At 42.4% G+C, this 72089-nt stretch overlaps 2 protein-coding genes and 1 long non-coding RNA gene across 3 annotated transcripts in view; 1 reads left to right on the top strand and 2 right to left on the bottom strand.

Annotated features, from left to right (window-relative positions):
* rnf207a (ring finger protein 207a) overlaps window positions 1–29528 on the top strand; it is a 53597-nt gene extending 24069 nt beyond the window's left edge. Inside the window, exons 7-18 of the mRNA XM_017687329.2 lie at window positions 890–1015; window positions 1212–1258; window positions 2720–2792; window positions 3822–3890; window positions 3977–4045; window positions 6665–6771; window positions 19252–19429; window positions 20085–20270; window positions 22619–22670; window positions 22756–22873; window positions 24360–24452; window positions 29017–29528. Of these exons, the coding sequence (XP_017542818.2) occupies window positions 890–1015; window positions 1212–1258; window positions 2720–2792; window positions 3822–3890; window positions 3977–4045; window positions 6665–6771; window positions 19252–19429; window positions 20085–20270; window positions 22619–22670; window positions 22756–22873; window positions 24360–24452; window positions 29017–29170 (1272 nt within the window). The 3' untranslated portion in view covers window positions 29171–29528. The remainder of the gene's footprint in view (window positions 1–889; window positions 1016–1211; window positions 1259–2719; window positions 2793–3821; window positions 3891–3976; window positions 4046–6664; window positions 6772–19251; window positions 19430–20084; window positions 20271–22618; window positions 22671–22755; window positions 22874–24359; window positions 24453–29016) is intronic.
* Window positions 29529–50332: 20804 nt separating this feature from the next.
* LOC119261935 lies at window positions 50333–51159 on the bottom strand. The gene is made up of 2 exons (XR_005129295.1): window positions 51014–51159; window positions 50333–50969 (listed from the first exon to the last, which is right to left on the bottom strand). It is a non-coding gene; the product is annotated as an uncharacterized LOC119261935 (long non-coding RNA).
* Window positions 51160–51591: 432 nt separating this feature from the next.
* Window positions 51592–70779, bottom strand: LOC108415741 (angiotensin II receptor-associated protein). Its single transcript, XM_037532073.1, has 5 exons — window positions 70336–70779; window positions 69836–69870; window positions 66851–66959; window positions 61019–61223; window positions 51592–52135 (listed from the first exon to the last, which is right to left on the bottom strand). The coding sequence occupies exons 1-5, from the start codon at window positions 70360–70362 to the stop codon at window positions 52014–52016; spliced, it is 498 nt and encodes a 165-aa protein (XP_037387970.1). The 5' UTR covers window positions 70363–70779; the 3' UTR covers window positions 51592–52013.
* Window positions 70780–72089: the final 1310 nt, after the last annotated feature.

Raw genomic sequence — 72089 nt, 5'->3', positions numbered from 1 at the left:
AGCGCAAAGCCAGAGCACCAATCAGGGCCCAGCGGTCACTTTGTTTAGAGCTGGTTTTGACCTGTTGGTCATACCGACCCAGTGCAGCACGCGGTTCAACGTCAGCGCAGCAGCGTAAAACTTTGGGAGAGTCTGTTCAACATAAATGATGAACTAACCTAACTTTGTGTAAATAGAGCTCAATATAGAAATATGTCCACATATGCAGTCGAGACTGACGCGGCTTTTTTCTGAATTTCTACAAACACCATTTCATTTTATAGTAAATGAGTTTGGGCTGGTTTATGTTTATGAACAGACGCCTACAGATCAACATAGTAAAGGAGCTCATCTGTGATCCTGAGTTTAAAGCCAGTTTTTATTCAACTTAAACTTGGAACTAAGTTGTAAATAAATCTGAAACTGAAACTTTGCTTGTGTGTAAAAAGTGATTTCAGAGCCACTCGGTTCTCCCTGATGGAAACTGTTTACCTTCAGTGTTTTGTGCTTCTGATCATTTTAATAGACGTCAGCGTCACTAATTAATGACCTTCTATTAAAAGACTGGTTTACCAAGAGAGACGCTGGAGGACTTTCACCTGAAATGAGTTCATGAAGCCAGTCTGGTTATAAAAATGATAACAGGACATCAGAGCCAGAATTACTCTTTTAGTACTTTTACTTTATACTTAAGTACATTTGAAGGGAAATACTTTAGTACTTTTACTCCAGTGGAGGTCTAAAGGGAGGAACTTCTACTTTTACTGGAGGAATATTTTACCTTGAGTATCTACTTTAACTCAGGTACAGGGTTTGTGTTCTTCGTCCACCTCTGAACAGCAGTGTGCTCTGAAGGCTGATCTCAAATGTACAGTGTGCTTTGCTGAATAATCTCCTGTGGTCCCCACAGGCAGTAAAGGAGCTCCAGACGTCTGCACGGGAGGCCATCCTCCTGCTCAAGGCCATGCTGGGAGAAGTGCGCGCTAATGTAGAGGAGGAGGAGAGCGCCATCTGCAACCTATTCAACAGCATGCAGGTGAGAGATTTAACCAGCAGAGGGCGCACACTGATCACGGATAAGGGATCAGCTTTTTTGTCAGATATGTTCTGACTTTCATGTACAGTGCTCTAATATATATATATTATTGTATATTATATTATATATATATATGTATATAAGGTAAAACATCAAATATCATAAAGGTTAATATTTATGTCTGTTTCACCTGAAGGAGAAGCTGGCAGACAGGAAGAGGATTCTGTTAAAAGCTGCTCAGAGGTAAACCTTCTTTCTCATAAACTTACATACAATACAAACTTTACTATACATCGTGAGTGACGGTGGGGCTGAACAATTCTGGGAAAATATATCATTTTCGGACTCCTATTTCATTAAAATTGCAATTATCCATAAGGTACACTCTTAAAAATGATGGTTCTTCAAGGGTTCTTTAGTAAAGAACATAGTTCTATATGGAAGTATGAACACTTTAAAAGCACTTTGCGTGATTAACCCTGTATGGCACAATGTTGCCTCAGGGCAACAAACTCACTTTACAACGATGTTTTCATATTTAACAGGGTTAACAGTAAAGGCAGAGTTTGAGTAAAAGGCATGCGCTCGGTCATATTATCTCTTATTGGGCACTTTTAAACCTCTTTTTTAACATTCAGTACGATTTCACTGGTAATGAGAATTTGCAGAAATAGGTTTGTTGCCTAGAAGCAACACTGTGTGACAGTGGAATGGATTTAGCCAATCACAAGGCAGATCTCACCGCCTCAGGGGACACGGCTCATTTCCTCCCTTTGTCTCACAGTGTTGCCTCAAGGCAACATACTCCAAAAAGACCCCTGCACACATTATTATTATCATTTACAAATGGTTTTCAATGTAATAATCAGGACCAATTATAAATGATCATAATCAATGATTTTATAATTATATAATTTAATAATCAAATAATTTTTAAATTACCCTCATAACGCGCAGTAGAGGGTTAAAGGGTTTTTCAGACTGATAGAGGATGTGCTGTTGAAACGTTTCTATAAAGCACCAAAAAGTTTGTACTATTGTTACGAGCCAAGGAACCTTTTTTGTTGCTGCGTCGTTTAAAGTGTACATTACTGCCAGTAAGCTGTGGTTTGGTAAGCTCTGATCTCCAGGCAGTTCACAAGCTCTGTGTTATTATGTTCTCTATCTCATTATGAGTGGATGCTGTAGATCAAGCCGGTTATGATTTTTAAATACGCGGTTCTTGCACCCCATAAACTGCAATTCCGCTATAAAGACGATTGATCGTTGAGCCCTGAGTGATGTTATGTGACGCTGCAGTGCGTTCCAGCTTTGGTCTCCTGTACTCGAGCTGTTTTGCTGCTGGCTCTTGTTGTAGTCAATCTACAACTATCTGCCCTCAGCAGAGCAGGAAGTTGAGGTACAGTGCGCCGCAGAGGCATGGAGGGCATTTCATTGACTTATTTAAATGAGATTTTTGAGCCTTTGTCTTTCTGTCCGACTCGCTCCACTGCCTGGAAGCTCCCTGTGGCTGTGTCTTCTAGGGATATGCTAAAGGCTATTTATGTCGCACTGCTATCTCTGACTCAGTGTTTGCGCATTTCATATATAGGATACACGAACAAAGACGATGTGGATGGATTTGCATGCATGCAAATCTCTTTTAATGAGAAAGTGAGTGTTTCATTAGATACTGACACTGTTTTATATCTTCATTATCTGTAGTCAGCACGAGGAGAAGGAGAAGGCACTGAAGGAGCAACTTTCTCACTTGGCTGCACTTCTACCCACACTTCAGGTAGTTTAGGGATCTGTCTCACAAGCACGAGGGATCTTGACTGGAACAAAACGCGGTCCATGGTCGACCTGCTCCTGTTTTTAACAAATGACTGCTAGATTTGAGTTATTCCACCCTCTGTGATGCACATCATCAGTAGATTCGGGGAATCTGGAAGAACCTGTGACTGAACTGTAAAACCGCAACTGAAAGTCCATCCGTCGTTCAGCTGCATTAGAAACCAAAGCTTTTGCGGTGGATGTCACTACAAAGGCTTGATAATACTTGACAAAGTGTTGTCCATAAACAGTTTGACATATAATGTCTGATGAGCCAGCCTTTCAGACTGTTTATGGAAATAACAGACATTGTGTTAACTGGGATAAAGAAGGGCCGTCCAGATAGTTACCAGCGTTCAAAAGCCAGGGTCCATCATTGTATACAGGTAGCTTGCACATCTGTGAAGGCACCGATATTGTTGAACAGTTTACAGGTCAGTCAGGTGTAACATTCTGACCACCTCCTCGTTTCTACATTCACTGTCCACTTTATGAGCTCCACTGACCGTATAGCTGCACTCTGTAGTTCTGACTTACTTGAGTTACAGACTGTAGTCCATCTGTTTCTGTGATACTCTGTTACCCTGGTCTTCAGTGGTCAGGACCCCCATGGACCCTCACAGAGCAGGTACTGTTTGGGTGGTGGGTCATTCTCAGCACTGCAGTAACACTGACGTGGTGGTGGTGTGTTAGTGTGTGTTGTGCTGGTACGAGTGGATCAGATACAGCAGCACTGCTGGAGTTTTTAACCACCTCAGTGTCACTGCTGGACTGAGAATAGTCCACCAACCGACTCTAACACACCACCACCACGTCAGTGTTACTGCAGTGCTGAGAATGACCCACCACCCAAATAGTACCTGCTCTGTGAGGGTCCAAGGGGACAGCCCCCTTTATAAGCAATGTTCCCATTTTTTTATCTGCTGCTAAGCCACAATGTCTATGCACTGTTACAGATTTAGAATACAAAAGTTTTTATCACCACTTTCAGGTTCACTTGGTCACGTGCTCAGCATTTCTCAGTTCAGCTAACAAGTACGAGTTCCTCGACATGGGCTATGTAAGTACTAACTGCTCTCTTGCAAACCCAGCAGCATCTTATCAGTCAAGTTTACATTCTGCTCACCTCATGTCTTTGCCTGCCAGCAACTGATGGAGAGACTGTGCAGGATTGTGAAGCTGCCTCATCGACTCCGGCCCACCCAGAGCAGCAAAGTAAGCCCTACTCACAGTGGCACATTGACAGTTAAAGGATCATAATGGCCTTGATACGTGTTTAAGTCTGTAAACAGTAGGTTCTTAGGCTGATGTCATTACAGCATGGCTGAGAAACTGCGGTTCTGGAAAATTCCTGCTCAAGCAAACCCAATTCAGCTTATCAGTTACCAGGCGGTGAAACACAACATACACTCTAGTGATCACACACTAGGCAACCCTATCCACTGCACTTGGGGAGCAGTTGGGGGTTAGGCGTCTTGCTCAAAGGCACTTCAGTCATGTCCTATCAGCTCAGGGGATCGCAAGCCTGGTTCCCTAACCTCCAGCCTATGTTTCATTTGCGTGAAGTGGGGTTTGAACCCTAAGATTAAGCGTCTCACACTCTACTGACTGAGCTGGCCAAGCGGTCCCTTTGCTAGAGCAGGTAAATCACCACACTGTGAAAGACTCAGATCCCCATCCCTGCAAAACAGTATAACATGACAGCAGGCAACATCATGTCAGTCCAATATTCTAACAACATAACCTCACCAAGCAGAATCAACATACAGGGCGATTCAAAAAGATTCATCTGATTTCAAAGCGGCAAGTTTTTACAGCCGTGAGGCGCCAAGGAAACAATCACAATCCAACTGTAAGAGGGGGTCATAGAGTTTCTGACCGGCTCCTTCAGTCTGAGAGGAGCTGAGACCCCTGAGCAGAACGTTCTGCGTTCTCCACGTCAATAAGAGTGAATCCGTCAGAACTGGGCAGCGGGATTTTCATCAGCAGTGAAGCTCCAGCAGCTCAGAGCGCTGGTGGAGGTGGGGTACTGGTAAGGGCTGGTATTATTAAAGATGAGCTGGTTGGACCTTTTCGGGTTGAAGATGGGCTCAAAATCAACTCCCAAGCCGACTGCCAGTTTTTAGAAGACACTTTCTTTAAGCAGTGGTCCAGGAAGAATCTGCATCTTTCAAAAAGACGATGATTTTTATGCAGGACGATGCTCCATCACATGCATCCAGGTACTCCTCTGCATGGCTCGCCAGTAAAGGCGTTAAAGATGAGAAACCTATGACGTGGCCTCCTTCCTCACCTGACCTGAACCCAGCTGAGAACCTGTGGGCAGTTCTTAAACAGGAGATTTACAGTGAAGGGAAACAGGACACCTCTCTGAACAGGGTCTGGGAGGCTGCGGCCGCTGCTGCACAAAAAGTTGATCGTCAACAGATCAAGAAACTGACCGACTCCACGAATGGACGGCTTATCACTGTTATTGAAGAGACGGGCGGCTGTACTGGTCACTGATTTTTTTTTTTTTATTCCTCAGAAATGTTTATTAGAAAGTTTTGAGTTGTTTGTTTATAATTCTCACTTGAACAGATGAAAATAAATAAAGTCAGATGGGAAAATGTTTTTCATTTAGCTGCGTAATAATTCTGCACCATTATAGTTTCCCAATAAATGTGCACATATAGAAATTCTCCTTAGAAAGCCAAAACTTCACTTTTACTTTCTTAAACATTCATGTTTGAGGTTTATTAACATTTTGGATTAACCGAGAGCGCTGTAGCTGGTCATTACTAAAAATAATCCTCAAAAATAAGACTTGCCTAATAATTGTGCACACAGTGTATTTCCAAAAAATCGTCTGCCTTCACACACATATGAACTTGAACAACATCCCATTCTTGATCCATAGGGTTTAGTATGATGTTGGCCCACCCTTTGCAGCTATAACAGCTTCATCTCTTCTGGGAAGACTTTCCACAAGGGTTAGGAGTGTTTATGGGAATTTCTGACCGTTCTTCCAGAAGCACATTTGTGAGGTCAGACACTGATGTTGGACGAGAAGGCCTGGCTCCCAGTCTCCGCTCTAATTCATCCCAAAGGTGTTCTATGGGGTTGAGGTCAGGACTCTGTGCAGGCCAGTCAAGTTCTTCCACACCAAACTGGCTCATCCACGTCTTTATGGACCTGCTTTGTGCACTGGTGTGCAGTCATGTTGGAGCAGGAAGGGGCCGTCCCCAAACTGTTCCCACAAAGTTGGGAGCGTGAAATTGTCCAAAATCTCTTGGTGCTGAAGCTTTAAGAGTTCCTTTCACTGGAACTAAGGGGCCGAGCCCAACTCCTGAAAAACACCCCCACACCATGATCCCCCCTCCACCAAACTTTACACTCGGCACAATGCAGTCAGACAAGTACCGTCTCCTGGCAACCGCCAAACCCAGACTCGTCCATCGGATTCCCAGATGGAGAAGCATGATTGGTCACTCCAGAGAACTCGTCTCCACTGCTCTAGAGTCCAGTGGCGGCGCTTTACATTTCTGTTGAAAACAGAAGCTGTTACCTACAATTTCAGAAGAACCGTTGGATGAGCAGGTGTCCACAAAAATTTTTAACATACGTTGTTAAACTATATACAGTATTCAATACAAAATCCTGGACTGGATTTGGATTTAAGGTCCCCAACTCACTTGTTTTTAGTTTTGCATGCATAATCTCTGGAGAACCTTTGTCATCTAGCATGAATACGTCCTACAACAATATGACCTCCACCGGTGTAACAAAACCAAGGCTTCTCTGACTGAAAGCTGCACTGAACTCTTTCTGACCCTGGCTGCCTCTCTGCCCCAGATTAACACAGATTTTTGTGCCGAGTTTGCCCGCTGCCTGGAGCCACTGCTGCTAAGGGGCCAACGCAGACCCGGTTCAGTCTCTGGAGGAGTCACTGTCAGCAACCTGTGAGTAACCGCTCCACTGCATCATTTAGATAGCAGGGCCAAGGAGACACACAGTCAGCGCCATAGTTAGTGGCACCCTTGTTAAAGATGGGTTGGAGAAGACGTCTGTGTGATTAATTATCTGAATTTCACACCGAAAATATCAATCTAACTTTTAATTGAAGTAAATTTAGTCCAAAAAACGTAAAACATAGCAAAAACATTTGTGTATAAAACAAAAGCATGTGTCACAGTTAGTGCCACCTCTGCTTTTAGTACTTCGTACAGCCTCCCTTTGCCAACAATGAGCCCACCATCCTTGATCTAAGACCATAAGACAATCTCCCCAGATCTCCTGAGGACTACGCCCTCTCTCTTGGACTCTCTTCAGCTTAAGTTTTGGGTGACACTTAGGTCAGGGGTCAGGAAAGGCCTTGTGAAAAGCTTGAATCTGCGGTCGCTGACCCATTTTTTTCACTACATGTTTAATCATGACCTCATTGTAGCTTTTTGTCTGGTGTTTCATGGAGACCATGACACCACAGGGTTCTCAAGGTTTGTGGAGGAAAACACCCCCCAAACATCACAGACCACCATAGCTAACAGTAGGGATGAAGTGCTTTTCTAAACCATCCTTTTTTCACCAAACTCTTCTTGACTATTTGTTGCCAAAAAGATCTGTTTTGTCTGTTCTGAATAGAAACTAGTTCCCGTTGAAGTTTCAGTAGCATCCAGCAAACTCCAGGTGCTTATGTTTGTGGCAAGAAGAAAGAAAAAGCTTCATCTAGCATGCCTTCCTAATAGTTTGCTAGTATGGGGGTTGCATCAAAGCCCAAAGCGCTACAATCTTCAACCGTGATCCCTTCAGAAAGTTTTGCCTCTACAGCCCTCACCGTACACGGGGTTAAAACAGCCTCGTCCTCTTTTAGACAGGTTCACTACAGCTCTGGTTGTTTTAATTATTACCCTGTTACAGTGAATATGAGTATCTATTTTTTAAAGCCACTGCCTCATTTATCAAGGCTTACATATCACATCATATAATTAGTGTATTCTTTAATCTTCCTCATGTTGTTGGAAGAGGGAAAAAACTTTTATAATAAACTTAAATTTAAATTATATCACCTCATATTTATACCCCAGTGAAACAGGAAGTCATGGATGACACCATAAAAGTTCCCAAAACATTGTGGTCAATGACTTTTTGTTGTTTTGTTAGATGTTGTTGTTGTTTTCTAAGACTAAATTAAAATGGTATTTACTTTAAGTTAAAGGTTTTTTCATATGGTGATCATTATTTGAATTTCACAGGAGACTGTCAGCATAAAATCCCAGTTTAGACCATTTAGAAAACTCAACTGGACACATTTCTTGACCCTGAAAGAAGGACATGTCTCAGAAAAGGAGGTCATAATTTTTTTGACCTATAGCTTTACCCAGCTTCACCAAGGGTACCAGTAATTATGGGAGCTGACTGTAAAGATAATTGACCCCAGTACTGAACCTCCTTAGAACAGCAGTCCAGACTGATATGGTGCAACAACTAGACTCTTTATTGCTTCTGTGTAACTGAGTTTGTGGTTGCAGCATCATGATGAATTCAAAATAAGCTGTTTTTGCAAATCAGGTGCATTCTGAAACTTTAAGATGTGCATCCATGTGATGTGTTTTACAGAAATTGTACATCTGTTTTTGTTTTTCATATGTTTTGCGATATATGATATGAGTAAGAATTGGTATATATGATATAAATTAATTTTCAAACAGGATAATCAGTTTTACTACCCAAAACATTCATAAGATAATTTTTTTTATAGTAGTTTTACTTTTTGGACACCTTGAACTCAACGTAATGTCTTAATTTTTTAAGGGAATTAATATCATTACAATAATAACTTATTTTTATGTTTATGCTGTTGTCACATCACCTGATTTATTAAGCTGAACCAGCCAAACCATGACTCAAAAATGACAATCCTCCAGTATTTATGTAGGGTAATTTGGTCTTTTGTTATGGTGAATTTACAGGAGAAGGAAAAACCTACTTTACTTTTAACGGAAGTCAATGGAACCAGAATTTTTTTCTTGTTGTTTTCAGCTGTTTCTTTTAGTCCATTCATCAGGAAATTTACACACAATAAAAAGATCAACAGGCATTTACAAATTATGTCGAAAACTGATAAATACGAGGTTTTCTTCTGACAGCAGTGACACTCAACATGATAGTAAACCCAGCAGAAAGTCTCTGAATGTACTGGGAGTTTTAGGTATATTTGTATATTGTCTGGCATTTTCAATGTCTAGTGCTTTTTTGCCCATCTATAAATGTCATAAAGCCCCGAAGGTCTCATCTCTAACCTTGTCGGCGACTTCAGAAAGCAATAGCTGAAACTGTGACATATCCTAAGCGGTCACCAAGCAGGTGCTGATTATAGCCAAGAGGAAGGGGCAATGGCGCTACCCCAGAATTCATTTGGTCAGTCATTAAGCTTTTATGTAACTCCTGTTCGTAATGTGCCAGGTGCTCGCTGTGTCTGAGGGCTGCCAGGGCGTGAGGTGATAACTCTGAGTCTGGGTTGAGTGGAGCCACAGCTTCCTGGAAAGCTCTGATGCTGGGAGTGCTACAGCTGTGCCTGGATCAATTCGAACGGCTGTCACAAAGCATTCCACAGCCAGAACACTGAGCCCAGATCAGCTCTGCTTTCTGGCTCCCGGTGACCAAAATCAGCACAAAGAGGGAGAATCTGATCCAAGATCAGTTTGTGCACAGTGAGGATGTGTGAAGAATGTCCAGTTCTCTCTTGTGAGACTGAAGCCAACGGTGACTAAATGCTTTGTAATGCTGAAGTTCCACTCACTGGCTTAATATACTGACCCCTAGTTTTTATAACCATTTTCTGAGAAACTCAAAGTTAAAAATGGCGTAGAGGCACTTTGAGGGCTGGCCTTGTGTGCTAATTAATAACTCTAGCCAACACCTGAATATTGTACTGTGTACGAGTCACAACTTTGAAAAAAAACAAACATTCAAAGTTCTGAAACTGTCTTGTGTATCACTCTTAAAGCTAAAGGTTCCTAAAGGGTTCTTGGCTTGGATGTATAGTTCTAGAAGGAAACTTGAATTGGTAAAGGCAGTTTACATTATGTGGGGGTTCTTAAAACTTCAAAGAGGTTCTTGACACTCATCTTATTTACAAAACAAGATTCCCTAAGTTTCTTTAGAGAATTTAAAGTGGCTCTTTTATGTCTTTGCTCCAAAGAATGCTTACAGCTGCCTTTTTTGATGCGGAGGGGGTCACCAGCCTGAGAAAGACTGTACAATCAAGTAGTGCACAGATTCAAGAAGAACGTTTCTCAACATTAAACAGCAAAGAGCTTCTGCTTTCCATCGTCTACGGTGCAGAATATCATTAAAGACTCAGAGAATCTGGAGAAATCTCTGTCTGTGAGGGACGAGGCTGAACACAGTATCTGCTGGCCGTGATCTTTGGGCCCTCATCACTGCATCCACAAACGCTGTTAAACTCTAAAACACAGAGAAGAACCCAAATATAAACAGGATCCAGAAACGCTGCCACCTTCTCTGGGCCTGAGCTCTTTAAAATGGACTGAGGGGAAGTGGAAAAGTGTCGACGAACCAACATTTGAAATTCTTTATGGAAATCATGGACACTGTGTCCTCCGGACTGAAGACCACTCAAGCTTGTTATCAGTGCTCAGTTCTAAAGCCAGTATTCATGATGGTTTAGGGGGGCATTAGTGCTCATGGCCTGGGTGACCTGCTCATCTGTGAAGGCTCCATTAAAGCTGAATGATATAAACATGTTTTAGCAACATCTGCTGCCGTCCAGACGACGTCTTTTTCAGGGAAGGCCTTGATTATTTCAGCAAGACGATGTCAAACCACATTCTGCATGTATTACAGCAGCACTGCTCCGTATTAAAAGAGTCCGGGCGCTAAACTGACCTGCCTGCAGTCCAGACCGGTCACCACTGAGAACATTTGGCTCATTATGAAATGACAGATAAGATAAATGAGCCCCTGAAACTGACAATCAGCTGAAATCCTGAATCAGACAAGAACAGAAAACATCTCACTGTCAGAGCTACAGCAGCGTCTCCTCAGTTCCCAAACACTGACAGAGCTTTTAAAGAGGAGGTGATGAAGCTCAGCGGTAAACAGACCCCATCCCGACTTTACTGGAACATGTTGCTGGTATTAAATTCAAAATGGGCAAAAAACTTAAAAAAAAAAAAAAAACAATCAAATTTCTCAGTTCAACATTTGAATTGTTGTCATTGTGGTATTTTCCTTTAAAAATATGGTTTACATGATTTACATCATTGCATCCTGTTTTTATTTACATTCTGCACAGCGTCCCAACATTTTTGGAAATGTGGCTGTACTTGGACACCTTGAACTCAACAGTATATGTTTTTTTCTAAGTGAACAAATATCAATATAATAATATATTTTTGTTTTTACTGTGGTCACACCACCTGACTCGTTAAACTGAACCAGCCTAATCGTGACTCGTGTATTTATGAAGGCTACTGAGTTTGGCTTTGCGCCGTGAAGCTCTGTTGGGGTCTTTATTAGAAAGCAGTACCCGGCCCACCCTTTCTTAAAAGCATGTCAGAATAAGTCTTTTGTTCTCGATTGTGCCACATGACATTTGAGAAAGTTCATCATTTATGGATTTTATTATTGCGGTGAGCATTGAATGCTTTTAAAGTTCACCTTTTTAGCAACATGTTGTGGTTTTAAATGTTTCAAAATAAATCAAGCCAAACTATTGTACTTTGAAATGTATATAACTTAATTACCCTTGTTAGTAATTTACTTATTCTGCATAAATCATCAGACGGTCACACCACATGACATTTTTTAGACGTTTAGAATTTTATTTTGATGCACTAAAACTTTGGAATAATGTGGAATAATGTGATATGTATAGAAAATATGGGAAGTTGAACACAAAAAAATGCACATTATTTCACTGACCCTGACGTATTTAATGTCACAATGACCTTGGGCCTATGTTAAAACACCACCGGCTCTTGCTCTTGGCAAGGTTGGCCTGTGAACCAAAAGAGGTGTTGCAGGGCTAAAGCATAGTACTGGTCTCACTAGTTGCAGACCGGCTCTATTTTAAAACCTTTAGTAGGCGCCACGACTGAGTCTGTCTGTCCTTCCACAGCAATAACATTAATGGTACCCTTGTGCTTCTCTTTCTCATTCCCGGAACTCTGTGCTGTTACTTCAGTTCCTACTGGCTTTAACTGCAATGTAATGTGCAGCAGTGAAAGGGTGGATGACCACAAAGAGCATCTAAATCATCTAAATGCTGATATTTTCTAATGAATAAAAACAATCTAGCAACGGAAACTAAATAAATTTTCATGAATTTAAAATCGTGGCTGGGGCAGTTTGTGAAATGCAGTTAAAACAAAAAGCAGTGATTTATAGATCCACTTTGACCTCTATTTAAACTAAAACAAAGACAATATGTTTTATATTTTCAACTTTCTTGGGGTTTTTTTCTGTAAATTTAGATTTCAAAATAGTTGGGACAGGATGTTTTCACGACCTGGAACATTATGAAATGTTCAAGAAACATCTTAAACAGGTGATGCAGCCATGCATGTGTAAAAGGAGAATCCAGGAAAGACAAGAAAACAAGAAAACACTGCTGAATGTCTGTGAACGCTGCGTAAGTGGGTTTTAAGAAGGACGTGAGGCCCAGTGTTTCTCAATAAGAGACTGCAAGAATCGAACCCTCTACACTGTCAGTAATGAAGGTTCTGTTCAGGAACGTTTCTCCTTCATCAAGGTACAAACAGTGTAAACATTCCCTCAGAGGTTCTACAGTGGTTCTAAGGTCTGATTGTGGAGCTTAAATCAGGTTCTCCAGGTGAAAAGTTGGTATTTGTTCCTTTTCATAACCGAATGTTTTAAAACAGAGCAGTAGAGTAAAAGCCTGGAGGCGAGGCGAGGCGGGGTGTGTGGAGTCAGTCCAGCTTAGAACAGATCATTTCAGTGGATTATGGTTCAGTTATGTTCCCTGACTGAAGGGACTGAGATGGAGCCTTGAGGGTTCCACCCCAGAGACAGGAGGGGAACTGACCCAGTGACAGTTTAGGGCCTTTATTTTGGGAAGTGCAGTGCATTATATCATCAAAAGATTCAGGTAATCCAGAGAAATCACTGTGCATTAAGGCCAAAAACCTCGACCGAATGCTCATGATCTGCCATCCCTCAAACAGCACTTTGGTAGAAACACGCTCAGCATAGCCAGATCTACTATATGGCTGACCTGGGTGACTGCCTGAGTGCCCCAAAGCCAAGGGGTGCTGTTACGAAGTCAGTGCAGTTTAAATGCTTGCAGATTAAAAAAGAAGGTTTAAGTTTGAGTAACTCGACTGCATGGGACAGTTACGAAGAGCGCAGCAAGAACAGGGCTGGGATCAGTTCCAGAGAGCAGGATAACCAGGACAAGCACTGGAATGAAAGTTCATTGGTAGATGGTGATGGTAGCTCCCCTTATGTGATCTCCCACTGACTCATGGGAGTTGGAGTCCTCTAGGCAGTCCTTGGACTAAAGTGACTCTGCAGGAGAAAGGGAGCAGACAGAGGAGGCGTCCTTGGCAGGAGGTGTGACAGACGCCGAAAGATTGTGCTAAAACAGTGCATTTTGAAATGGGTGTAATCTGTTAACACTTTCTGGACCTTTTCTTTTACACTGAATCTACTCACCCCAACAGTCAGCCTGATAATCCAACTGTAAATATCGTCAGTCAACTGGAAAGTTTGGTGGAGGAGGGATGATGATATGGGGCTGTTTTCAGGGGTAGGTCTAGAACCCTTAGTTCCAGTGAAGGGAATCTTAATGCTTCAGCAGAACAAGACATTTTGGACAGTTGTACTCTTCTAACTTTGTGGAACAGTTTAGAGAAGAACCTTTCCTGTTCCAGCATGACGGAGCCCCAGGGCACAAAGCAGCTCCATAAAGGCCTGACTGGGTGAGTTTGGTGTGGAAGAACTTGACTGACCCTCACAGAACCCTGACCTCAACCCCATCCAACACCTTTGGGATGATCTAGAACGGAGATTGTGAGCCAGACCCTCTCGTCCAACATCAGTGTCTGACCTCACAGATGCTCTTCAGGGTGAATGGGCAGAAATTCCCACAGACATTCTCCAAAATCTTAGAAAGCTTCCCAGATGAGTGGAAGCTGTTAGCACCGCAAAGGAGGACCAGCTCCATATTAATGCCCATGGATTTGGAATGTGGTGTTATAAAGTCTCTATAGGTGTAATGTGTAGGTGTCCCAATACTTTTGCCCAGATAGGGTATGTGCTACACATGTTTGTATATGTTGAAATGTATGTCCCATATTTGAAAATGGCCAGTTTTATTTTAGGTGGCATATTTGTCTCATATATGTCATGAAAACAGATCAGCCATGACATTAGCAGCACCTCCTTGTTTCTACACTCACTGTCCACTTTACCAGCCCCACTGACCACATAGTTCCATTCTGTTGTTCTACAGTTACAGACTGTAGTCCATCTGGTTCTCTGCATACTTTAGAACCCTTTAACTCTGTTCTTAAATGGTCAGGACACCTAGATGACGCAGGTCCCCTCTGCAACTTTCCACATCAATCACCCCTGCCGGTGTTTCCAACCACCCCTCCACCAAACAAACATCACCCACCCTCCCCCAAACTCGGCCATGGAAACAACAGGCTGCTCTCGAGCGGGTCGGCCTGCTCTCACTATTTTTATCAGAATTACACGGAACTCTTCGGGACTCGGCTCAGAGCACGGAGCCCACAAAAACAGAGAGGGCGGGACGTGGGGCGTCTTTGTTCTGTGCCGCTGAAGTCCCTGCCAGTGCCCATATCTTAAATTGCTACAGGTCAGGGGGCAGCCAGAGCTCTCTGATAGCACACAGCACAGGCGTAAGTGTGAGTGTCTAACAGTGTCTGAGACTCGGCGAACTCAGCATATGCCTGTTTACCAGGACCGAGAGATTAAAAGACCCTCTGCATTACGGTAATCCAGCTTCTGTTTCATTTGCAATGGTTTTAAAGTCATTTGGACATAAAAGTGACTCGATAGGTCAGGTGCGCTTTGAATGGAGAAGCTAGGAAGCTTCTGATAATGAGATTATTTCGAATATGATGATTTACACTGCCAGTCGAAAGTTTAAATCCATGTCATAATGATTATTAGTTTATTTGGAATAGCAGTTTCTACAATTCTAGATTTAATGTGTCGCTGCTCTCGGAAGAAAACTTTGTATCTTCATTTTTGTTGTTTTTTTATTTTTTTCTAATTTGAAAATACCTGTTGTTCTTTACATTGTGTGTAAATTTTATGAATGGACCCAAAGAAATGACCCAAAATGACTTGGAAAAAAATTCTGGTTCCATTGACTTCCATTAAAAGTAAAGTAGGTTTTTTCACTCTCCTGTAAAGTTACTATTTTGGAGGTACGAGGTTTTCTTCTGACAGCAGTGTTTTTAAAATGTTTTTATTTCCAGTATTCTTTATTCTTATTATTTTATTTGTATATGATTTTACTGCTATTTAGATAAAACCTCTGAAGTTGCACATGACTGACGTTGTTTTAGGATAATTTCATACACATTGAATGATTGGAATCACTTGCCATGTTTTTTTATGTTCAATATTAATGTATAGAGTGTGGATTTAAAACATGCTAAAATTTTGTGTTGAGTCATCCTGTAAAGCCTGAAATGATCATTTAAAAGCCGAGTTGAACTTCGTGGGAGTTTTTGGATGATGTCATGTCTTTATGTATTAACATCACTTACACAGACCCAAAAAGAAGGTCCGGCTTGATGCCTAGGTCTCAAAAGCCAAATCTGCGTTATATGAAGGTACAGAACATATGAAGGTATGATGATCATACTATATAATTCCGTTACATCCTCTGAGGACAAGTTCTGTTTAAATATTCTTTCACTGCACTCACAACTAGATTCATCTCCTTGGGAAAGGGCTCCGCAACACAAAATGTTTTTCCACATTTCCACCAGAGGGGGCTCCAAATCCCAAAAAGTATATTTAGATGTATTTTGTACAGTATTTCAAGAATTCTGTGAAGTTATAAAATAATAAGTAATGCACTGTAATTATCTATTCACATCATTTTCCTGTCCAGTTATCTGCCTACAGATTTTATTCTCCACTTTTAAAATCATGCTGAATTCTGGATATTAATTTTATCTTAACTTCCTGTTATACATCTTTCTCGGTTTATATTCACATTTTGATGACCGTTTCCTCTTACTAATTATTTGGAAACTGTGAAGTTGTACTGGACATATTAAAATCATTTTTACATTATTCTTCAACCAGATTAGTTTTATATTGTTAAAAACACTGAATGCATTTCCATGAGCTTAATAATCCAATAACTACAGGAAATCAAATTTTGTCAGTAATTGATCAACATGTTTACATACCATTGAGTAATCAGATAATTGGGAAACTCTGGGTCTCCATGAGTCAGACAGTAATCAGATTTCTGCTTTACAGTCGTACATAAAACTCAAACTTCATACTGTGGCTTTTTTAAACGTTGTGCTGCTTTACCTGAAAATATGAACAAACGTCATCTAGACGATGACGAATATTTAAATCTGTCATTTCGTGTTTGGGTTCAGCGCCAATCCAACAGTGTTTTGCTGCGTGTCATGACATCCACCGTCTGATCTCGCGCGGACTGAGTGAAACGAAAGAAATCAGAGTAAGAGCTCACAGCACTGAGAAATCTGATTACTGAGCTAAAACCCAGCATCTTTATCAGGTTTCTAGATCAGAGTGTGGTGTTTACATGACCATTTGAATAATCAGATAACTGCAGAAATCTGACAGTGATCGGACTATTGAGCGTATGTTAACGCACTCAGTGATGCTGAACGTTTTAATGGTGCTTTAAGACCTTCAGTCAGCAAACCGTCCTTCCTTTGTTGTCTTCTGGAAGATGCCATGACACAGTTTTGTGCTTGTATTATGGGCTTGGTGGATGGTCACTGATGAACAGATAAACGGAAATAAGTGCTTTTATTGTATTTTCCATTCTTGGCTGCTGCAGAAAATGCATGTCATGTTTACTGATGTAATAGCAAAAGTCCTGTGAATCAGACGTACGCAGGAGGTTCCTGCTCGGCTGTTTGGCCTCTCTCTCTGTAAACAGGGCCACAGCGTCTGTTCTCAGATCACTTAGCCCTGATTTATGGACTGATGCTCTGCACACAGACACGCTGCCTTTGAATCAGCAAGCATGAAATAAGGAGTTGGTCTGCGGAACAAACAGAACACGCCGCCGTGTGGAGGGAACCCTGGTATGAGAACATATGCATATTTTCTCCTTTGGGTTTATTTCAGTCAAGTCGTTTATTTCCACTGGAGCCCCACAGTGTGTCTGTCCTGTTGAATGACTTCTCAATCATAACTGATGACCGAACAGAAGAGGAGATATTACGATTTGAAGTCGTTGTTCTGCGTACTCCTCTGATGAAAGAAAAACATCATTTTCTTTCTTAAATCCTTTCTATCTTTTTCAAAATACACCGGTCAGGCAGAACATCATGGCCACCTCCTCGTTTCTACGCTCATTGTCCACTTCATCGGCTCCACTGACCGTATAGCTGCACTCTGTAGTTCTACAGTTACAGACTGTAGTCCATCTGTTTCTCTGATACTCTGTTACCCTGTTCTTCAGTGGTCAGGACCCCCATGGACCCTCACAGAGCAGGTACTGTTTGGGTGGTGGGTCATTCTCAGCACTGCAGTAACACTGACATGGTGGTGGTGTGTTACTGTGTGTTGTGCTGGTCTGAGTGGATCAGACACAGCAGTGCTGTGTGAAGCTAAAGTGACTGGGTTTTTCCTCAGAGCAGCTAAGCTAAGCAGCTAACATGTTTTCTGATCCCTGCTTTGGACCTGAAAACAAGATCATAAAAAGTAGTGAATAATATTAAATTATTAATATGTACACAAAGTTTAATTAACTTTCACTGTTAAAACTCTGAGTTATGCTCTTGAGTAGTGCAATCATCTAAGCGCTGGCTCCTCAAGAGGCCACGAGTTCAACTCCTGGGGATGCTACAGCGGTCTGTGGCCGGGAGTCCAAGAGAGCACAGTTGGCCTCGCTCTCTCTGAGTGGGTAGTGTGGCACCCTGTACAACACAATATCATAACGACCATAAACTGACACCAAATGCCTTGTTTTACGCTGGACATCACTTGCAGCAGCAGTTTCCCTCCTGCGCTGCATGCAAGTCGCCACAAATCTACGGCAGAAGAAGCTGATGAAGGCAGTGAATTCGTACTGAGGAGAACTGCCAGTGTTTAATGTCTTCTACGTTTGTCCAATGCTAGAGGGACCAAAATGAATGGGTTTATATGGAGCATTTGAGCAAAATCATTTTTATATCAGGATACATTTTAACACCACTGTTACATTTTGGAGCGCTTTTGAACTCCAGTTCTAGGAGGTTTTTTTGTTGTTGTCTTTTTTATTTACTTCAGCAAGAAGTAACAAAACAATGGCAAGGAGTGAATGAACAAAACATAAAAATATAAGCAGGTGGTACAATTATATAAAAACGTCTAGTGATTTGCAACCAGCGGTGGACAGTAACTGAGTAACTGAGTAACTGAGTAACTAAGCAACTGAGTAACTGAGTAACTGAGTAACTAAGTAACTGAGTAACTGAGTAACTGAGTAACTGAGTAACTAAGCAACTGAGTAACTGAGTAACTAAGCAACTAAGCAACTGAGTAACTGAGTAACTGAGTACCTGAGTATCTGAGTAAATGTAATTAGTTTCTGTACTTTAGTATTTTTGGTGTATCTGTACTGAAGTTTCTCCGTTCTGGGCGACTTTCTCCTTTCACTCCACTACATTTCAGAGTCTAATATCCGACTTTTTCCTCCTACATTTTGAGAAATCTGTCGTTCCTTTTGGTTTCTGTGTGTATAAAAACGTCACATGTCAAAACGAAAGAAGCGCAAAGCCAGAGCACCAATCAGGGCCCAGCGGTCACTTTGTTTAGAGCTGGTTTTGACCTGTTGTCCACAGTTTTGCAGCTTTTCTATTTGCAGAGTCAAGAATAGTATTAATGTACAGTTTAATCTCAAGTACAAAAGTAATGACTTAACATTTTTAAACTTACACTTGAGTGTGAAATTTTACAGTTGACTTGATAACAGCACAACTTGTACGCTTGTGATGTTGTGCGTGTGAACACTCAGCCAATGAGCTGCTCCGATTGCCAGCCAATCAGCACTCAGTAGCAATAATGCTAGCACTCTAAAACGAAAGTCCAGCCATGTGCAGCTGTGTGTTCACGCATTTGATAAATCTAGTGTGTATTGTTGGTTCTTACGCTCAGTTATAGAACATGTTCTACGTGTGCTTTGATAAGTGAAACCACTGGTCACTTCCTCTCCACAGGGTGCAGTCGTCTTGGTCCACGTTGTGCCGGTCCCCGTCTCTCAGTGACATGCCTCAGGTTCCCTCCCTAGGACGTAGACCCACTTCTCACCGCTACATCTGCACCAAGGTCCTGCTGGCTGAGGGCGGAGACACACCCTTCACCGAGCACTGCCGCAACTATGAGAACAGCTACCAGGTGAGGCAGAGAGCGGTCACAGTAAGACCAGACACAGATTTGCTGTCCAAACCCACAACCTCTAATGCTGGTATGTGGCAATGTACACTAATCAGGCATAATTGTTGGGGCAGTTGTGGGCTGGAGGTCAGGGAACTGGCCCTGTGACCAGAAGGTCGCCGGTTCAATCCCCAGAGCTGACAGCACATGACTGAGGTGTCCTTGGTCAAGACACCTAACCCCCAACTGCTCCCTGGGCACCGTGGATAGGGCTGCCCACCGCTCCGGGCAAGTGTGCTCACTGCCCCCTAGTGTGTGTGTGTGTGTGTGTGTGTGTGTGTGTGTGTGTGTGTGTGTGTGTGTGTGTGTGTGTGTGTGTGTGTGTGTGTGTGTGTGCTCACTAGTGTGTATGTAGTGTTTCACTGCACGGATGGGTTAAATGAGGAGGTGAAATTTCCCCACAAAATGGACAATGAGCATAGAAACAAGGAGGGGTTCAGAATGTTATGCCTGACCGGTGTAGAAATGAATCTTGACATAACTGTTAAAATGCTTGAAGAGACATAATGTCAGATGTGGATCTAAGGCTTAGTTTCGCCCTGTCTGATGGTTTTACTTTGTCTCAGAGACGTTGCTTTATTGCTGTGACAGTGTGTCTGTCGTGTTTCTGAGGCAGATGCTCCAGACTGAGATCCAGAAGCTGAAGGACCAGGTTCAGGAGATGCACAGAGACCTGACCAAGCACCACTCACTCATCAATACAGACACCATGGGGGAGATCCTGGAGAGATCTCTGCACATAGATCAGCAGATCACATCTCAGTACTCATCCGTGCAGACCCTCAGGGGCGTGTTTGAGGAGGTGGGCTGCAGATCTGAACAGTGAATATAACAGATCACAGTCTATGTGATCTTTCCTCTTATTAAATAGGTGTATTTACTTCAGCAGTCACAATCAAACAGTAGTTCTATATTTAATTTAATATCTTGGATTCTAGGATTATTAGGCTTTACTGCTACTGAGAGCTGATTGGTTAGTGTTACTGCTACTGAGAGCTGATTGGTTAGAGTTACTGCTACTGAGAGCTGATTGGTTAGTGTTACTGCTACTGAGAGCTGATTGGTTAGAGTTACTGCTACTGAGAGCTGATTGGTTAGTGTTACTGCTACTGAGAGCTGATTGGTTAGTGTTACTGCTACTGAGAGCTGATTGGTTAGCGTTACTGCTACTGAGAGCTGATTGGTTAGTGTTACTGCTACTGAGAGCTGATTGGTTAGTGTTACTGCTACTGAGAGCTGATTGGTTAGTGTTACTGCTACTGAGAGCTGATTGGTTATCATTACTGCTACTGAGAGCTGATTGGTTAGTGTTACTGCTACTGAGAGCTGATTGGTTAGTGTTACTGCTACTGAGAGCTGATTGGTTAGTGTTACTGCTACTGAGAGCTGATTGGTTAGTGTTACTGCTAATGAGAGCTGATTGGTTAGTGTTACTGCTACTGAGAGCTGATTGGTTATCATTACTGCTACTGAGAGCTGATTGGTTATCATTACTGCTACTGAGAGCTGATTGGTTAGTGTTACTGCTACTGAGAGCTGATTGGTTAGAGTTACTGCTACTGAGAGCTGATTGGTTAGTGTTACTGCTACTGAGAGCTGATTGGTTAGTGTTACTGCTACTGAGAGCTGATTGGTTAGTGTTACTGCTACTGAGAGCTGATTGGTTAGTGTTACTGCTACTGAGAGCTGATTGTTTAGTGTTACTGCTACTGAGAGCTGATTGGTTAGTGTTACTGCTAATGAGAGCTGATTGGTTAGTGTTACTGCTACTGAGAGCTGATTGGTTAGTGTTACTGCTAATGAGAGCTGATTGGTTAGAGTTACTGCTACTGAGAGCTGATTGGTTAGTGTTACTGCTACTGAGAGCTGATTGGTTATCATTACTGCTACTGAGAGCTGATTGGTTAGTGTTACTGCTACTGAGAGCTGATTGGTTATCATTACTGCTACTGAGAGCTGATTGGTTAGTGTTACTGCTACTGAGAGCTGATTGGTTATCATTACTGCTACTGAGAGCTGATTGGTTAGTGTTACTGCTACTGAGAGCTGATTGGTTATCATTACTGCTACTGAGAGCTGATTGGTTGGCGAGTGGAGCAGCTCATTGGCTGTTCGTGCTCACTGACGTCATGTGGCACCACCTTAAACTCCTATAACTCGAGTTTAAAAGCTCTTAAATAGAACAGCGGTGTTAAAGTGTTTTACGCTGTTTAGGAAATGAAGGAATTCTTTTACGCTAAAATGTTTCAGCGTTTATAAACTATGATTTTGCTCAAATGCTCCATATCAACCCATTCATTTTGGACTCACTCATGTGCGCCCCCTAATGTTTGAGAAACCTGGAAGACATCGCAGAGCAGGAATTCTGTCTCCAGGTTCTCTGATACCGTTTCACTGCCAAGCAAACATGATCTGCTGAATGGAGAGAACGTTTGGTCACCCATTGCTGTCACAAACATTTCATAAAATTTTTTACATTTTGTCGTGTAACGATGAACATATGATACCACAGCACTGTTTAATGCAAACCATTTGCTTTATAAGCACTTTTTGGTCACTAAATTACCAACACGAGTTTTATTCAGCACCAATCCAGCGGCGCCCTCTCCTCCCGCTGGGCTGAACCTCAAACGGCTCCCTGCTCCCTACATAGTGACTACATAGGAGTTTAAATACTGGATCCTGCAGCCCAACAGAGCGAAACACAGCTAAGAAGCAGTCGTTTGGGATTCAGACACGTCCACACTCCATAAACGATGCACTGTTTGACTGTAGAGGCCAGAACTTCTAAACTTTCATAGCTAGAACACTGTTTAGGGAGTACAGAGCCGTTTGGGACTCGGCCTGGGTTTGATGAGACTTCTGACTGAAATACAGACGTTTGAAGTGTGTAAAACATTGAAGTGACATTTTTAGACTTTTACACTGCAGTTTTACAGTAAATCACACTGTCAGTGCTTTTCAAGCCTGTGATATTAATGATGGAGCTGTTTCGCCTGTCAACTCGCCGACCAGCCTGGTTCTAGATAAGAACACAAATCTCCAGCCCCTCAGTTTAAACAGAAAACGGGTTCTTACTTCATCATGCTTGAAGGTCCATGCGAGCAGCGTGAGTCAAAGCTTCACCTCAGTTTGCATGTTATTTTGCAGATATGGGAGGAAACCTTTCAAAGAGTCGCAAATGAGCAGGAGATCTATGAAGGTAAGGGCGCCTACCTTATTCAGGTACAGCAGTCTGTATTAACCTCAGTGTTTATTCTGATGTTGTGTCTGTTTTCTCATCCCAGCGCAGCTTCACGATCTTCTTCAGCTGAAGCAGGAAAACTCCTACCTGACGACCATTGCACGGCAGATCGGACCGTATATCTTGTCCATAGCAAAAGTGAAGGAACGTCTGGAGCCCAGGTAGAATCAGACATCATGATGCATGTTCCTTCTCTACACTCTTTCAAACTATGGTTCTTCAAGGCTTCTTTCTAAGTAGAACTTCCTCTACTAAAGAACCCCTGAAGAACCATCTTTAATAAGAGTGGACCTTGACATATTAATGAGTGAAATGTGGTATCAGGGAGGGTCTCTGAGCTAGCTAAGCAGTTTTACTCAGTGATAGGTGGGGGACATCAAAGAAAATATTACTGATTGATGCAAGAGCTGTCAAATGAGTTATCAGCTCCACTTACCGTATAGCTGCATTCTGTAGTTCTACAGTTACAGACTGTAGTCCATCTGTTTCTCTGATACTCTGTTACCCTGTTCTTCAGTGGTCAGGACCCCCATGGACCCTCACAGAGCAGGTACTGTTTGGGTGGTGGGTCATTCTCAGCACTGCAGTAACACTGACGTGGTGGTGGTGTGTTAGTGTGTGTTGTGCTGGTGCGAGTGGATCAGACACAGCAGTGCTGCTGGGGTTTTTAAACACCTCAGTGTCGCTGCTGGACTGAGAATAGTCCACCAACCAAAAATATCCAGCCAACAGCGTCCTGTGGGCAGCGTCCTGTGGGCGGCATCTTGTGGGCAGCGTCCTGTGGGCAGCGTCCTGTGGGCAGCGTCCTGTGGGCGGTGTCCTGTGGGCAGCGTCCTGTGGGCGGCGTCCTGTGACCACTGATGAAGGTCTAGAGGATGACCAACACAAACTGTGCAGCAGCAGATGAGCTGTCGTCTCTGAATTTACACCTACAAGGTGGACTGATGAGGTAGGAGTGTCTAATAGAGTGGACAGTGAGTGGACACAGTGTTTAAAAACTCCAGCAGCACTGCTGTGTCTGATCCGCTCAGACCAGCGCAACACACACTAATACACCACCACCACGTCAGTGTTACTGCAGTGCTGAGAATGACCCACCACCCAAATAGTACCTGCTCTGTGAGGGTCCATGGGGGTCCTGACCACTGAAGAACAGGGTAACAGAGTATCAGAGAAACAGATGGACTACAGTCTGTAACTGTAGAACTACAGAGTGCAGCTATACGGTCAGTGGAGCTGATGAAGTGGACAGTGAGCGTAGAAACGAGGAGGCGGTCAGAACGTTACGGCTGACCAGTGTACACAGTCAATGGTATTAACTCATCTGCTATTGTAGCCTCTCATTCATACAGCTTGTGGATTTTTAAACAGGGTGTGAGCAGCTGAGCTTTGGTCTGCTCTCTTACTCATGATTCCAGTGGTCAAACTACAAAAAGGAGTTAATGGCATTTGAAAAACAGTAGCATTAATAATTATTGATCACATTACTGCATTGCTATCATGATAACTTTACCCCAGCTCAGTTACTCTCGCTGTTCCCTGCCTGCTAGTGCACGCTGACGTGATCAAAATCAGAAGGCAGGTAAAAGTCATGGTTATGAAAGTCTTTTATCCTGAATACGCTGTGATGTTTTGGCATAATTTTAGGTTCCAGGAACCAAAAGAACTTGAGGACGATCGCACAGAGACCATGCTGAAGATCTATGAGGACAGTACAATGACCAGTGAGTCACAGCACAGGTATTTTAACCTTTTTTTTTTTTTTTATTCTGTTGTTTAATCCCGTTTGATAATTTAGATCACTTTAAATTGTAAATTTAGATGTTAATAACATTGCCTACATTTCAGTTTCATAGTAGTTACCAAATCACTGGGTAACTTGGTAACACTTTCTATGAATGTCACATTTTTACACACATTCATGACATGTTATAATGCATTCATAGGGAACTATATATATGCTTATAAATATTTATAAAATGAACTACACTGAATTGCACTTTATAGCTATGTTTTTTTACATCATGAATTGCAAACATAGTACATTATGAGTAGTGTTAATAACATGTTATACTTGATAGTCGAGCGCTGTCATTGTAATTTGTTCCTTCACTGGTTCTAATGGTAAGCGCTAGAACCCTTAACTCTAACACTACACTACACTACAGTACAGTAATGCTGATCTCTGCTGGCGTTCTATTGGATATGCAGTTTTAAGTCAGTGCCAGACTAAAGGTGGTGCACATCACCAGTGGTGCACATTAACAGTGGAGTACATTAACGGTGGTGAACATTAACGGTGGTGAACACTAACAGTGGTGTACATTAAAAGTGGTGTACATTAACAGTGGTGCACATTTATAGTAGTGAACGTTAACAGTGGTGAACATTAACAGTGGTGAACATTAATGGTGGTGCACATTTATAGTAGTGAATGTTAACAGTGGTGAACATTAACAGTGGTGAACGTTAACAGTGGTGCACATTAACGGTGGTGCACATTGACAGTGGTGAACATTGACAGTGGTGAACATTGACAGTGGTGCACATTAACAGTGGTGCACATTAACAGTGGTGTACGTTAACAGTGGTGAACATTAACAGTGGTGAACACTAACAGTGGTGAACATTGACAGTAGTGCACATTAACAGTGGTGTACGTTAACAGTGGTGAACATTAACAGTGGTGAACATTAACAGTTGTGAACATTGACAGTGGTGCACATTAACAGTGGTGAACATTAATAGTGGTGAACATTAACAGTGGTGAACATTAACAGTGGTGAACATTAACGGTGGTGAACATTAACGGTGGTGCACATTAACAGTGGTGAACATTAATAGTGGTGAACATTAACGGTGGTGAACATTAACAGTGGTGAACACTAACAGTGGTGAACATTGACAGTAGTGCACATTAACAGTGGTGTACGTTAACAGTGGTGAACATTAACAGTGGTGAACATTAACGGTGGTGAACACTAACAGTCGTGTACATTAACAGTGGTGAACATTAACAGTGGTGCACATTAACAGTGGTTCACATTAACAGTGGTGTACATTAATGGTGGTGAACATTGACAGTGGTGAACATTGACAGTGGTGAACACTGACAGTGGTGAACATTGACAGTGGTGCACATTAACAGTTGTGAACATTGACAGTGGTGCACATTAACAGTGGTGAACATTAATAGTGGTGAACATTAACAGCGGTGAACATTAACAGTGGTGAACATTAACGGTGTTGAACATTAACGGTGGTGAACATTAATAGTGGTGAACATTAATAGTGGTGAACATTAACAGTGGTGAACATTAACAGTGGTGAACATTAATAGTGGTGAACATTAACAGTGGTGAACATTAACAGTGGTGCACATTAACAGTGGTGAACATTGACAGTGGTGAACATTGACTTTCCCACATTGGGTGAAACTCTGATGTTGCTCTAGTTTAAACTCTGACATTTGAAGCCTGTAATGAGCTTTATTGTGTTTTAGTGTTTCAGTAAATCCTTCAGTAAATTCTTCAACTTGAAGCCTCAGTCTGAACCCTGGAGGAGGCTTTAGTCCAGCACGCTCCACTTTACTCAGAGTGGACTAATACAGCTTATGAGCTCATATCAAGCAAATTGGGAATCATAGATGCAACCACTCTGGACCTTCTACACAGGCTTGGACTGCTAAGATGGCTACATCCAGCGGCCTGTGAAGCAGCGGAGCCTCATACCAGCAGCGTCCGCCGGCGGCGGAGGCGGTGTGATAGAAAGCGGAAGTGCGGATGCCGTGCTGGGCTAACAGTTAAGCTAAAGGCTGACCCGGGCAGAACGCCGCTTCCCTCTATCCAGCTTGCGAATGTGCAGTCCTTAGAGAACAAATTTGACTATCTGAGGCTGGATTTAACAACAAAACGGGAGGGGAGAGACTGCTGTGCCATAATCTTTATTATGAAACATCCGTTTTGGATGACGCCGTTAGCATGGAGGGGCTAACAGTATTCCAGTCGGACAGAAGCAGTGCTCTTACTAGTAAATCCTGGGATGGCGGCGTTTTGCATATTCACCAAAAACAACTGGTGTAACAACGCAGTGAAAATCTCAAGTCACTGCTCTTCTGATGTGGAGCTACTGACTGTAAAATGTAGGCCTGTTTATATGCCTAGGGAATTTAATGTCATCATCATTATAGCGGTGTACATCCCCCCCAGTGCAAACACCAGAGAAGCCCTGAATGTTCTGTACCGTTCCATCAGTGAACTGCAGTCCAAATATCAGAGGGAGCTTTCATTGTGTCGGGGACGTTAATCAGGCCAATCAGTACTTCCCCACTTCCATCAGTATGTGAACTTCCCAACCAGAGGAAAGAACATGCTAGATCGGGCATACAGCAACATCAAAAAGGCATTCAAGGCAGCACCCCGCCCCCACCTTGGCTCCTCACGGGTGGATGAGTACACGGAGTCTGTGTCTGCATACATCCAGAAGTGCATGGAGGACCTGAGTGTGATTAAAAACTCAGCAGCGCATGCACTTCCTGAGACGGATGAAAAGAGCACACCTCCCCCCTCCTTCTCACCACCTTCTACAGAGGCACTGTGGAGATCATACCGACCAGCTGCATCTCTGTCTGGGCAGGAGCCCCAGTGCCTCTGACTGGACGTCGCTGCAGAGGCTGTTTAGGACGGCAGAGAAAATTATTGGGACTTCACTTCCTCCAATTCAGGACATTGCAAAAAGTCACTGTCTGACCAGAGCTCAGAACATAAACAGAGACCCCTCCCACCCCCACCATGGACTGTTCTCGCTGCTGGCCTCTGGAAAGAGGTTCCGAAGCCTTCAAAGCAGAACAGCCAGGTTCAAAAACAGCTTCTTCCCACAGGCCATAAGACGGCTGAACTCTAAATAACATGCTGCTCCAAATCTTTCTTTTTTTTGATTACCTTATACAAGGTACCTTCAGTGCAATATTGTGACGGGGAGCGATGTAGCGGACGCACGTGCGGAGGGAAGCGACTTTTAATGAGGGCAAATCCAGAATCAGGGTCATAACGGTCCAGGGTCAAAGAGCCAATACGTAGAGATCGTGGGTCAGGCATGACAATAAAAAACAGAGCCTCTAACAATCAAACACTACAAACAACACAGAGATTCAAACGAAGACCAATACAGCAAACAGGGCAAGGACAAAGACCAGCAAACACAACGTGCAAACACAGGGCTTAAATACAACAGGGATAACGAGGGACAGGTGGAAAACAGGTGGAGACAATCAGGGGAGGAGTTACAAAACAAGGGGCTGGACTAAACCAAAACAAAAACGCACATGGGCAAAACCAAAACATGAACACATGGACTGGGAGGGGCCAATCGTGACAAATATACTCATGTACATATACTTATTTAAAAAATATTTATCTGTCAACATACATGTGTTTACATATGTACTACAGTTTGCAATACATTGTACTTTGCACTACAATGTATTACTTGTATTACTGATCTACTCAGTGCCAAGGCAATGAAATTTCACTCTAATGCGCTCTGTACGGCGTTCATTTGAATGACAATAAAGTTTGTCTAAGTTTTAACGTGTTATGAACATTACTTGCATTATGTTAACAATTCATAAAGCATCATAAGCATGGCTATAACATGTAATGCATTTTTATAAATATTTATAACCCAGTTTATGATGCCTTATGAATGCATTATAACATGTTATGAATGCTTACAAACGTGACATTCATAGAACGTGTTACCGGTAACTCTTTATACATATTGCATGTACATGAACAGCAAAAAAAAAAATAATAATTTTAAAATGTTTAATACATTCATTAATAAGTAACAAACAAATAATGTGATGTACTGAAAAGTCACTCAGAGAGGTTTAGTGTATACATGGAAAAGACCCCTTTATAACATTCAATTGCAAATATTAATAACATGCAAATGAATCACATTTCACCTTTCTATACGTTATTAAGATTAAGATTCCCTTATTAGTCCCACTACGGGGAAATTTCACCTCTGCATTTAACCCATCCGTGCAGTGAACCACCACATACACACTAGTGAACACACACACACACACACACTAGGGGGCAGTGAGCACACCTGCCTGGAGCGGAGGGCATCCCAATCCGCAGTGCCTGACATGTATGTTACTCATTAGTGATTGTATTTAATGAATGTTTCAGTATGATTATGTAACTGTAGTGAAGTGCTACTGCACCATTCATGAATAAGCCAGAACTGCTTCACATACAAAAAACTGTTAATGTCCCCTGCATTTTCTTGCCAGTGATGACGACATCATCTACAGCTGGGATTCCAACAGAAATAAGAGAGCTCTGATCTTCCAGCCCAGTGAGATCCCACCAAAGAACACAGACCACCGCTGGCAGAACAAGAGGAATATCTCAGAAGCATCCTGCCGCAAAGAACTGCCCCTGTAACCCACAGCGAGGTGAAGGAACTTCCTCATAACGCTGATATCCAGCGATATGAAACACCTCAGCAGACAAATGGACGGCAGTAATATGAAGGGGATTGTGGCTCCTACTTCACTGAGTTGGGAGAACAAATGGACGTTATGCTACATTTATGAGGTCGTGTGGAGAGGAGGAAATGAAGGACAGTGCAGTGGAAACTGGAGATGACTGATGTGTAGTGAATGTACTGAAATTCTAATTTTGTAGCTGAAATAGTTCAACCGTGGTTTGAATAATGTGTCGTATTGAATGTATTGAAAAAGATTTTCTGGTTTGTGAACTAAATATAAAAAAGAAAAATAAAGGAAACAGAAATGAAGGACAATTTTTAATCATACGTAGATACGAGCAGAGATTTATGAAGACAAAAACTCCTGAAAAACACTCCCACACCATGATCCCCCCTCCACCAAACTTTACACTTGGCACAATGCAGTCAGACAAGCACCGTCTCCTGGCTCTGGATTCCCAGATGGAGAAGCGTGATTGGTCACTCCAGAGAACACGTCTCCACTGCTCTAGAGTGGTCCTACTGTGGTATTAATGGAAATCAATGGAACCAGACTTTTTTCCAAGCCATTTTGGGCCATTTCTTTTAGTCCATGCATCATGAAATTCACACACAAATGTGTGTGTGTGTGTGTGTGTGTGTTTTGAATATTTGTCTTTTGTATTTATTTGATTCATATGATTATATATACAAATAATATTATTTATCAATACTATATAATAATATTAAGTTAAATGTATATATATATATATATATATATATATATATATATATATATAAACTAGAATTTTAGCACCAACATGATGATAACTCTGACTTTCTGAATGTAATGGGAGTAATCTTAATGAGTGTAATCTTGTAATAGTAAACTCTCTACTTCTTACTCAAAATGGCTAAATTAATACAATAGAATAATTTTAAGTCATATTTTGTAATTTGATACCATACGGTAACAGCATGTGATCATAGGACTGCCAACCGCAATTTGCAGCGCATTTAGCAGAAGTAAACCAATGCGCTCTGTGATAGAGCACAGTCACAACCATCATCCAAAGCATTGTGGCGCTATATGCAGTTTTCTTGGCCTCATCATGTCATATGTAAGAAAAAGCGGCATAGACTGCAACAGCAAAGGATGAGCAGATAAAGAAATATTTATTACACAGAGAGGCTTCAGTTTTACACACGAAAAAGGAATAAATCAGAAGAATCAGAAGAAGTTTTCTATGGACTAAATGGACTAAAGTCAGGCAGAAAATGAAAGTATTTGTTGTCGCATGGCAACACTGCAGTAGTGCTTTGTGGCTCCACCTTGAGGACAGCAGTTTTACAAGACCTAACCTCCGCTGCATGTTAAGCAGTCCAGACAACATCAAACGAACCTGTGATCTCTTACATTGAGCTTTAAATAGGGTCGGATTCCCAGCAAGAGAGCAGAATCTTATAAATAACACCCTCCTCGCTTCATTAGGTACAGCATGCTAGTCACCGCAGGGTAACACAGGAAACAAATGAGCTGCCAATGTTTTTAGTGAACACATTAAGGCTCAGTCCATCGCTGATCAGGCCATAAATCATCTGTAACTAGACGCATGACATGCAATAGTGTCAGAACTTTTCCCCCACCTCTAGGGGGCAGCGGTGTACTCTGCTTTGTCTTCTGAGCACAAATGTCAAGTCAAGTCAAGAGGCTTTTATTTTCAGCCCATCTCTGTACGAGTCCACAGTGGAGTGAAATTCCGTTCCTCCAGGATCATCACGGAGCAACAAGGAACACAGTATAAAGTGTGAACGTGCAGACAGAGTGCACAAACAAGAAATTAAACTAGACACAATAAACAGGATCAATTAAACAGACATTAGACACAGTAAACAGACAGGACAGTAAACAGACTGGACAGTAAACAGACTGGACAGTAAACAGACATTAGACACAGTAAACAGACCGGACAGTAAACAGACAGGACAGGAAACAGACTGGACAGTAAACAGACAGGACAGTAAACAGACAGGACAGTAAACAGACAGGACAGTAAACAGACATTAGACACAGTAAACAGACGGGACAGTAAACAGACAGGACAGGAAACAGACGGGACAGTAAACAGACAGGACAGTAAACAGACTGGACAGTAAACAGACTGGACAGTAAACAGACATTAGACACAGTAAACAGACGGGACAGTAAACAGACAGGACAGGAAACAGACTGGACAGTAAACAGACAGGACAGTAAACAGACATTAGACACAGTAAACAGACCGGACAGTAAACAGACAGGACAGGAAACAGACTGGACAGGAAACAGACATTAGACACAGTAAACAGACAGGACAGGAAACAGACAGGACAGGAAACAGACCGGACAGTGCAGCACCGACACAGCACTCATTCTGGACATGAGGTCGTGGAATAAGGAGCAGAGATATGAACCTGCTGTGATCTGTGAGTCACGCAGTCAGACGACAGACAGAAACACAGTGAAAACACAGAGTAGCAGCGATGATCCAGGTAGTGCAGGTAGAGCATCAAAAGAGCTGTGTGTGTGTATATGTGTGTGTGTGTGTGTGTGTGTGTGTGTGTGTGTGTGTGTGTGTGGAGTGTGTGTGAGGGGGGGGTGGGGTTAGCTCAGTCCTTGTGAGTTTAAGAACCTGTCTGGCAGTGGTGGCACAGATGCTCCGGTACCTTCTGCCAGATGGCAGCAGTGAGTAAAGTCCGTGTGAGGGATGGATGGGGTCGTCCACAGTGCTGGTGGCTTTCCAGATACAGCGTGTGGTGTAGATGTCCATGATGGAGGGGAGAGAGACCCCGATGATCTTCTCAGCTGTCCTCACTATACGCTGTAGGGTCTTGTGGTCTGAGGCGGTGTAATTCCCAAACCAAGCGATGATGCAGCTGCTCAGGATGCTCTCCACTGTTCCCCTGTAGAACATGGTGAGGATAGGAGGGGGAGATGAGCCTTCTTCAGTCTCCGCAGGAAGAGGTGCGGCTGGGCTCTCTTGCTGGTCATCTCTTCTTTTTCCCTTTTTTCTCTCTCTCACACTCCAAAAGTGTTCAGACACACCATCTAATAAGTGACTTTAAGGTTCACCCATTACTCAAACAGGCAGATTATACACTGGTCAGGCATAACATTCTGACCACATAACAAAAATCTCTTATTTTTAAATAAAAGTCACGCCGATGACGTCACTCGACCTCTGACCTGTTTTCTGAGGATCTATGAAGAAAAGCTCATGGTGAGTCCACTGTGTCTCTCAGTTCTCAGAGATCTTCTCATTCAGCTCATGATCTCATATGAAGCTTCTAGCTGACGTCACTGGTGTGACCGACTTTATTCTGAGGTCATTGCGGAAAAATAGAAACACAAATGGATTAAATTCCATATTTTAGTGGACGTTCCCTGATGGACAGCGTGTGGTTTGATGTTCTGTAAAATGCACTGATCATTAAAAACATTGATCATTTCTGTCCTCCATAGGAGTCTCTGGTGTTACTGACCATCTCTGGTGTTCCTCATAATAAAGGAAACACCAGAGACGGTCAGTAACACCAGAGACTCCTATAGAGGACAGAAATGTGGATGTTTTTGTAGAATGACACTTATAATCTTAAATCCTTAAATGGCCTGGACCCACCAGCAGGCCCAAGGTTTCATTACACACTTATATAACCCAAGAATAGCTCAACCAATTTTATAATAATGAATAATAATCCTCAGTATGTAATAAGCCTGGATTGTAAGAGGAAAAAAGCACAAAACTGAGGTGCTGCATAACTCAAAGCTCCTTCTTTATCATCTTTTGCTACTCATAATGGTGAAAAATTCCAATAATGCAGGTCATCCTTGGTTTTTAGTAGAGACAATTGGCAAGGCCTCCTGTAATTTCTGAGTAACCTTGCAAAATGAATGGAGGCTCGTGTTGCCACACCGCTGTATAAACAAGCCAACACTGTGTGTGTGCTCCAGGTTTATGCCATGCTGTGGGGACCTTTGTTCTTTGTGGGGACCACAAGCTGGTCTCTGAAACATAAACCATTAAATTTTAATTTAATTTAATTACGAGATGTTTGAAAGTTGGGGTAAGGTTAGGATTAGGTGAGTAGTAGTTAGGATTAAGGTTTGGTCAAGTCTTCTGGGAATGAATGGAAGTCTATGTAATGTCCCCGCAATTCACAGAAACAAACAGCTTTGTGTGTGTGACAATGCTGTTCAGTCACATGGGTGCTGAAGAAGCACTGGGGTCATCTCTACTGTCAGGCGTGGGTTCTTCTATTCATAGCAGTCGGGGGGGGGGTAGTCTCATTAAAAATACATTTGGTGACCGAAAGTAGGCTGGGAAGGGGGGCGGGGTGGTTGAGCTACACTTCGGGCCTCCCTGTCTTTATGGTCATTCATCATCCACCTCAGCCTTGTAGGTCCACTGGGCCCTAACACACTGTTCACTTATTTCAGATAAACCTATGGATGTGTGAAAGATTAGCTTTACCTGGACAAGTACAACCCCAATTCAAAAAAGTTGGGATGCTGTGTAAAATGTAAATAAATGTAAATAGAAACAAAATGCAATGATTAGCAAATCTCATATAGACCCGTATTTTATTCACAGTAGAACACACAACACGTGTCAGATGTTGAAAGTGAGACATTTTCCCATTTCCTGAAAAACATTAACTCGTTTAGAGCTTGACGGCAGCAGCGCATCTCAGAAAAGTTGGAACAGGAGCAGCAAAAGGCTGGAAAAGTAAGTGGTACTAATAAAAACAGCTGGAGGAGCAAATTTGGAACTAACTCACAGGACTGAGTATAAAAGAGCATTTTAGAGAGGCGGAGACTCTCAGAGACTCCCAGCAGCAAAGATGGGCAGAGGATCACCAACCTGAGAAAAACTGCGTCTAAAAATTGTGGAACAATTTTAGAAAAATGTTCAACATAAAAGTGTGCAGACTTTGGAAATCCCACCATCTACAGTACATAACATCATCAGAAGATTCAGAGAATCTGGAGAAATCCCTGTACGCAGTGGACCAGGCCAACGGTCAGTACTGGACACTCGTGATCTTCAGGCTCTCAGGCGGCGCTGCATTAAAAACAGGCCTGATTCTGAACTGCAATCACTGCATGAGCTCGAAACACTTCCAGAAATCAGTGTCTGTGAACACAGTTCACTCTACAATTTCTTCCGTATTAGAGCTGCCCCAGTCAACTGTAAGTGTATTTATTGTAAGGTGGAAACATGAAATACAGAAAAAGTACAGAGAAACTGTACTTAAGTAAAACTTTGACAAAATCTTGCTCAATTAGAAGTGAAAGAATGAAGTCAAACGAACACTTGAACGAAAAGTCAGAAAGTATCTACATTAATAGTAAAAAGTAAAAATAAAATAATTATGATGGAATTGGTTGAATTTGGTAACTGTTCATGAGGAGCTTTATGAATTTCCATTACTAAGCAGCTGCATGTAGGCCTAAGGTCACCATAACCAATACATAGGGTGACCTCAAGGGTTATAAAGCTCCCCAGCATTGGAGGAATTGTGTCTTCTGGAGTGATTGAGCACCATCCAGTGCCCTTGCACTGATTTGGAGTGGCGGTTGTGATCTAGAACTACTCATCTCAACACCATTACCTGACCTCACTGCTGCTTTCAGTGCTTAAAGCAGTGAAATCCTTACAGTAATTCTCCAACATCTAGAATAGAGTGTGTTACTGCAGCCAAACAGGATCAATTTGCCCATTAAAACCTTTATTTCGGGAGAAACGCTGGATGAGCAGGTGTCTACAAACCTTTGGACACATGGTGTATAAGTCATGTTGGGTTAAATGATTACATGACCCTTATTAGTCCCACAACTGGGAAATTTTTCACCTCCACATTTAACCCATCCATGCAGTGAAACACCACATACACACTAGTGAGCACACACACACTAGGGGGCAGTGAGCACACTTGCCCGGAGCGGTGGGCAGCCCTATCCACAGCGCCCAGGAAGCAGTTGGGGGTTAGGTGTCTTGCTCAAGGACACCTCAGTCATGTGCTGTCGGCTCTGGGGATCGAACCGGCGACCTTCCTGTCACGAGACCGGCTCCCTGACCTCCAGATGACTGCCCCTAATTGCAGGTATTAGCAGATATCAAAAGGTGCAGACAGACTTTGATAGTTGTCAAAGCAAAACAAACTCAGACAGATGAGATGCTAAACACCATGAATGCACTGCTTCACAAGAAACGATCACAGGATTGAATCAGCACCTCTGTGACCAGGTTTCAACAAAAACTCAATTCTTTCAGCTTCACAAAGCTCTGATTTCAGGCACAGCTGAAACGAAAAACTGCTAGTGTCCAAGGCCAGAACACAAAGATGGATAATTGTGGAGAGCACAACACCTGGACCTTCTCAGCAACGGGAAACATTCAAATATCCTGAAAAATGAATAATAATCTTTTCCTACATTCCGACGTTTCCGTTGCCCACTGTCAAACATGCACTATGCTAAATGGTAAGGGCAGCCACCTCACATGAGTCGTTAGGTCATTTGCATTTTAATTATACAGTTTTAATGAGGCAAAGCTAGTTTACATTTCGGGGGGCACTCTGAAGTAATTTTAGTTTGAAAACTGCATTCAGTGCAAAGAACATGCAAAATGCATGTTTGATTACAAATAACTGTAGAGGAAATGGTGAAAGACATTTTTGCAGGCGTCTTTAAGTCGTTCTCACAGTAGCTTTTAACAAACTGGAAGTGCCTTAGTTGAACTACACCAGCGGTCTTTAATTAAAGTTCAATAAGGTCCGGTAAGAGAAAATTTCCTCAAGCGAAGGTCCAGAACTTCATACTGTCTGACCTGCATCGTGACTCTGTGCCATACACTGTTTACTGAAGTAGCCAAGTAGGAATATCAGCATCTTATACAGTCGAACTGAACATCAGATCAAATAAAGTCCAGTTCGGTCAGATTTCAACAACATTTACTGAACATCAGATCAAATAAAGTCCAGTTCGGTCAGATTTCACCAACATTTACTGAACATCAGATCAAATAAAGTCCAGTTTGGTCAGATTTCAACAACATTTACTGAACATCAGATCAAATAAAGTCCAGTTCGGTCAGATTTCACCAACATTTACTGAACATCAGATCAAATAAAGTCCAGTTCGGTCAGATTTCAACAACATTTACTGAACATCAGATCAAATAAAGTCCAGTTCGGTCAGATTTCACCAACATTTACTGAACATCAGATCAAATAAAGTCCAGTTCGGTCAGATTTCAACAACATTTACTGAACATCAGATCAAATAAAGTCCAGTTCGGTCAGATTTCAACAACATTTACTGAACATCAGATCAAATAAAGTCCAGTTCGGTCAGATTTCACCAACATTTACTGAACATCAGATCAAATAAAGTCCAGTTCGGTCAGATTTCACCAACATTTACTGAACATCAGATCAAATAAAGTCCAGTTCGGTCAGATTTCACCAACATTTACTGAACATCAGATCAAATAAAGTCCAGTTCGGTCAGATTTCACCAACATTTACTGAACATCAGATCAAATAAAGTCCAGTTCGGTCAGATTTCACCAACATTTACTGAACATCAGATCAAATAAAGTCCAGTTCGGTCAGATTTCACCAACATTTACTGAACATCAGATCAAATAAAGTCCAGTTCGGTCAGATTTCACCAACATTTACTGAACATCAGATCAAATAATGTCCAGTTCGGTCAGATTTCACCAACATTTACTGAACATCAGATCAAATAAAGTCCAGTTCGGTCAGATTTCAACAACATGTACTGAACATCAGATCAAATAAAGTCCAGTTCGGTCAGATTTCACCAACATATACTGAACATCAGATCCAATAAAGTCCAGTTCGGTCAGATTTCACCAACATTTACTGAACATCAGACCAAATAAAGTCCAGTTCGGTCAGATTTCACCAACATTTACTGAACATCAGATCAAATAAAGTCCAGTTCGGTCAGATTTCAACAACATTTACTGAACATCAGATCAAATAATGTCCAGTTCGGTCAGATTTCAACAACATTTACTGAACATCAGATCAAATAAAGTCCAGTTCGGTCAGATTTCAACAACATTTACTGAACATCAGACCAAATAAAGTCCAGTTCGGTCAGATTTCAACAACATTTACTGAACATCAGATCAAATAATGTCCAGTTCGGTCAGATTTCAACAACATTTACTGAACATCAGATCAAATAAAGTCCAGTTCGGTCAGATTTCACCAACATTTACTGAACATCAGACCAAATAAAGTCCAGTTCGGTCAGATTTCACCAACATTTACTGAACATCAGATCAAATAAAGTCCAGTTCGGTCAGATTTCACCAACATTTACTGAACATCAGATCAAATAAAGTCCAGTTCGGTCAGATTTCACCAACATTTACTGAACATCAGATCAAATAAAGTCCAGTTCGGTCAGATTTCACCAACATTTACTGAACATCAGATCAAATAAAGTCCAGTTCGGTCAGATTTCACCAACATTTACTGAACATCAGATCAAATAAAGTCCAGTTCGGTCAGATTTCACCAACATTTACTGAACATCAGACCAAATAAAGTCCAGTTCGGTCAGATTTCACCAACATTTACTGAACATCAGATCCAATAAAGTCCAGTTCGGTCAGATTTCACCAACATTTACTGAACATCAGACCAAATAAAGTCCAGTTCGGTCAGATTTCACCAACATTTACTGAACATCAGACCAAATAAAGTCCAGTTCGGTCAGATTTCACCAACATTTACTGAACATCAGATCAAATAAAGTCCAGTTCGGTCAGATTTCAACAACATGTACTGAACATCAGATCAAATAATGTCCAGTTCGGTCAGATTTCACCAACATTTACTGAACATCAGACCAAATAAAGTCCAGTTCGGTCAGATTTCAACAACATTTACTGAACATCAGATCAAATAATGTCCAGTTCGGTCAGATTTCACCAACATTTACTGAACATCAGATCAAATAAAGTCCAGTTCGGTCAGATTTCAACAACATTTACTGAACATCAGATCAAATAAAGTCCAGTTCGGTCAGATTTCAACAACATTTACTGAACATCAGACCAAATAAAGTCCAGTTCGGTCAGATTTCACCAACATTTACTGAACATCAGACCAAATAAAGTCCAGTTCGGTCAGATTTCACCAACATTTACTGAACATCAGATCAAATAAAGTCCAGTTCGGTCAGATTTCACCAACATTTACTGAACATCAGATCAAATAAAGTCCAGTTCGGTCAGATTTCACCAACATTTACTGAACATCAGACCAAATAAAGTCCAGTTCGGTCAGATTTCACCAACATTTACTGAACATCAGATCAAATAAAGTCCAGTTCGGTCAGATTTCACCAACATTTACTGAACATCAGATCAAATAAAGTCCAGTTCGGTCAGATTTCAACAACATTTACTGAACATCAGATCAAATAAATGTCCAGTTCGGTCAGATTTCAACAACATTTACTGAACATCAGATCAAATAAAGTCCAGTTCGGTCAGATTTCAACAACATTTACTGAACATCAGACCAAATAAAGTCCAGTTCGGTCAGATTTCACCAACATTTACTGAACATCAGATCAAATAAAGTCCAGTTCGGTCAGATTTCAACAACATTTACTGAACATCAGATCAAATAAAGTCCAGTTCGGTCAGATTTCACCAACATTTACTGAACATCAGATCAAATAAAGTCCAGTTCGGTCAGATTTCACCAACATTTACTGAACATCAGATCCAAATAAAGTCCAGTTCGGTCAGATTTCACCAACATTTACTGAACATCAGATCAAATAAAGTCCAGTTCGGTCAGATTTCAACAACATTTACTGAACATCAGATCAAATAAAGTCCAGTTCGGTCAGATTTCACCAACATTTACTGAACATCAGATCCAATAAAGTCCAGTTCGGTCAGATTTCACCAACATTTACTGAACATCAGACCAAATAAAGTCCAGTTCGGTCAGATTTCACCAACATTTACTGAACATCAGATCAAATAAAGTCCAGTTCGGTCAGATTTCAACAACATGTACTGAACATCAGATCAAATAATGTCCAGTTCGGTCAGATTTCACCAACATTTACTGAACATCAGACCAAATAAAGTCCAGTTCGGTCAGATTTCAACAACATTTACTGAACATCAGATCAAATAATGTCCAGTTCGGTCAGATTTCACCAACATTTACTGAACATCAGATCAAATAAAGTCCAGTTCGGTCAGATTTCACCAACATTTACTGAACATCAGATCAAATAAAGTCCAGTTCGGTCAGATTTCAACAACATTTACTGAACATCAGATCAAATAAAGTCCAGTTCGGTCAGATTTCACCAACATTTACTGAACATCAGACCAAATAAAGTCCAGTTCGGTCAGATTTCACCAACATTTACTGAACATCAGATCAAATAAAGTCCAGTTCGGTCAGATTTCACCAACATTTACTGAACATCAGACCAAATAAAGTCCAGTTCGGTCAGATTTCACCAACATTTACTGAACATCAGATCAAATAAAGTCCAGTTCGGTCAGATTTCACCAACATTTACTGAACATCAGATCAAATAAAGTCCAGTTCGGTCAGATTTCAACAACATTTACTGAACATCAGATCAAATAATGTCCAGTTCGGTCAGATTTCAACAACATTTACTGAACATCAGATCAAATAAAGTCCAGTTCGGTCAGATTTCAACAACATTTACTGAACATCAGATCAAATAAAGTCCAGTTCGGTCAGATTTCACCAACATTTACTGAACATCAGATCAAATAAAGTCCAGTTCGGTCAGATTTCAACAACATTTACTGAACATCAGATCAAATAAAGTCCAGTTCGGTCAGATTTCACCAACATTTACTGAACATCAGATCAAATAAAGTCCAGTTCGGTCAGATTTCACCAACATTTACTGAACATCAGATCAAATAAAGTCCAGTTCGGTCAGATTTCACCAACATTTACTGAACATCAGATCAAATAAAGTCCAGTTCGGTCAGATTTCACCAACATTTACTGAACATCAGATCAAATAAAGTCCAGTTCGGTCAGATTTCACCAACATTTACTGAACATCAGACCAAATAAAGTCCAGTTCGGTCAGATTTCACCAACATTTACTGAACATCAGACCAAATAAAGTCCAGTTCGGTCAGATTTCACCAACATTTACTGAACATCAGATCAAATAAAGTCCAGTTCGGTCAGATTTCAACAACATGTACTGAACATCAGATCAAATAATGTCCAGTTCGGTCAGATTTCACCAACATTTACTGAACATCAGACCAAATAAAGTCCAGTTCGGTCAGATTTCACCAACATTTACTGAACATCAGATCAAATAAAGTCCAGTTCGGTCAGATTTCAACAACATTTACTGAACATCAGATCAAATAATGTCCAGTTCGGTCAGATTTCACCAACATTTACTGAACATCAGATCAAATAAAGTCCAGTTCGGTCAGATTTCAACAACATTTACTGAACATCAGATCAAATAAAGTCCAGTTCGGTCAGATTTCAACAACATTTACTGAACATCAGACCAAATAAAGTCCAGTTCGGTCAGATTTCACCAACATTTACTGAACATCAGATCAAATAAAGTCCAGTTCGGTCAGATTTCACCAACATTTACTGAACATCAGATCAAATAAAGTCCAGTTCGGTCAGATTTCACCAACATTTACTGAACATCAGATCAAATAAAGTCCAGTTCGGTCAGATTTCACCAACATTTACTGAACATCAGATCAAATAAAGTCCAGTTCGGTCAGATTTCACCAACATTTACTGAACATCAGATCAAATAAAGTCCAGTTCGGTCAGATTTCACCAACATTTACTGAACATCAGATCAAATAAAGTCCAGTTCGGTCAGATTTCACCAACATTTACTGAACATCAGATCAAATAAAGTCCAGTTCGGTCAGATTTCAACAACATTTACTGAACATCAGATCAAATAAAGTCCAGTTCGGTCAGATTTCACCAACATTTACTGAACATCAGATCAAATAAAGTCCAGTTCGGTCAGATTTCAACAACATTTACTGAACATCAGATCAAATAAAGTCCAGTTCGGTCAGATTTCAACAACATTTACTGAACATCAGATCAAATAAAGTCCAGTTCGGTCAGATTTCACCAACATTTACTGAACATCAGATCAAATAAAGTCCAGTTCGGTCAGATTTCACCAACATTTACTGAACATCAGATCAAATAAAGTCCAGTTCGGTCAGATTTCACCAACATTTACTGAACATCAGATCAAATAAAGTCCAGTTCGGTCAGATTTCACCAACATTTACTGAACATCAGATCAAATAAAGTCCAGTTCGGTCAGATTTCACCAACATTTACTGAACATCAGATCAAATAAAGTCCAGTTCGGTCAGATTTCACCAACATTTACTGAACATCAGATCAAATAAAGTCCAGTTCGGTCAGATTTCACCAACATTTACTGAACATCAGATCAAATAAAGTCCAGTTCGGTCAGATTTCACCAACATTTACTGAACATCAGATCAAATAAAGTCCAGTTCGGTCAGATTTCAACAACATGTACTGAACATCAGATCAAATAAAGTCCAGTTCGGTCAGATTTCACCAACATTTACTGAACATCAGACCAAATAAAGTCCAGTTCGGTCAGATTTCACCAACATTTACTGAACATCAGATCAAATAAAGTCCAGTTCGGTCAGATTTCAACAACATGTACTGAACATCAGATCAAATAATGTCCAGTTCGGTCAGATTTCACCAACATTTACTGAACATCAGACCAAATAAAGTCCAGTTCGGTCAGATTTCACCAACATTTACTGAACATCAGATCAAATAAAGTCCAGTTCGGTCAGATTTCACCAACATTTACTGAACATCAGATCAAATAATGTCCAGTTCGGTCAGATTTCACCAACATTTACTGAACATCAGATCAAATAAAGTCCAGTTTGGTCAGATTTCAACAACATTTACTGAACATCAGATCAAATAAAGTCCAGTTCGGTCAGATTTCAACAACATTTACTGAACATCAGACCAAATAAAGTCCAGTTCGGTCAGATTTCACCAACATTTACTGAACATCAGATCAAATAAAGTCCAGTTCGGTCAGATTTCACCAACATTTACTGAACATCAGATCAAATAAAGTCCAGTTCGGTCAGATTTCACCAACATTTACTGAACATCAGATCAAATAAAGTCCAGTTCGGTCAGATTTCACCAACATTTACTGAACATCAGACCAAATAAAGTCCAGTTCGGTCAGATTTCACCAACATTTACTGAACATCAGACCAAATAAAGTCCAGTTCGGTCAGATTTCACCAACATTTACTGAACATCAGATCAAATAAAGTCCAGTTCGGTCAGATTTCAACAACATGTACTGAACATCAGATCAAATAATGTCCAGTTCAGTCAGATTTCACCAACATTTACTGAACATCAGACCAAATAAAGTCCAGTTCGGTCAGATTTCACCAACATTTACTGAACATCAGATCAAATAAAGTCCAGTTCGGTCAGATTTCAACAACATTTACTGAACATCAGATCAAATAATGTCCAGTTCGGTCAGATTTCACCAACATTTACTGAACATCAGATCAAATAAAGTCCAGTTCGGTCAGATTTCAACAACATTTACTGAACATCAGATCAAATAAAGTCCAGTTCGGTCAGATTTCAACAACATTTACTGAACATCAGACCAAATAAAGTCCAGTTCGGTCAGATTTCACCAACATTTACTGAACATCAGATCAAATAAAGTCCAGTTCGGTCAGATTTCACCAACATTTACTGAACATCAGATCAAATAAAGTCCAGTTCGGTCAGATTTCACCAACATTTACTGAACATCAGATCAAATAAAGTCCAGTTCGGTCAGATTTCACCAACATTTACTGAACATCAGATCAAATAAAGTCCAGTTCGGTCAGATTTCACCAACATTTACTGAACATCAGATCAAATAAAGTCCAGTTCAGTCAGATTTCACCAACATTTACTGAACATCAGATCAAATAAAGTCCAGTTCGGTCAGATTTCAACAACATGTACTGAACATCAGATCAAATAAAGTCCAGTTCGGTCTGATTTCAACAACATTTACTGAACATCAGATCAAATAAAGTCCAGTTCGGTCAGATTTCACCAACATTTACTGAACATCAGACCAAATAAAGTCCAGTTCGGTCAGATTTCACCAACATTTACTGAACATCAGATCCAATAAAGTCCAGTTCGGTCAGATTTCACCAACATTTACTGAACATCAGACCAAATAAAGTCCAGTTCGGTCAGATTTCACCAACATTTACTGAACATCAGATCAAATAAAGTCCAGTTCGGTCTGATTTCAACAACATTTACTGAACATCAGATCAAATAAAGTCCAGTTCGGTCAGATTTCACCAACATTTACTGAACATCAGACCAAATAAAGTCCAGTTCGGTCAGATTTCACCAACATTTACTGAACATCAGATCAAATAAAGTCCAGTTCGGTCAGATTTCACCAACATTTACTGAACATCAGATCAAATAAAGTCCAGTTCGGTCAGATTTCACCAACATTTACTGAACATCAGATCAAATAAAGTCCAGTTCGGTCAGATTTCAACAACATTTACTGAACATCAGATCAAATAAAGTCCAGTTCGGTCAGATTTCACCAACATTTACTGAACATCAGATCAAATAAAGTCCAGTTCGGTCAGATTTCAACAACATGTACTGAACATCAGATCAAATAAAGTCCAGTTCGGTCTGATTTCAACAACATTTACTGAACATCAGATCAAATAAAGTCCAGTTCGGTCAGATTTCACCAACATTTACTGAACATCAGACCAAATAAAGTCCAGTTCGGTCAGATTTCACCAACATTTACTGAACATCAGATCCAATAAAGTCCAGTTCGGTCAGATTTCACCAACATTTACTGAACATCAGACCAAATAAAGTCCAGTTCGGTCAGATTTCACCAACATTTACTGAACATCAGATCAAATAAAGTCCAGTTCGGTCTGATTTCAACAACATTTACTGAACATCAGATCAAATAAAGTCCAGTTCGGTCAGATTTCACCAACATTTACTGAACATCAGACCAAATAAAGTCCAGTTCGGTCAGATTTCACCAACATTTACTGAACATCAGATCAAATAAAGTCCAGTTCGGTCAGATTTCACCAACATTTACTGAACATCAGATCAAATAAAGTCCAGTTCGGTCAGATTTCACCAACATTTACTGAACATCAGATCAAATAAAGAGAGAGAGAGAGAACAGAGAGCGAGAGAGACAGAGAGAGAGAGGAAGAGAGGGAGAGAGAGAACAGAGAGAGAGACAGAGAGAGAGAGAGAGAGATTTCATATTTGCTCATTACTAAAGGGTTCTTTAACAAAATCAAAACAAAAACATAACAAAAAGGGTTCTTTGATGTCATAGAACCACTTTTGGTTCCCCAAAGAACCTTTCCGTGGTTAAAGAGCTATTAGTTGAGGTGGGCAAGTCTGAGGAACCTTCTTAAAGTTTGAAGAATCCCTATAATATGCAAAGGTTCTGTACTGACTACTTTCTGCACTTTCTATTCTGAGTTTTTTCCGTACCAACCCAAGAACCATTTAGCCACCGCGTCTTTACGAACTGCCACTCACGCAACGTCACAGGACAGCTGAACGCGCTCGGAGGAAAACGCCAACTGCCAGGTCTGTTAATACAGCTAACAGACACCTGCGCTGACCATCCTACCCACCATCCTACCCGCCCAGAGAGAGTGAGGCCAATTGTGTTCTCTCTGACTCCCAGCTACGGAATGGCTGTAGCATCATCAGGGAACTCCTATTCTCCTGACGACACGGCCAACGCTTAGACGGTTGCGCCACTCGGGAGCCTGATTGGCTGGAGTTTTGACAGGTATGTAGGTAGGTAGGTCTGTGGGTCAGTGGGTCGGTCGGGGCTTCTGTTCGCACTTTCCTCAGAGCGTGTTCAGCTGTCCATTGCCTGGGCAGCTGTTCGAGAAGATGCAGCAGGCTGGCTTCACGGGTCTCAGAGGAGACCTCCTAGCGTTGGTGGTGTCGTGTGATTGGAGGAGTCCTGATTGGCACGTGGAACTGGAGATGACTAAATTGGGGAGAAAACTGGGTAAAAAAAATAAAATAAGTACATAAGAAAAACGAGTCCACTCTTTTAGCCCTTCTTTTGCACACCAAACGACTGGGGTGGGTGGGGGCCTCCAAGCAGGATGTCGCTTACAGCCCCTAAATGTTAAGCAGCCGCCTTGTCAAGGGCCCTCCTCGCATGTGTGCACTTTACAACTATAAACCAATTTTGTATTAAAAATAAGTTAAAATCAACAGAAATGAAACGCGATGAGTGTCGACGCCTGGGTTTTGTTTCATTTGTGACTCCGACAAAAAATGTAGCGCATAAAATATAAGCAGCAATAATTAGGATTCAGCCTTGGCTCAAGTAGAAAATCAAGCGCTAATGAGGAAAAAGGGGACACTGTATAAATCAGCCCTGTTGGAATAAAGGGAAAAATAATAACGGTGGAAACGCAGAGGCACAAACTTGCTAATCACCCATCTAACCGTCGTCTTCCTCTGCTCCTCATTTAGACGGCATAATCGGCCCCGTGTCTGTCATCACTGTAGGTGATCAGCGCCTAAATGGTATCCAAATGAAAAATGTAGCATAAATACAAATTGGCATAGCAGTGGGCAAATTGCTGTCTGCTTAGCATGCTGCACGGTTCCTATGGAAACCATTAACGTCCCTAATGACAGATGATGACACAAACAGGCAGATCTACGTCTGGAATAGAGCATGGACACAAAACCGAGCCTCGCTGCTACTGCGGTGACATAAATAAGCAAGAAAAGAGTATCAGTTGGTCTGTCGGGCCTAAAAACATCAGACTCGACTCGGACCACAAGCTCTTACTACACCTTCCTCAGGACATGATGGCCTGGTGCTAACAGATAAAAAAAGCCTCATAATTTCAGTTTTTTTTCAGGTATTTTTAGGTGAAAAGGGTGCATTTAGAGAGGAAATTAACATGTAATTCCACTGTTTTCCACTAACCCTATTTCCACATAATGAAATATTTCCCATGTGAACAAAGTCAGAGTGGTTTGCTGTGAAATGATCCACTGCAGAGAAACAAACAGAGCCATAACTGTTCACAGAAAACGATTACAGAAAATGGTCTGGAATACTCTGCCGGATGCCCAACACATTTATGACGGGTTTCAGAGACGATTTTGGCCCAAAGTGTTTTTTGAAAATAGTCTCCAAAGAAAACGATTTACTATTATTTTCTATTATCAACATTACAGAAAGTCACTGCTCGTTTTAGACAGCAGTCACTTGCATTACAGACATTGTGGTGCTGGTTCCGATGTTCATATTCCTCAGATACAACAGCTGCTTACAAAAGTGCTGTTACTGCTATATGAACGATTTTAAAGTGTTTATGACTCTAATAACCATAAACAAACTAATTTTGGTAATACTTTATTTGGATGCTCAGTCTGTCATTAACTAACATTCAGCTAAATCTTGAAGTTGAGTGTGAAATGCTCTATTAAATCTGTCCTTGAACCCTAAACCTAACCCTAACCTTAACCTCAATGCAAAACCTACACCTAGACCAAAACCTACACCTAGACCTAACCCTAACCTTAACCTCAAGGCAAAACCTACACCTAGACCAAAACCTACACCAGGACCTAACCTTAACCTCAAGGCAAAACCTACACCTAGACCAAAACCTACACCTAGACCTAACCCTAACCTTAACCTCAAGGCAAAACCTACACCTAGACCAAAACCTACACCTAAACCTAACCCTAACCTTAACCTCAAGGCAAAACCTAAACCTAGACCAAAACCTACACCAGGACCTAACCTTAACTTCAAGGCAAAACCTACACCTAGAACAAAACCTACACCTAGACCTAACCCTAACCTTAACCTCAAGGCAAAACCTAAACCTAGACCAAAACCTACACCAGGACCTAACCTTAACCTCAAGGCAAAACCTACACCTAGACCAAAACCTACACCTAGACCTAACCCTAACCTTAACCTCAAGGCAAAACCTACACCTAGACCAAAACCTACACCTAGACCTAAACCTTCATCTACACCTAAACCTACCCTTAACCCTAACCTTAATGTTATTGATAATCAAGCATCCCCAGCTAGTTTGGTGATAAAGTATCTGTAGATCCTCTACAGCGGCGCGTCTGAGGCCAATCACCCAGCTCATTGCTGCTCTACGGGTCTTCCTCTAACGCGGTACTAATTCAGTAATAAAGAGGTTCTATAAGGTTCTATAAGGCCGACGTCCCATCAGCTGCTTGTTCCAATATTAGCTCCTGCACACCGGCTAGAGTCGCTTACCAAAAACATTCTGCTACGATCCGAGAAATCGAGCCGAATCTGACAGAGAACGTGAGCCAACAAGGCAACAAAGGTCTGTTTTGATTTCAGGTTGACTTTAATTTGTGACTGAGGAACCGACTCTTTCCGAAACGGCGAGACAGGAAGAGAGAAACACACTGAGGAAGGGCGTTTCCACATGACGGAGTCTTTCACCACAAACAACCCACACAGCCCTCAGGCTGAAGCACCGTGGCGTATAAAGCAGGACGAGACTGAAGCACTGAGATCTAACACCTCCCACTTGGTCCAGCAGATACACTAGCAAGGTCTAAAGGAGCAGGAGGTGCTGAGCCTGCCTGAGATCTTACAGTATCTTTTAGGAGATAATAATAGATTTAATTATAGAAATAAAAACTCTTTCATTTTACCTTTATTAGTAACTGTGTAATACACTGCTCAAAAAAATAAAGGGAACACTTATACAACACAATATAACTCTAAGACAATCAAACTTCTGTGAAATCAAACTGTCCACTTAGGAGCAACACTGACTGACAATCAATTTCACAACTGTTGTGCAAATGGAATAAACAACAGGTGGAAATTATTGGCGATTAGCAAGACACACTCAATAAAGGAGTGGTTCTGCAGGTGGGACCACAGACCACTTCTCAGTACCTTTCTGCTTTCTGGCTGATGTTTTGGTCACTTTTGAATGTTGGTGGTCTTTCACACTCGTGGTAGCAGGAGACGGACTCTACAACCCACACAAGTGGCTCAGGTAGTGCAGCTCATCCAGGACGGCACATCAATGTGAGCTGTGGCAAGAAGGTTTGCTGTGTCTGTCAGCGTAGTGTCCAGAGGCTGGAGGCGCTACCAGGAGACAGGCCAGTACACCAGGAGACGTGGAGGAGGCCGTAGGAGGGCAACAACCCAGCAGCAGGACCGCTACCTCCGCCTTAGTGCAAGGAGGAACAGGAGGAGCTGCCAGAGCCCTGCAGAATGACCTCCAGCAGGCCACAAATGTGCATGTGTCTGCACAAACGGTTAGAAACCGACTCCATGAGGATGGTATGAGGGCCTGACGTCCACAGATGGGGGTTGTGCTCACAGCCCAACACCGTGCAGGACGCTTGGCATTTGCCAGAGAACACCAGGATTGGCAAATTCTCCACTGGCGCCCTGTGATCTTCACAGATGAAAGCAGGTTCACACTGAGCACATGTGACAGACGTGACAGACTCTGGAGACGCCGTGGAGAGTGATCTGCTGCCTGCAACATCCTTCAGCATGACCGGTTTGGCAGTGGTCAGTAATGGTGTGGGGTGGCATTTCTTTGGGAGGAGATCCCTCAGGAGACCATCCGCCACCTCATCAGGAGCTGCCCAGGCGTTGTAGGGAGGTCATACAGGCACGTGGAGGCCACACACAACACTGAGCCTCATTTTGACTTGTTTTAAGGACATCACATCAAAGTTGGATCAGCCTGTCGTGTGTTTTTCCACTTTAATTTTGTGTGTGACTCCAAATCCAGGCCTCCACTGGTTAATACATTTGATTCCATTGATGATTTTTGTGATTTTGTTGTCGGCACATTCAACTTTGTACAGAACAAAGTATTCAATGAGAATATTTCATTCATTCAGATCTAGGATGTGTTATTTGAGTGTTCCCTTTATTTTTTGAGCAGTGTGTATTTTATTTATGTTGAAATAATGAAAGTAAATTAAACAAATCACTTTTCTTCACTCTATACAGCTGCATGCAAAAGTTTGAACACCCCCAGCCAGATCACTTTTGTTGATTTCATTAGTTCCTCTACAGGGAGCAAATCATCTTACTGCCGTTTTAGTAAATTCTTTTCTATTTATTTGCAGGGTTATTGTTTTTTCTTTTTGCTCAGAAAACCAAGAAAAATGGCATTTTACTGGGGGTGCCAAAACTTCTAGACACCACCTCATTTGGCATAAATAATAATGGAATGACAGAAAATCCGTGGTATTATTGGAGGCTTTGATCCTAACATGGTAAATTATGGAAATTTGGAAGCACAAGCCATATTAACAGTTTTGCCCTTTTCTATAGAATAACTCTTAACGTGGATTAGCTCGTTAGTCTACAAGACATGTTTTATTCAATATTTCAAGGCATTACTAAAGTATAAATAACACACTGTAATTATATTTCGTAGAGGTGGGCGACATGGCAAAAACATAAGTGATACTTTTTTAATCCCACAAACGGAGAAATTCCACCTCCGCATTTAACCCATCCGTGAAGTGAAGCACCACATACACACTAGTGAGCCCACACACACACACACACACTAGGGGCAGTCAGCACACTTGCCCGGAACGGTGGGCAGCCCTATCCATGGTGCCCGGGGAGCAGTTGGGGGTTAGGTGTCTTGCTCAAGGACACCTCAGTCATGGACTGTCAGCCGAGGGGCTCGAACCAGCAACCTTCCGGTCACGGAGCCAGTTCCCTGACCTCCAGCCACCGACTATCATGATACTTGAAATTTGCACGATATTTCACCATATTTATTTATTTCAGACGTCTGACCAGCAGGAACAGAGACAAAGGAACCAGCAGTGTTACATTAAAAAAAACACACCATCAAAAATGACAAATACAAAGATCTTTATTCAGCATTTGGCACACGGTGTTGCACTAAACAGCGATTTCACTCTCTTTATAAACGAGACACGCGGTCAGTCCGTGTCTTCTAGTACTGGTGACACAGAAAAGCATCATTCTGTATTGTATTTTGACAGAATGCATCACGATAATGATATATATTGTCATATTGCTCAGCCCTAATATTCACAATATTTTTTGTTGTTTTTCTTGTAATTGACTTTTGTAATATGATGAATTCTGGATTTTAATTTTATTAAACGTCCTTCTCAGTGACGTACAGTGTTTCCGGTCTTTCTGGAATCAATCATCATTCTGGACACATCTAGAATGTTTTCGTTTTTATTCAGTGATGGCTTCCTAGTGTCCTAATACTTATTTGAAAGCTGTGAAGTTGTACAGGCTTCATTAGAATCACTTGATTCCCACTAAATTGGATTCATATTACTGAAAACACTGATTCCAGATTATTATTATTTTTAGTTTCTTATAATTAAAATAGCAAATGTACGTAACGTCACGTCCACCTCCTTCTGTCTGCGCTCATTGTCCATCTTATCAGCTCCACTTACTGGACAGCTGCACTTTGTAGTAGGCGGTGTGTTAGTGTGTGTTGCGCTGGTCTGAGTGGATCAGACACAGCAGTGCTGCTGGAGTTTTTAAACACCTCAGTGTCACTGCTGGACTGAGAATAGTCCACCAACCAAAAATATCCAGCCAACAGTGTCCTGTGGGCAGCGTTTTGTAAGTGTGTAACAAAGAGTAGCACTCTGTAGTTCTACAGTTACAGACTGTAGTCCATCTGTTTCTCTGATACTCTGTTACCCTGTTCTTCAGTCAGGACCCCCATGGACCCTCACAGAGCAGCTACTGTTTGGGTGGTGAGTCATTCGCAGCATCCTGTGGGCAGCGTCCTGTGGGCGGTGTCCTGTGGGCAGCGTCCTGTGGGCAGCGTCCTGTGGGCAGCGTCCTGTGGGCAGCGTCCTGTGACCACTGATGAAGGACCAGAGGATGACCAACACAAACTGTGCAGCAGCAGATGAGCTGTCGTCTCTGACTTTACATCTACAAGGTGGACCGACAAGGTAGGAGTGTCTAATAGAGTGGACAGTGAGTGGACACAGTGTTTAAAAACTCCAGCAGCAGTCAGTGTTACTGCAGTGCTGAGAATGACTCACCACCCAAATAGTACCTGCTCTGTGAGGGTCCATGGGGGTCCTGACCACTGAAGAACAGGGTAACAGAGTATCAGAGAAACAGATGGACTACAGTCTGTAACTGTAGAACTACAGAGTGCAGCTATACGGTCAGTGGAGCTGATAAAGTGGACAGTGAGCGCAGAAACAAGGAGGCGGTCAGAATGTTACGTCTGACCGGTGTGCAATGTATGGCACATCTATAAAAACTCTTTGATTCATATGCTGTCATATAAAATTAACAATGCAGGTCCAGCATGATCACCTTCTACTGAAATTATCCAGCGCGCTTGACTACCCATATGAATACAGTAACGCACTGTAAGGCTTAAGAGTAAACATATAATATCACTTTGTAAACTGACGAAATTGCGAATCATCGCTGCCCCTCAAACTGCACCTTCCGCCATTTACCACACCATAAACCAGCACAGCGGTCACTCAGAAGGGGCCAATGAGTGAAGGTGGTCTTCAGTATGCACGCACTGCAGGCTTTTGGTCCTCCGCTTGGTTGAATGGTTTGGCGGCGCTGGACTGGTCCTGCTGGTCAATGGACTGGTAGGCGTCTCTGTTCCGGGTCACTGTGGGAAAGCCTGAGGAGAGAAAGGCAGGACACACGGTCACTCCGACTGTCCACTCAAGCTGGACCCAAGTCAAAGTTTATTAGTATAGCGCTTTTTACAACAGGCGTCGTCACAAAGCAGCTTTACAGAAAAATCCGGGTCCGAGCCCCCATGAGCGTCGCCAGCGGCAAAGGTGACGAGGAAAAACTCCCTGAGAACAAGAAACACTGAGCGGAACCAAGACTCAGAAGGGGAACCCGTCCTCCTCTGGACCACAGCGGACATTTGTTCAGTAGCTCCGTTACAGCCGATGTGTAAACTGACCGAATAACCATCACGCAGGCAGCTGTCCACTGACATGTGATGAAGCCTTTATACAGCAAATTCAGTGCACTCAGCACTCAGAGGAGTGTTTCTGATTATCTGAGCAAGTGGACACAGTCTGGGCCACTGAGAGCTCCAGCTTTCCGAGGGTTTGGTTAGGGTCAGGTTTGTTTTGTTTTAGTGTATTTGTGAGAAAAATCACTAAAATTAGCTTCATTAGTTCTACAGTTTTATGTACAGCAATGAAGGCTGGGTTACATTTGCTTCCTCAACCAGCCACCTCAATAATCACACCTACCTTATGGCCTTTGAACACTTCATCAGCTCCACTGACTGTATAGCTGCACTCTGTAGTTCTACAGTTACAGACTGTAGTCCATCTGTCAGTTTACACATCGGCTGTAATGGAGCTACTGAACAAATGCTACAGTCAGTACAGAAAGACGAGGGATGAACTCTCTCTCTCTCTCTATTATTAATTAAAGGACTCGTAACCTAGGAAAACCTTTTTTAAATGAGGCACTACATGGGACAGTCTGTAAAAACGAGCGCTCACACCATGCCTCTAAAATCGCTGCCAAGTCACTACAAGTGCTGCAAGCTAAAACTAAAAAAATCCCCATGTCTGAATTTCAGCCTGGTGATCGTGTTTTAGTTTTCTTGCCAGTGCCTGTTTCTGCAAGGAGGGTAATAAAAATACAAGAAACACAAGAAAATCAGACATTTTTACATAAAATAAAATACAAAAACATCTGTAGGAAAGCTCTTCAAAATCTTAAAGTGAAGTTAAGGATGAAAAGTTGGATTGTGTGTGTGAAATATGTAAATGCACGGTGTCGAAGAATAAAATAACCTATGCCTTTATTTAAACGATGGTATAAGCAGTGGGGCTGGAAAGGTTTTAATGTTAAGATGAGTGCAGAAATAAGCTTAATCCGGAACATGTGCGCTTAAGACATCACACTTCCTTCCTGTACTTCACCAGAGCATCTAACCTCTCTCTGCTCAGTGTTTATTTAACAAATAGAGAACAAAATATAAAACGTGACTCATGTTAAATTCAGCAGATTTAAAATGCTTTAAAATGTGCAGAAGTGTGTTATGAGAACGGCGTGCCCAAACTTTTGCATATGGCTATGTCTGATTAGTTGGAAGAGATTAGACTGATTAGAGTCAATCATCTGTATTCAAAATTCCACACACTGCACTGCACTAAAGCCAGTTAAACAGGACTAATTATGCTCCCTTTGTAATTATTGTATTATTAGAACATAATATTATTAATATCAAATACATATTTAGAATACTTTACATTACAAAAGTGATGAGCATATCTTGCACCACTATTACTGTCAATACGTACTAACATTATATGATTTACTAACTTCCTGTAAATAAAAAAATATTGCATAAAATATCTAAAAGCAAAAATGAAACCCACACAGTGCAAGCTGTTAGTGTGTATAAAAAAACAAGATGTTAATATAACAAATGAATGCAAAATGTTAAATAGTAGTCTGTTTTGGATTTAAACTTGGAGTTAATCCTTGGATTATCAGAAAAAAAACAAAAAAACAAAAAAAAACAAAACACAAACATGAATTTGTATAGGTGAATGCAAAAAATGAGACACTAAAATGTAAATACATGTAAATAAAAACAAAATGCAATGATTTGAAATCCTCACAGACCCATATTTTTAACATAAAAACACGTATCAGATGTTAAAAGCGAGACATTTTACAGATTCCTGAAAAACATGAACTCATTTAGAACTTGATGGCAGCAATGCATCTCAGAAAGGTTTGGACAGGGCGGCGTCCACCATCGTGTAGCTTCCCCTCTTCTTTAACTACAGGTTTGTTTTCCCCAAAACAAGGAGCTTTGGGAGAGGAATGTTGTCCCATTCCTGTCTGGCGTAGGATTCTAACTTCCAGGGTCTTCTTTGCCCGATTTTTCGTTTCATTATGAGCCAAATGTTTTCTATTGGTGAACGGTCTGGACTGTTTATATCGTTCAGCATTAATGGTGTTTTAGTCCAAAGGATGCAGGCTCCATTATCTTCAAAAAGACTTTCATATTTTGGTTCATCTGACCACAGAACAGTTTTCCATGCTGCCTCAGTCCATTTTAAATGAGTTCAGGCCCAGAGAAGGTGGCAGTGTTTCTGGCTCCTGTTTATATCTGGCTTCTTCTCTGCCTGATGCGGCTTTAACCTGTTCGTGGATTGTAGAGTGAACTGTGTTCACAGACACTGATTTCTGGAAGTGTTTCGAGCTCATGCAGTGATTTCAGTTCAGAATCAGGCCTGTTTTTAATGCAGCGCCGCCTGAGAGCCTGAAGATCACGAGTGTCCAGTACTGACCGTCGGCCTGGTCCACTGCGTACGGGGATTTCTCCAGATTCTCTGAATCTTCTGATGATGTTATGTACTGTAGATGGTGGGATTTCCAAAGTCTTCACACTTTTATGTTGAACATTTTTCTAAAATTGTTCCACAATTTTTAGACGCAGTTTTTCTCAGGTTGGTGATCCTCTGCCCATCTTTGCTTCTGGGAGTCTCTGAGAGTCTCCGCCTCTCTAAAATGCTCTTTTATACTCAGTCCTGTGAGTTAGTTCCAAATTTGCTCCTCCAGCTGTTTTTATTAGTACCACTTACCTTTCCAGCCTTTTGCTGCTCCTGTTCCAACTTTTCTGAGATGCGCTGCTGCCGTCAAGCTCTAAACGAGTTAATGTTTTTCAGGCAATGGGAAAATGTCTCACTTTCAACATCTGACACGTGTTGTGTGTTCTACTGTGAATAAAATACGGGTCTATATGAGATTTGCTAATCATTGAATTCTGTTGGGGGTTGTAGATTTTCAGAGTGAAGTTAACATCCTCTACAGAGAAAACTCTTTAACTACTGTTTATTTGCTGTGGTTTACATTTGATTTTTGTTAAAGTTAGCAGACAAACAGAAGCTTAACTGAGCAGAAGGCCACTGTGGTGTTCAGTTCTCTGTAGAGTGTTCAATTACTTTCACTTAGAAAATCAACAAAATGTAATCTGACTACCTTTTGCATACTGTATTCATTTGTAAACACATTCAAATGATTCTCACAATCACTTTCCAGCAGAAACAAAGCAAAACAAAACATTAAAACGGAAGATGTTACATAATCAGGAGACACAGGGTGAGTGGAAACAGCAGAGGAGGAAAGAAATCAGAGCAAAGACAAAAACAACATACAAAATAAATACATCACAAGTGATTCTCAGTTGGAATAAAGGTGAGGAAGAAGAGGGTTTTCAGTAACGACGGCCGAGCAGAGTGCTATCAGCACTGTCTGTGGTGCAGCGACTGTCCACTGACGTCTCCAAGTCTGACGAACAGAAGGGACAGACAGACAGACAGACAGACAGACAGACAGACAGAGAGAAAAAGGATGAGAGCAGAAAGAGGGAGCAGGTGAAGAGAGAGAAAACAGATCAGTGAGGACGAGTAACAGACAAAAGATGAAATGAATTAAGAAAGTAAAGCAACTACAGAGCCATTTTATGGATCTACACATGCTCCGCCCACAGACGTGCTCGTTCATAGCTACTGTTGCTATGTTGGACAAGCTTCACACAACATTGGCAAACATCCCATTCAACCCAACTCTAGCTCACATTCAGTTCTTGCCAAAATACCTGCAGAGTGTGTTACTCGTCTGAAACGGCATGTGAACATCACTCCGTTTTAATAGAGGATTCACTCAGCCGCATGTAAAAGTTCAGCATATTTGGTCGAATTACATGTTCTGTTGATTTTCTATGTGAAAATAAGTGAACACTTTTACGGAGACACACTTCTGCACATTTTAATCCATACATTGCTGTTTATCTGCTCAATTTAACAAGTGTGGGCTGTGCAAAAGATATTTTAAAAGCTTTTCTCTTAGAAAATCAACAAAAGTAAATTTGAACAAGCGCGTTAAACCTTTGCATGTAACTGTAGTTTTTTGTGCGAGCAATGTCTTTAGAGATAACCATGTGATTAATAGGCTGAGCAGAAAGTTCACCACTTTTATTTTTGTTTTAATTTTAACATCATGGGTTAGTAGACCGCTAGCTATTGTAGCATGGCTGACCCTAACCCTAACCCTATTTACTCTAAGAAATTTACCCAATGACTGAGCTTATACTGTCATTATAGGGGTCAACCAATAAAGCCTGGTTAAGTGTACATTTAACCAAAACATTTAAAGCCTTTAGTCACAAAGCATGTAAAACTGTGCATACAAGTACAGTAATACAGTAAAATCAGTGCTTTTATGAAATCATCTAATAACAGACAGGCATTCACCTTAAAAAGCGTGGTAGGTAACCTGCTATTACTATAGCACAGGGTTCGGCAACATGTGGTTCTGGAGCTGCATGTGGCTCTTCTACCACCCTGTTGCAGCTCCACAGCTGAATCAGATCAGCAGGTAATAATAAAATAATCCTCCTCTACAGTAAAATAAAGCTCTGCTGATCCTTCAACACAGTTTAACAGTAAATGGTCTTAAACGCTGGAGTTAATGTAGAACTGCTGATTCACCCTTTAACCCTGAAGATCAGCGCAGACGGCTGGTCACCATAGCAACACAGACGACAGTCTCGCCCAGCTAGTAGCTACAAAACGGCAAAGAGAGAGATTTAAGACGGACATCGATCATTTGGAGACGAATGGACTGATTAGTGTTTATAGTCACTCCAGCTGGTTGCCTGATCTGTACACTAAAAAGTCATGAAGCTGAAATCTTGTTCGAATTATGCAGTTCCACCTTTACTTCTGACACCTCAGGCACCATTTAGGTGGAACGGGAAAATTCTAAAAAGAAGCTGGCGAATGAGAAGCGACTTCAGCCTCGTAAAAAAATCAAGCGTTGAGACATTTTACAAGATATTCCATTTTTACAGAAAGGTTTCCTGCTGGAGATGCGAGAAAAGCAGCTACAGCTGAGCTGAAGCTGAAAGCAGAGCAAAGTGCGTCTGCACTTTTGTTTCAACTTCAAAATAGCTCTTCTTAACATTTGGGTTTCGACCCCTGATATAGGCAACAACTTGTCCGAGTTAGCTTAGCCTGCTACACTGTGTCTTTATCCTGCCAGCGTTCAGTGCCTTCAAGGTTCAAACTGGAATTTTTACTAATATTTGGTCGCTGTCAAACTATAAAAACTCAACAGCCTAAACACAGAAATGATGTTAGTATTTTAAATTATAATCACTAATTTATTTTATTATGTTGTAGAAGCATGTTTGAAAGTTGGTCATGCCTGCGCAGCACTGACAGCGCTGTACTTCCTGCTGCACTTGTCACATATCAACATACTGGGAAAGCGTTACCCATACTTCTTAAAATATCTGAATTTTAAATGTTTAAACAAGTCTGAACTTTCTGCTATGCCTGTCCATCAGATGGTCACTCCTAAAACATTTCAGCCACTGAAAAGAAAGCTTCCACTTTTGACCATTTTCCCCCTAAATGTGTTAGTGGTTGAATTTCAGTTCATCCTAAATTAGAATGCGTGTAGTTTATCAAATTCTTATGAGACAAGGATTAAACATGCTCTTTTTCCTTCGCTCTTCTGCACCGGTCACTGCCAAAAACAAAGAAAACAAGGAACTACTTACAATTAGACAAGCAATTTATAATCTCTATTAATCCCAAGTCTCAGGAGAGGCCACAACTCCTAAAAACATCTCGATTAGAGGCTGGATATCACTTAAAAACACATAATATCCCACTCAGTACTCAGAACACAGCAAACCAAAAGAAGCAGAATGGAAAGACCCTGCTAGCCCCCCGATGCTATCTGTAGCGTCAGTTGATTTGTTTTATTATTTAATTTATATGATTTATAAATTTACAAACAAGGCTTCAAAAGTGAAAGAATAGTAAAAATAATGGAATTGTTGCTTCAGATGATCAAGTGTTCTCTGATGTCTGATTTCTTTGCACATTCTGAAGTCTCCGTACCGCAACAAGTTGTGTGTTTATTTTATGTGAACTGTCCGCTCAGTTTTGTCTAACAGAAAGTAAATTTTACCAATAATAAAACGTGTATTTTTCATTTTTATATAATATATATATATAATATATATTTGGCTTGTTTTGTTAATGAGCATAAATACAACAAATTTTTTTTTTAAATTTCTGTGCATCATATAATTTAAAATTAATACATTAAATTTGAACAAAACAGACTGTGAGCCACAGTGTCTCATTACGTTCAAATGGGATTTACGCCAACGTTCTGTAAAGCTTGTCCAACCCAGCAACAGTTGCTATGAACGCACACCTATATGGACATAGCATGGTTAGATCAATTCATCTCATATCAACTAATCGAATATGGTGTATTTTAAGAATGACTGAATTAATGCATGCTGATTAAAATACAGCACAAACAGACTGGCGGTTCTCTTGTTCTGATATGAAATTGTTCATAATGTGATTACAGTGCTAAACTGCAGTAACAGAAAAGTAAAACAAGCCGTTTTCTATTTCTCTGTTCAGTAGTTCTGTGCTCAACACACCTGGCGCAATCATTAGCTCACTATCAGGAAAACACCACAATGAGCAGGTGGAGGAGCAGGATTAAAACTGCTGATCCAGCACATTAGCGCTGAGCTAAAACAAGCGAAAGCAGTGAGCACTTACCCGCATCCCCACATACATTTAGCCAAGAAAGATGCATGGCAGCTGTACTTTGTAGCCTATGCAGCAAAATGTGGGTAAAAGCAGAACAACTTGAATAAAAATGAATTTTTTTTTTTAATCACAGGCTTGAAATATATTACTGTGCAAAATTCAGAAGTCACTCTTTCCTTTTTTTTTACTTTCAGTCAAAACAGCCATTAAGTTATTTTTCACCATCAGAAAAAAACAGCAGTGAACACATATACACAAGAGATTAGAGTTAAGATACTCCACTTGCATGAGGAACGGATCACACTGCTGTAGGAGTGGGGGGGTGCGGCCATGCATAGAGGCTCTTGAGGGGCGACATGCTCCCAGTAAGAACTGGAGAAAATCTGTTGTTTGTGCTGCAAGCTTAACATGTGGCCACTAGCACTTCTCATATGAGAAATCATGGTTTCTCCTGGTGTCAGAAGTGGGACAGTGCCCCGTGGTGGCACGGAGCAGAACGGTGCTTTGATGAACTTCAGGAAGGCACAGCCTGGTATAAGACCACGAGGTTCAACGGCAGAGAAGGCCTAATGGGGCATGACTGTGGAGTCAGTGTAGCAAGACACCGTAATATAAAGAAAAAAGGGCCCCCAACAACCATGCAAGAACTGGTAGACCAAAGACACTGTTAACATCAGATAAGCAGCACTTAAAGCTTTCATCTTTGAGAATCAAGCCGCTTCAGATCTGAAAACATCCACAGGTGTTTCTGTCCATCCTTCCACTGTGAGAAGACCACTCAGCGCTGTGGGTCTGAAAGGATGTGCAGGTGTCAAAAGGTTGCTATTGAGAAAAGAAAATGTGGTAATGTGAAAATGTGATTTGATGAACTAATGAGTCAAAATCTATTATTGGGACTGAACTTTGGAGGTGTGGAAAAATATCCCTAGAACTGAAAGCAAGTCGCCTGGAAAGAATAGAAGCCATAATAAAGGCAAAACGTGGACACAATAAATGTGATATTAGTTGTTCAGTGGAGGGTTCTGGGTAATTTTCAGCGGAATATGTTTTCTGCTTATAAATAACTTGTTCATAATGCACGCTGTCAGGAAATCTGACAAATGAAATTGCTTCCTGGCCTTTGCAGACTACTGTATATATGTTTTAGGTCATCTACAGTCAGTCAGCACTGGACTTAATCTATCTTCACAGTCAAAACCAGTCAGCTGTGGAACCAATTCTAGAGGTAACTATATAGAGCCATTCATTCTCTTTATCTCTCAGGAGCTTTCTGGGCCGCACTCCTCTGTTCCAGCACTTACTCTGTCAGGCATTTGTCTTGTGACCGTCTCACTAACTCAGTTATGCTCCTCTTTTGACTCAATGCCCCCGTCGCTTTCAGAGAAACACACTGTTCTGCTCCACAGCACAGCATCTCCACAATGTTCCAGGACTAAACACAGCAATACACCTAGGCTTGTTATTCAGTTAATAATCTAAACACTGATTATTCAGTAAATACTACAAATTACTCAGTAACCACTACAAATTACTCAGTAACCACTACAAATTACTCAGTAACTATTAGAAATTATTCAGGAAATACCACAAAATTATTCAGTAAATTACTAAGTAAACAAAATAAATTATGAGGTAAATACCACAAATTATTTAGAAACTGTTACAAATATTGTTAAACAAATCTAAACATACAAGCAAACAAACAAATAAAATAAGGGCACAAGGGAAAAAATTAAATCAAATAAAGTTTCAAGGGTTGAAAGCAAACCCCCTCAAACTAATGTAGTGTGAGGCACATCAACAGAGACCCTCTGATTTAGCACATCAGCTCACCTAACACAGGCCACAGGACTAGCACATGCATCTCATAGCAGCACAGACCTCATCAACAGAGCCCTACAAGAAGCCCAGAGACGCCCACTCACCGAAGTTGATGTTGTAGTCGCCTCCCCTCTCGCGATACATCTGATAGACGAAGAAGCAGGACAGAGGCTTGAGTATGAGGCTGAGGATGGCCATCCCCGCGCTGAAGCGGAACGTGTCGCTTGCTCCTAAACTTTCAATTGCCGGGTAGTAGATTCCAAAGTGGATGATGTCCGTCAGAATCGTCAGCGTCATCCCGATCAGGAACTGGGAGAGAAAAGGAGAAGAGAATGGTTTGGTGGCTTTAGAGCAGTGGCTTTGATGTGTGGACCCACATGTTTCTGTTATTACTCTTTAGACTTATTTTCAGTAACTACTGTAATGATTTGACGGAAATGTAGGAACTTTACTGGTACAGGCAAAACATTTACTTTAATCTAACCTGATGTAGGTGATTGTATTCCAGACACATTTTTTTGACAGCCACAATATGTACATTTTATCAGTTTTCCACATATAAATGTTTTTATCTTGATGTTTTTCATTTGTTTTATTTGGTAAATTTCATTTTCATTTTTTTTAGCTACACTGTATATGAGTGTCACCCTCAATGTACTGAGGGTAATAACATTAATTGTGTTCAATAACTGAGAGGCACAATAATTTAGAACTGCTTTCTAGACGTTTAACATTTACTATCACAGTCACCACCACTTTACTATATTCATAAGAACTTAAATCTCATGTACACACTGCAAATTTCTCTTTATCTTTGTTTTAAATTATTAAAGTGTTTATTCTTTTATATAAATAGTTGCAACTGTACCTCTCCATGGATCACCACCTTATCGTGGTGGAGGGGTTTGCGTGCTTGAAGGACCCTAGGAGCTATGTTGTCTGGAGCAAAAGCTCCAGGTAAGGTCTCCCAAGGCAAACTGGTCCTAGGTGACAGGTCAGACAAAGTGTGATCCATAATAACCCCTATGAAAAGACAAAAACAGGACTTGTGTACCCTGCCCGGAACAGGGTTACCGGGGCCCCACCCTGGAGCCAGGCCTGGGGGAGGGCCTTGCCAGCGAGCGTCTGGTGGCTGGGCATTAACTCATGGTGCCCGGCCGGGCCCAGCCCGAAGGAGTTACGTGAGTCCCCCCTCCCATCGACCCACCACCAATGGGAGGGGCAGTAGTAGGGGTTTGGTGCTTTGTGGATCGGGCAGTGTCCGAAAGCGTGGGCCTTGGCGTTCTGATCCTCGGTTGCTGAAACTGGCTTTTGGAACTTGGAACGTTACCTCACTGGCGGGGAAGGAGCCTGAGTTGGTGCGCGAGGTCGAGAGATACCGGCTAGATATAGTCGGGCTCACCTCAACACACAGCTTGGGCTCTGGGTCCAATCTCCTTGAGAGGGGCTGGACTTTATTCTTTTCTGGAGTTGCCCATGGTGAGAGGCGGCGGGCAGGTGTGGGCTTTCTCATAGCCCCTCGATTCGGGGCCTGTATGTTGGGGTTTTCTCCGGTGGACGAGAGGGTAGCTTCCCTACGCCTTCGGTTGGGGAACGGGTCCTGACTGTTGTCTGTGCTTATGCACCGAACAGCAGTTCAGAGTACCCAGCCTTCTTAGAGTCCTTGGGAAGGGTTCTTGAAAATGCTCCTCCCGGAGACTCTATTTTCCTACTGGGGGACTTTAACGCTCACGTGGGCAACGACAGTGAGACCTGGATGGGTGTGATTGGGCGAAATGGCCTCTCGGGTTTAGATCAGAGTGGTGTTCGGTTTTTGGACTTCTGTGCAAACCACAGTTTGTCCATCACGAACACCATGTTTGAACACAAGGATGTCCATAAGTGCACATGGCACCAGGACACCCTAGGCCGCAGTTCAATGATTGACTTTGTAGTCGTGTCATCGGACTTGCGGCCATGTGTTTTGGACACTCGGGTAAAGAGAGGAGCTGAGCTGTCAACTGATCACCACCTGGTGGTGAGTTGGATCAGCTGGTGGGGGAAGATGCCAGTCAGACCAGGCAAGCCCAAACGTATAGTGAGGGTTTGCTGGGAATGTCTGGCAGAAGAACCTGTCAGATTGATCTTCAACTCACACCTCTGTCAGAACTTTGACCAGATATTGGGTGAGGTGGGGGACATTGACTCAAAATGGGCCATGTTCCATTCCTCCATTGTTGAAGTGGCTGACTGTAGCTGTGGCTAAGTTCCTCAAGGCTCTGAATGTTGTGGGGCTGTCTTGGCTGACACGCCTTTTCAACATTGCGTGGACATCGGGGGTGGTGCCACTGGATTGGCAGACTGGGGTGGTGGTGCCTCTTTTTAAAAAGGGGGACCGGAGGGTGTGTTCCAACTACAGGGGAATCACACTCCTCAGCCTCCCTGGTAAGGTCTATGCAGGGGTACTGGAGAAGAGAGTCCGGCTTATAGTCGAACCTCGGATCCAGGAGGAGCAGTGCGGGTTCCGCCCTGGTCGTGGAACACTGGACCAACTCTTCACCCTCTCCAGGATTCTGGAGGGTTCATGGGAGTTTGCCCAACCAGTCCACATGTGCTTTGTGGATCTGGAGAAGACATTCGACTGTGTTCCCTGGGGTATTCTGTGGGAGGTGCTTCGGGAGTACGGGGTACATGGCTCTTTGCTACGAGCCATTCGGCAGCCGAGTGTGAAGCGGCCGGGATGAGAATCAGTACCTCCAAATCTGAGGCCATGGTTCTCAAGCGGAAAAGGGCAGAGAGCCCTCTCTGGGTCGGGGATGAGCTCTTGCCTCAAGTCGAGGAGTTCAAGTATCTCGGGGTCTTGTTCACGAGTGATGGTACAAGGGAGCGGGAGATTGACAGGCGGATTGGTGCTGGGTCAGCAGTGATGCGGGCTCTTTACCGGTCTGTTGTGGTAAAGAAAGAGCTGAGCCACAAGGCAAGGCTCTCGATTTACCGGTCGATCTACGTTCCCACCCTCACCTATGGTCATGAGTTTTGGGTAATGACTGAAAGAATAAGATCGCGAATACAAGCGGCCGAAATGAGTTTCCTCCGCAGGGTGTCTGGACTCTCCCTTAGAGATAGGGTGAGAAGTTCGGTCATCTGGGAGGGACTCGGAGTAGAGCCGCTGCTTCTCCATGTCGAGAGGAGCCAGCTGAGATGGTTCAGGCATCTGGTTAGGATGCCTCCTGGACGCCCCCCGGGGAAGACCCAGGATATGCTGACGTGACTATATCGCCCAGCTGGCCTGGGAGCGCCTCAGAATCCCCCCCTGGAGAGCTAGTGGAAGTGGCTGGGGAAAGGGAGGTCTGGGCCTCATTGCTTTGGATGCTGCCCCCGCGACACGAACCCCGGAGAAGCGGAAGATAATGGATGGATGGATGGATGGATGCAACTGTAACAACTGCAATTTCCCTCTGGGATCAATAAAGGATTCTGATTCGGATTCTGACTTCCATGTCGAATAAAGGATGATTGATTGAGTGATTGACTGATTGATTGACTGATAGTAGAGTGCAGAACAACTATTTCTGCTTTTTCAGCTCCTTTTCTCTTTTAATGGCATGCTGTCACATTTATTTTAATGTGCAGAGAACATTTTGAAGTTTAAAAATGTGTAGACGTTTATTTTGTCTGTGTCACAGCAACAATAAAGGCAGCATGGGGCTTCTTTTACACAGTGGTAGGAAACACTGCAGCACATGGAAAGCTCACTCTGCCATGTTAATCCATTTTATGATGACCAACATGGACAGCATGCCCACCAAATACCATGGGGAGGGGCAAAGATGCAGATGGACGGCTAACAGTATATTAAAGCTGCACTACGAGGGACGGCCAAAACATGTGTCGCAATACTTGACGATGCACGATAAGCAGCACATTTCTTTTCTCAGAGATTAAAAAATTTGAAACAGAAAAAAGAACCTGTAGTGCTATGTATAAAAATACTATAATAAACCCACAGGTACAATGATTTTATTCAGTTTTTCACAAACCACCCTGCATTAAATTCAATTAAATAGGAGTAAACATGTTCTCTTTGTAAACAAACAAGTATTGACGATAAGTATTGACGATATCCACAATATGCTCAGAAAAGCAAAAAAAAAAAATCTTACGTAGTGCTGCTTTAAGTAGGATAGGATTAAATCAACGATTCCAGTGGAATCACTGATTTAAGCTATCGCTAAAAGCTATACTGAGCTGTAATAAGGGTTCATATTAAGAGACCCTTATTAGTCCCATAACCGGGAAATTTCACCTCCGCATGTAAACCATCTGTGCAGTGAAACACCACATACACACTAGTGAGCACACACACTAGGGGGCAGTGAGCACACTTGCCTGGAGTGGTGGGCAGCCCTATCCACAGTGCCCGGGGAGCAGTTGGGGGTTAGGTGTCTTGCTCAAGGACACCTCAGTCATGTGTTGTCGGCTCTGGGGCTTGAACCAGCGACCTTCCGGTCACAGGGCTGGTTCCCTGACCTCCAGCCCATTACTGCCCTCTATATGTGGGTCCACACTTCGATACCACTCTAATACTACTGTAACCTCCTATGTTACTCTGCCCACGTCTGTCTTCCCCTCGTTTGTGGGTTCTCCTGCTCCTCTCGTTCCCCTGACCTGTGTCTTATCTGTTGCCCTGGCCAGTAACTGTTACCAAGTGCTTCTTGTATTTAGTCCCCTTGTGTTTGTCCTGTTCACGGCTTGGCATTGTTTACTGTGTGACTTCAAATTCCAGTTTTTGCTTATTTAATTCTGGTGTTGAGATTTTCTTGAGTTCTGTTTGTTTGTTCTTTGTTTTGCAGCACTGGTAATTTCTTAGATTATTTTCTAGTACAGACTTTTCTTTATTTCTGTATTTTCTAGTTCTGTTTTTTCATTGATGTTTTCATCATGGACACAAATAAAACCTCCAGCTCATATTTGCATCCTGCTTTCCTGTCTGCTTCGTCTCCTACCTCATTACAACACTGACTTAGGCCCCGTCTCATTTCACCCCTCACCCCTACCACTGAGCCCTTAGCCCTCCACGTCTAGGGGTGGGGTGTCCCGATTCTTGTTGAGATAGAGGGGTGGGGTGAAGGTTTGGGGCTACATGACCCTCCAGAGGTTTTTCAGAGACTCCAAACAGACGGAGAACAAGAGACCAAAGAAACCCTCAAATGTGAGAATTTTCTTTGTTAAAAAATTAGGATAATCATCATATTATCTTAGTTTAATGTCATTTCAGTGAATTTAGATCGTTTCCACCTTAAATAGTCCAGCAGTGACGCCTGAAGCGCCAGAATGTAACTGCTGCTCCATTTAAGGTGGAACAGGAAAATTAGAACAAGAATCTGGAGAATCTCTGACTTCAGCTTCATATCACTGAAGAATTAGGGGGGCTGATAATAAATAATTGCCCCCTCTTTGAAGGTGTCTGATCCCTAAATGTAACTAAAGCCCAGCAGTGAGGAGCTGAACTTTCCCCTCCTCTGCTGTCCCTGCAGACGGGCAGGGTCGCCTACAGAGCGGCGCTAGTAGCTGTTAATGAAGTGATGCTCTTTTATTAGAGGGTCTCATTTCAGAGGAAGATCTCAACCACTGCCCTGTAGCTCAGCAACAAGGAGGAACACTCCAAATCAAGGGGTAACAAGAAGAAATGGGACTGGACATTAGTTTCACATTAGTTACCAAACAATATGTAATAAGTCTTGTGATTAATAACCGAACAACAAGCCTGCAGTTAAAGAGGTTAAACAAGATCATGAGTGGGAATATCATGTTCCCTCCAGAAAATAAGTCTAAACATCCTCTCTCAGATTAGTAACGATGTACACATTTGAATCAGTGTAAAAGGACCGTTATATCATTGTAAATCACAATGCAGAGTCTGCTTGGTCAGAATAATAACAGTTTTAGTGACCTACCATTAGTACAGCATCTACTGAGTCTCTCTGAGCGATGGCCCACACACCCACAGCCAAAACGCTGAAATTTCCCCAGACGTAAGAATGAGACAACCAGGCCATGCAGCCCCTGTTATTGCACATGAGATTATTACACAATTAGACGTCACATTTTAGGGAAACAGAACAAGGCATTGCAGAAGGAAGACATTATGAAAGAAGCAACATCCGTTTGTGGCTCAGGTTTTGTACTGAGAGAAAGTACGACAACATTTCTGATCCTGTAGTTTTTCTAAACAGCTGAGTAAATGGAAAAGCAGGGCTTTTCACAGATGACAACACTGCAACACACTTTCAGAAATGGCATGTACTGATGTCTATTTTACTAAAAGAGCATCTATGCATCGCTGCTGTTGGGACAAAACATCATATCAGCAAAACGGTAACTTTACAGGAGTAGGAATAAACATACTCTACTTTCAATGTAAGTCAACGGAACCAGACTTTTTTCCAAGATATTTTGGGCCGTTTCTTTTGGTCCATTCATCATGAAATTTACACACAGTGTAAAGAACATTAGGCATTTTCAGATTATCCAAAACACGCCAAAAATGGAGATACAAGACTTTCTTCCAACAGCAGCGATACAACGTCATGGTCACTAGCCTTTCTTTATATGGCTCCATTAGCTGTTCTATCTTTTCCTTTCAAGGCCTTTACAGTACGTCCATTCTGCCTCTCACCAACGGTCAGCTTCTGACCACAGAGCCACTGTCGGCTGGATATTTCTGTCATAATGACTCTGTTCAGCCTGGCCTTCAGGCACTGTGCCACACTCAAATTCCTCTCAAAGTAAAATAAGACATTCTTGGACATTTCATGACATTAAAACCATACATTTAGAGTTTGAAGGACCAGTTTCCTGTTGTGAGACCAAAAGGTGTTTTCATGTGTTCACAAAATTACATTTCTTGGAGGAAATTCAATACATCACTTTTTACAGGGCAAGGACGTAAATCCATACAGATACTGGGAACAAGCATTCCGAATACGGACATGAAGCATCTCCACTCAGCCCAGGTTACAGACAGAATTCAGAGTGGTGGACTTATTCCAGTGGTGACTTATTCCAGTTTCAGGAGAAGACTTAAAAAACTTATACACTAAAATTAAATAAATATATACCATCAATGCTTTTTCAATATCTGAAAAGAGAGCATAGTATGTAAAGACATACTCTAAAGAAGAACTCAGAAAACAGCTTCTGTACAAAAACTGAGCTCTGCTAAAGCCTGAGTAGACTGATAAATCAACGTGATCAGTTATTAATCTCAGCGTTACTGAGCTCTGCTAAAGCCTGAGTAGACTGATAAATCAATGTGATCAGGTTATTAATCTCAGCAGTTACTGAGCTCTGCTAAAGTCTGAGTAGACTGATAAATCAATGTGATCAGTTATTAATCTCAGAGTTACTGAGCTCTGCTAAAGCCTGAGTAGACTGATAAATCAATGTGATCGGTTATTAATCTCAGTGTTACTGAGCTCTGCTAAAGCCTGAGTAGACTGATAAATCAATGTGATCAGTTATTAATCTCAGCGTTACTGAGCTCTGCTAAAGCCTGAGTAGACTGATAAATCAATGTGATCAGTTATTAATCTCAGCGTTACTGAGCTCTGCTAAAGTCTGAGTAGACTGATAAATCAATGTGATCAGTTATTAATCTCAGTGTTACTGAGCTCTGCTAAAGCCTGAGTAGACTGATAAATCAATGTGATCATTTATTAATCTCAGCGTTACTGAGCTCTGCTAAAGCCTGAGTAGACTGATAAATCAATGTGATCGGTTATTAATCTCAGCGTTACTGAGCTCTGCTAAAGCCTGAGTAGACTGATAAATCAATGTGATCAGTTATTAATCTCAGCGTTACTGAGCTCTGCTAAAGCCTGAGTAGACTGATAAATCAATGTGATCAGTTATTAATCTCAGCGTTACTGAGCTCTGCTAAAGCCTGAGTAGACTGATAAATCAATGTGATCATTTATTAATCTCAGCGTTACTGAGCTCTGCTAAAGCCTGAGTAGACTGATAAATCAATGTGATCGGTTATTAATCTCAGCGTTACTGAGCTCTGCTAAAGCCTGAGTAGACTGATAAATCAATGCGATCGGTTATTGATCTCAGCGTTACTGAGCTCTGCTAAAGCCTGAGTAGACTGATAAATCAATGCGATCGGTTATTAATCTCAGCGTTACTGAGCTCTGCTAAAGCCTGAGTAGACTGATAAATCAATGTGATCGGTTATTGATCTCAGCGTTACTGAGCTCTGCTAAAGCCTGAGTAGACTGATAAATCAATGTGATCAGTTATTAATCTCAGCGTTACTGAGCTCTGCTAAAGTCTGAGTAGACTGATAAATCAATGTGATCGGTTATTAATCTCAGCGTTACTGAGCTCTGCTAAAGCCTGAGTAGACTGATAAATCAATGTGATCGGTTATTAATCTCAGTGTTACTGAGCCTTCTTGAGTAATTAGGAGTGCTGAGTGATTTCTACCCACTTCATATTGAAATGTGTCAAATAGGCAAGATTTGCTTATTATGTTATGGTGACTTGCTTGCTTGGCTCTTGAGACAGTGGGATTGTGGGAAAGCCGTGTTAGGGCTAGCTGGGTTTAGTGTGTTTAGCTTTCAGCCATCAGTGCTTTTCCAGCGTTTTGCCCGGCTCTGCTGTTTCTCAGTGAAAACGTGCTGAACTTGATTTATCTGGCCTGTAAATCCTTTCACTTTGTGCTTTGATCACCCAACAGTTCTGCTCCTGTTGCATCACTTGACTGTAATCTGTGGGAATGACTTTTTACACAATGACTGTTAAACAGTGAGGAACACACACTGAAACGACGGGGAGCTCTCAAACACACACTCTGAAAACTCAAAGCCCTTCAGACCCAACAGAGGAGAAATTCCTCAGGAAAGTGAGGAAAAATAGGAAGGAGCCAATTTACTCACCAGACAGTCAGCAGCCAGTGCACCAACACGATGGCCTAGAACACACACACACACACACACACACACACACACACACACACACACACACACGCAGACACACACAGACACACACACACATAGACACACACACACACGCAGACACACACACACACACACACACGCAGACACACAGAGACAGACAGACACACACACACACACACACACACACACACACACACACACAGACAGACAGACACACACACACACACACACACACACAAACACACACACAGATTAAATATTCCATTCTAAAGACATTGGCGTGTAAATGAGGCGTACTGGCAGCAGCCGGCGCGGTGTGAGGCTGAGCTCCAGCAGCGCCGCAGCGCCGCAGCAGTTACTGTCACTTTATTTGGGTTCTAATAAAGCGCGCGTGAGGAGTGGAGACCGCTCGCACACTCATACAGCTCGCGCTAAAACGTACAGCCAGCGTGAGGACAGGGGTGAGGGCAAGACTTTACCTTGAGGTTTATGGCTGGAATCTCCATCCTGAGCTGTCTGACCCTCCGCAGTGTCCACTTCAGGCTGTGTGGGAGTTAGACAAGTCCAGCGTAGCGGGGCAGTGGCGGACCATGTGACTACAGCGTGACTCTGACCACGTGGCTCTGACTCCCTCCTAAAGACCTGAGGCCACTCAGGGCTAATAGAGCCTAATAATGCGCTAAATTCAGCGGTCTGTCTATCTGTCTGTCTGTCTATCTGTCTGTCTGTGTGTCTGATACAGCCTGATAACTTTCCCACATCTGTCGGTCTGTCTGTCTGTCTGTTGAATGCAGCCTGGGGGCGTCCTATGTGTGGTGAGGGCTGTTCTGGGGGGGCGTCGCGTGTGTGGTGAGGGTTGTTCTGGGGGCGTCGCGTGTGTGGTGAGGGCTGTTCTGGGGGGCGTCATGTGTGTGGTGAGGGTTGTTCTGGGGGCGTTGCGTGTGTGGTGAGGGTTGTTCTGGGGGCGTCGCGTGTGTGGTGAGGGCTGTTCTGGGGGGCGTCATGTGTGTGGTGAGGGTTGTTCTGGGGGCGTCGTGTGTGTGGTGAGGGCTGTTCTGGGGGGGGGCGTCGCGTGTGTGGTGAGGGCTGTTCTGGGGGGGCGTCGCGTGTGTGGTGAGGGTTGTTCTGGGGGCGTCGCGTGTGTGGTGAGGGCTGTTCTGGGGGGCGTCGCGTGTGTGGTGAGGGTTGTTCTGGGGGGGGCGTTGCGTGTGTGGTGAGGGCTATTCTGGGGGGGGCGTTGCGTGTGTGGTGAGGGCTGTTCTGGGGGGGCGTCGCGTGTGTGGTGAGGGTTGTTCTGGGGCGTCGCGTGTGTGGAGAGGGGTGTTCTGGGGGGGCGTCGCGTGTGTGGTGAGGGTTGTTCTGGGGGCGTCGCGTGTGTGGTGAGGGCTGTTCTGGGGGGCGTCATGTGTGTGGTGAGGGTTGTTCTGGGGGCGTCGTGTGTGTGGTGAGGGCTGTTCTGGGGGGGGCGTCGCGTGTGTGGTGAGGGTTGTTCTGGGGGGGGCGTCGCGTGTGTGGTGAGGGTTGTTCTGGGGCGTCGCGTGTGTGGAGAGGGCTGTTCTGGGGGGGGCGTCGCGTGTGTGGTGAGGGTTGTTCTGGGGGCGTCGCGTGTGTGGTGAGGGCTGTTCTGGGGGGCGTCATGTGTGTGGTGAGGGTTGTTCTGGGGGCGTCGCGTGTGTGGTGAGGGCTGTTCTGGGGGGGCGTCGCGTGTGTGGTGAGGGTTGTTCTGGGGGGGCGTTGCGTGTGTGGTGAGGGTTGTTTTGGGGGCGTCGCGTGTGTGGTGAGGGCTGTTCTGGGGGCGTCGTGTGTGTGGTGAGGGCTGTTCTGGGGGGGCGTCGCGTGTGTGGTGAGGGCTGTTCTGGGGGCGTCGCGTGTGTGGTGAGAGCTGTTCTGGGGGGGCGTCGCGTGTGTGGTGAGGGTTGTTCTGGGGGGCGTCGTGTGTGTGGTGAGGGCTGTTCTGGGGGGCGTCGTGTGTGTGGTGAGGGTTGTTCTGGGGGCGTCGTGTGTGTGGTGAGGGCTGTTCTGGGGGCGTCGTGTGTGTGGTGAGGGCTGTTCTGGGGGCGTCGTGTGTGTGGTGAGGGCTGTTCTGGGGGCACATTGTGTTTGTGGTGAGGGCTGTTCTGGGGGGCATCATGTGTGTGGAGAGGGCTGTTCTGGGGGGCGTCATGTGTGTGGAGAGGGCTGTTCTGGGGGCACATTGTGTTTGTGGTGAGGGCTGTTCTGGGGGGGCGTCATG

Source organism: Pygocentrus nattereri, chromosome 21 (genome assembly GCF_015220715.1).
Source record: "Pygocentrus nattereri isolate fPygNat1 chromosome 21, fPygNat1.pri, whole genome shotgun sequence".
In the NCBI taxonomy this organism is placed as follows: Eukaryota; Metazoa; Chordata; class Actinopteri; order Characiformes; family Serrasalmidae; genus Pygocentrus; species Pygocentrus nattereri.
Note: the sequence above shows the minus strand (reverse complement) of the source record. Positions and strands in the feature narration are given on the sequence as shown.

Bases quoted from the DNA above. Each gene is read 5' to 3' on its own strand.
- LOC108415741 (XM_037532073.1), bottom strand. From the start codon at position 70,362: ATGGAGATTCCAGCCATAAACCTCAAG. The intron at 69,871-70,335 runs GTAAAGTCTTGC...TGTGTGTTCTAG, and splicing joins TTCCAGCCATAAACCTCAAG to GCCATCGTGTTGGTGCACTG. The intron at 61,224-66,850 runs GTAGGTCACTAA...TTTCTCTCCCAG, and splicing joins CAGTAGATGCTGTACTAATG to TTCCTGATCGGGATGACGCT.